At 40.5% G+C, this 72,089-nt stretch overlaps 1 protein-coding gene and 1 non-coding gene across 2 annotated transcripts; both read right to left on the bottom strand.

The window, feature by feature from the left end:
- Positions 1-21,039: 21,039 nt before the first annotated feature.
- Positions 21,040-48,531, bottom strand: KPNA4 (karyopherin subunit alpha 4). The gene is made up of 16 exons (XM_027875869.1): positions 48,490-48,531; positions 47,038-47,127; positions 46,913-46,942; positions 46,780-46,832; positions 45,346-45,441; positions 44,586-44,671; positions 42,222-42,308; positions 36,707-36,876; positions 36,579-36,623; positions 32,445-32,576; positions 30,252-30,380; positions 27,937-28,041; positions 26,918-26,989; positions 25,449-25,611; positions 24,831-24,925; positions 21,040-23,051 (listed from the first exon to the last, which is right to left on the bottom strand). Exons 1-16 carry the CDS (start codon positions 48,529-48,531, stop codon positions 22,953-22,955), a joined length of 1,494 nt encoding a protein of 497 aa, XP_027731670.1. The 3' UTR covers positions 21,040-22,952.
- On the bottom strand, positions 28,691-29,031 carry LOC114053253. Its single transcript, XR_003570361.1, has one exon.
- Positions 48,532-72,089: the final 23,558 nt, after the last annotated feature.

Raw genomic sequence — 72,089 nt, 5'->3', positions numbered from 1 at the left:
TAATCTAAAAATTATTTCTTCTAGACTTTAAGGGAGCAGATAGATAGGATTCTCACTCTGTACCTCCTCTCTCTCTGAGGAGCAGAGAAAGGCTGGCCAGAGGCTGGCCCATCTCCTGCTTCCTTACCTGGCAGGAATCAAAGCTGTCCTTGGAGAATAGTGGGAGGAGGAGATGCTAGAAATATCTATTCTTGTCTCCCCATGGGCCATATCTAGACAGACCCATGTGGGCATACACAACCTATATGGACAAACAAAAAAGCAACCCCACCCCACACTCCCTATACACCTAGTCAGGTATAGGTTAGACAGAATGAGCTCTGAGCTTCCTTCCAATGAATGGATAAATGAATGAAATGAGAAGTATTTATAAGTGTCTACGATTGTGCTAAGAACTAGGGATACAAACAAAAAGCAAGACTGTCCCCGCTCTCAAAGAGCTTACGTTCTTGTTAGGGGAGATAACACATAAGGGAGTGGCTGCCGGGGAAGGGTGTTTTGGTTTGGACAGTCACAGGCATGGTGACTGGCATCATGAGGGAATCAATGGACACCCCCCTTCCCAAAGCAATGATTTGATTATCATCCTCAGAACAAAGGTGGAAGGAGAGAGAGAGGTGGGGTGTGCTCATCAGCAGGGTGGATGGCCAGCATGGGATGAGAAACATCATCTGGGCCAGTTAGACCAAGAGGGCATGGCTGTTTCAGCAGCTGACAGCACAATCCCAGAGTGGCGAGCGGATTAAGTCACCCAGAACATGGGTATTAATTGTGCAAAGTGCCCTATGTAGCCCCAAGTGACCTCCAGAAAGAAATTTGATATTTATATAGCATTTTAAAATTTTACCTCACGAATTCCCTACTCAGAGTACAAGAATCATGTTCATTGTACAAATGAGGAAAGGCTCGAAGCATGACTGGCTCCAGGTCTTAACAGATCTCCCTGAAAGGGAGTGTCAGAGTCAGGATTACAGCTCCATCTCCTGGTCATTAAGTTGATTGTTCTTTCCAAGACAGTCCATTGGCTCAGCATTATCATTATTAATCACTGGTATTTATAGAGAGCTTTAAAGGTTTGCCAATCACTTTATGTTAGCATCTTGTTTTATCCTCACAATAACTCTGGGAGGAAAGTGTTATTATGATCCCCATTTTACAGATGAGAAAACTGAGGCAGAAAGCGGTTAAGTCAGGGATCACACTACTAGTAGGTATCTGTCTTCTATCCATTGCTACATACCTGCCTAAGAGCTCAGCTTTCTCAAGCTACTGCATTTGCTGGGGTAATAATAAAAATACCTTGCAATTTGCATGGGGCTTATTGGTTTACACAGGTTTTGATGTCTTGCGTGGATACGGCAGGGATGTGCTAGCAGATGTTTAACAACCATCTCTCTGTAAAAATATGTAAGCAGGACACACTTTTAGGTTTAATCTGCATCACTAATATGTTAAGTGTAGACAACAAAACAATAAATCAAGCCCTGATTTTTAGGGTTCACAGGTTTCCAAGGTGAAAATGCTCACACTGAAAATTTAATGATTGACTCTCTAAGCCACTTTGAGCTGGCTCCAGCACACCCGTTGGGTATGGTGAAGATATATATGATTATTCCCCATTTTGAAGAGGTGGAAAGCAGTTCAAGTTAATTGGCAAAGCAGCTGTATTAGGTTTTTCGGTAGCAATGTGAGGAGCCCCAAGGACTGCCACAGGGGAAACTGAGTCTGTGGGACCTCCAAAAAGTGGGACTACTCAGGCATGATGAATTGCAGTTTGGATTGGAGCTTCTCAGAGGCTGAGAGAGCAGGATTCTGCCTATGGGAGGACAACGGGAGAGGGGCTTCTGTCCCCTTTCCCGTTCCTTTCTGTCCGTGTGGCCAGAAATGGAGGGATGGCCAACCCCACTGGGAGCCCCCGGCTGCTTGGTGCTCAGAGTTCCTGCCACGTGATTGTTGGGGTTGCCGTGAAGGAGCCACGAAGGATCCTGGATTGCTGTGAGGGTGATGGTGGCCAATTTCCAGAGATGGGGCCAATGTGTGGGTGATGCAAGATGGCCTGGTGTTCAAAGCCAGACTGAGTGGAACCCAACTGGGGCTGAGACTGGGCAGGTAGCGGGTGCAGCACTTCTCCCGTGCCCTCTCTGCTTTCGAAGCTGTTCTGGTGAGTTCCAGGTGTGAAGTCCCCTTCCTTATTATTTCTCCCAGGTACTGGCTGGGAGGAGACTTGTGGGGGAAGGGAGATAACTGGGCAAAGCCACTTGAGTTTTATTTTGCCACAGTTCCATTCATAGTTATTTGCTGTTTCTAAATAAGTCATGTGGCAACTGAAAAGTCCATCATCTAAGGCTTATAAATAAGGTTAGTCAGCAAAAGAGCAAGAGATTTCTGAAACATGTGGTTGGGTGTGGACAGTGGAGATAAGAGATTTTCTTATTTTAGTCAATTTGGAACATAAACTAGGCCATGAGAGGTCACTGGGTAAATTGGATAGAGAGCTGGAAGCCCTGGGTTCCAACCCCACTCTGACACATGCTTGGTGGTACGACCCCGGGCAAGTCACTCAACTTTTCAGTGATTGAAGTTGTAGAGAAGGTGCAACCTATATTGGTAGAGAGCTTCCACACCCAGGAGTTCCCTATGCCAGCGAAATCTTAAGTCCAGCCCCCATCCCTATTACAGACCCTATTCCTAGATCTATATTGAACCTGGAGGTGTAACTGAAGGTCCAGGAGCCATAGGCTATGGGAGAAAGAAGTAGTCTGAGCTTGTGGGCTCACATCCCACCCCCTACCCCCTTGGTGAGCAATGGGGAAAGTCACTGTGTGTGTCCTGGATAACTTCTGGCAGGGAGGGGATCGCCATCTAGTGACAAAATCATGTATTCAGGGCACAAAGCCAGGAAGTGTGGGCTGTGCCCATATCAATAGAGCCCAAGTCTTCTGACTCTTAATCTTCTCAGCCCCAGGTTGTAAAATTGACCCCGACACTTTCTGGGTTTAAGAAGAAAACATTTCACCACAGTCCCTTCATGTTCTGGGAATCACAGAATAGATTTTTCTCCTATTATTTTGACTTGTGTTAAAGACCTTAATCCCACTGAATCAAATATAAATCCTTTACCTTTAACAGATTCTCAGCCAGGTTTGGTAGCCCACACCCATCATCCCTGGCTCTGCGGAGCTGATGCTGGTGGATCTCTTGAGTCCAGGAGTTGTACACTGCAGTGCGCTAAGGTGATTGGGTGTATTCACTAAGTCTGGCACCAAGATGGTGGACCCTAGGAAGTGGGAGTGGGGATGCTGCCTAAGCAGGAGTAAGGTCAGAAAAATGGGGCAGCTCTCATGCTGAGCCCCTGAGTGGTCACTGCCCTTCCAGTCTGGGGATGTTAGTCTCCTACGAAACAAAAAGTAGCATGGTTCCCACTGTACTCTCAACTGTGGTTTATACTACGGTAGCCTGAAATTTCAGTTCACTAGATGTTTCTGATAAGAATCAAATTCTCAGCCTCTGAAGGATGAAGCATCACAGAAGGTCCCTCTCCCTGCACTTCCGCCAAGAAGGTGTGCCTGAAAACGCACCCATCCCATGAGAATGCGAACCCTGATGGTGCCTACTGTGTGCATGCGCCATGCTAAATTCTTTGGAAAGCAGAAGGTGATGTAAAGTATGGTCAATGATGTTGAAAAGCTGTATGATCTAACTGGGGAGAGAAGTATATTTGATTCAATTCACAGGCTCTGATGAAGGGCCTGTTGTGACCATGGCACTGGACCAGGGCCTAGAGATTCATTGATGAGATAAGACAGTTTCTGCCCCCAAGGCAGTTATAATCCCATATGAAATGGGTAAAAGCAATACCTGGCAATGCTGATTGCCCAGTCCTCCTGAGGGTACCCATTTGACAAATCACAGGATCGGTCACCTGAGCTTTGCTGTCCCCTCTCCAAATGGCCCCAAACTGCCGAGGAGGCAGGGGCAGGGAGGAGCCAAAAGCCAAAAAAGACCTAGGCTGCACATGGAAAATCATAATATCATTGGACAGACAACCAGAAAGTTGAGCTTGTTCAACTATCAGCCAAAGCACCCAACAGGGGAATGAAGCTTGATGAAGGTGCTGGCTCGCGGAGGATGTCTCGGACAGTCAAAGTGAAGGCGCCATTCTCATCGACAGCGTGGTACCGCAGACACTCCCGTTTGCCGGCGACATCCTCCCCCCAAGTTACTCCAGGGCCTTCTTAGGAAGAGCCACAGCTTCTCAAAAGAGAAGTGCCTGCTCTCCAACTCAACATGCCTTCCCTCCTCTGTAGACTTGATCCTATGGTTCCCCACTTACCCAGTTCAGCTACACCCTGTTCTCTTTTTCCTTCCAATCCTTTGCCTCCTTCTCCTACTTCTTTTTCTGCTCCTGCCTCACCAATTCCTAGTCTTGGAATACTCTCGTTACCCTTTTCCATGCCAACTTACATGTTGCTGAACACCTTTGGTTCACTACAAATTTGTTGCCTAACCTAAGCTGGACCCTCTCTGGTATGTGGCAATCCTTGTATTATTTCCTTGATTGCCTCCTTATCACACTTCCCACATATATATCTTATTGTACACATTTCATACATATGCTATATACATTGTGCTATATATATATATAGTGTGTATACCTACATACATACATACATTATATAGGGTGTTCCAATAGTCTCAGTGTAGTTTTAAGTTTTAATAGCTTAATAGCTTAGATTTTCAGGACACCCTGTATATCCCTGTCTCGGTCTTCATCTCTACCTCCATGTCTATCTATATACCTATATATAGATGTTGACCTTCCTGCAGCTTTCTAACCCTATAGAGCACTTCACCCTCCCAGATATCCTTTTCTCCCTTGGCTTCCATGATGCCACCCTTTCCTTATTCCTCTCCCTTTGCTCATGTCTTATTGATTCATCATCAGCCTTCATAAGAACTGAGTGTGTGTAGACATAGATATATGTACATTCATCATACATATATGTATATATGTGGGTGTATATATATATAACTGATCCTTCAGTGTGTGTGTATGTGTGTGTGTGTGCGTGTACCAGCACATGTGTATATATATATGTTTTAGATATATATATATAAATATATATATATATATACATGTACCACTGATCCCTCAGTTAATAGTCTTTTTCTCTCCTTAAACTGCTTCATATTTAATCTTTGTACGTATTGTCTCTCCCACTGACAGGTAAGCTCCCCCTCTCACCTTTGTGTTCCCTTTGCCTGGTCCCCTGCACACAACAAGAGTACAACATATTGGCTGACTCGATATATTTCTCACAACAGCAAAAATAAAAGGTAAGTTGGTCTGTAAAAATTTAAATCATACTTTAATGCCATTCTACTCACTAGGTATTCCTAAATTTTTCAAAAGCAAAAACAAAATTAGAAAGAAAAAAGACTTCTGTGAGAAAATCCAATCTGGGACCACTGGTTTAAAATAACTTATTTGAGCAACAGCTTCAGTGAGGAAAGGAGTATTGGAAATGAAGTTAAAACTAATTTCCTCATTTGAAAAGGAAGATCTTTTATTAAAAAATAAACAAACAAGCAAAGAACTAGACAATAAAGCCTGACATTACTTATGGGTTTTTGCTCCCAGGTGCATTTTTTTTTCATATCGTTGATGGCTCGAGATCACATCGATGAGTTCCAAGTGACAAGCTTGCGGGCATAATGTAATCTCTCAGCTCAGTTTGTGGCACGAGTCATAAAGTATCGTTAACATCACTATCATAAACACATGATGCAAAAGGCATGTTAAAAATAAAGATCAGAACTCAAAGAATTTACTTTATAAACTGGAGGCATAAAAATACAAAAGTATTGAAAATTACAGGAACTAGAAAAGAGCTGACCATTATTTTAACTCCAACAGAGACAACACTGATTATCATGTGATGATGCTTTGAATTTTTTTTTTTGTGAGGCAGTCAAGGTTAAGTGACTTGCCCAAGGTCACACGGCTAGTAAGTGTCAAATGTCTGAGGCTGGATTTGAATTCAGGTCCTCCTGACTCCAAGGCTGGAGCTCTATCCACTGCACCACCTAGCTGCCACTGAATTTCTTGACAAAGCAATAAAACAGACCAGTTTCAACAATTCATCTCAGATTCTACACAATGAAGGCATAGCAAAGGGGTCTATAAAATGAATACAACTTCCTTGGATACTTTTTCTTGGGTGTGCTGTTGTTATGAGATGACAAGTCAGGTAAAAATGAGGATGAGAAGAATTCCTGTGACCACCCAAGAGATGCTCAGGTTACTGCAGAACCCACTCAGAGCTGGCATCCCATGAAGTCTCTATCTCCTTTGCCTTTCTTGTCAGCTAGACTTTGTGCATTGGTGTGGGAAGATCTGAGGCTAAGGGTTCTATTTTTGTTTCCTTTCTTGGATTTCACCTTATGTGAATTACTGAGCCTTTATACTGCTATTCTTTCTATGGTGTAAGTACTGTCCATGGCATCTACTTGTTGGACACATGGGGCCTTTTGTCCCTTCTCCTTCCCCTTCAGATGGCCAAGGGAAAGAGAAGCAAGGAGAGACAGAGACATGAGGGTTATCCTCCTAGGGAGTTTGGTGAGGAGCCAATAAAGGAAAGAAAGAAGGGACTGTCAGACATTTAGGAGAGCAATCAGGAGAGGGAGGCATCATGGAAGCCAAGGGAAAAGAGAGTATCCAGGAGGGGTGGAGGGCTTTGTAGGGTTAGAAAGCAGCAGGAAGGTCAAGAAGAAGTACTGAGAAAACGCTTTTGGCTTTAGCAGTTAGTAAATCATCTGTCCACTTTGCAGAGAGGTTTTTATTGAGTCATAGGGTCAGAAGCTAGACTGCAAGGAGCCTAGAAGGGAATGGGATCCCCAACTGATAAACAGCCAAAGGAGATGAGTAGGTAGAAATCCAAACTCTTAACATGCATATGAGAAAGGCTCCAAATCACTAGGAATTAGGCTCCACCTCCCACACATCAGATTAGCAAAGTTGATCAAAAAATAGAGAATGACATATAAGTGTTGGAGGGGCTGTTGGAAAACAGGCATATTAGTGTACTTTAGTTGGAGCTGTGAATTGGTCTGGCCATTCTAAAAAGCTTTTTGGAACTGTGCCCCCCAAATTACTAAACTCTGCATATCCTTGATACCACTAGTAGGCCTCAAAGAAATAAAAAAAAAAAAAGAGTTTAAAAACACATATGTACAAAAGTATTTTAAGTGGCAATTTTTTTTGTAAAACAAAACAAAACAAAACAAACAAACAAACCCTGGAAACTCAAAGGGTACCCATCAGTTAGGGAATGGCTAAACAAATTATGGTACATGAATGCAATACAATACTATTGTGCCATAAGAAATGATGAAAGAAATGGTTTCAATGAAACTTGGGAAGACTCATGTGAACTGATGAAGGGTGAAGTAAACAAAAAGAGGGAAACAATTTGGGCAGTAACATCATAAAGACAAACACTTTTGTTTATTCTTGAGAAATATTTTGTTTTAATCAGTCAAGATCCTTCTCACCTTCCTACCCCAAATTCCTCCTCTACCATCCTGTCCCCTTGAGAACATGAGAAAAAAACCCATTGCCAGTATGTATACTCAATCAAAACACATTGGTCATGAATAAAAGAAAATGTGTCTCGTTCCGAATTCTGAATCCCTCACCTCTCGATCAGGAGGTGGGCAGCATGTTTCATCATTAGTCCTCCAGAAGTCTTGGTTGGTCATTATGCTGATAAGAGTTCAGCATAATAATATTCCATCACCTTTATATGCTATAACTTGTTCATACACTCCTCTGTTTATGAGTATTCCCTCAGATTTCCATCCTTTGCGTCCTCAAAGAGAGTTATTAGTATTTTGTATATCCTTAGAGTTTGTTTTGCTAAGGGCTAATCTTTCCCTTAACATACCTTTCCTCTAATTCCCCCAGCCCCTTTCTCAACTTTCCCTCCTATTTCCTGTTGAATGGAATTAATTTTTGTACCCAACTCTGCATGTGTGTGTGTGTGTGTGTGTATTCTTTCTTTTGACCAGTTCAGATGAGAGTGAGGTTCAAGTGTCAATCTCTCCCCTACCCTCCTCTTTGTATAAATATCTACTTGTGATATACATATGTTGGGGTGTTCAGGGTGGACTAGCACCTCTGGTGTGAGGGCTGCTGAGCCCTTTACAGGGCTGCTCATCTACTTTTGGGGTACACCTGGCACCCGCCTCTCACCTGTAGCTCCAAGAAGCTGTAGCACGTGCAACGGCCCTAGGCTGGTAAAACCATTTTGGCAGATGAGCTAGATCGGGTTGACTGATGGGCCTCAAACTTGTCAGTGAGTTGGGATGGGGGTGTCTACCCCAGGCATGGGGAGACTTCCCAAGTGGAATAGGTAGATGTGAACAATTTGTTGTAATGGGCCATGAGGGCAGTGGAAGTAAGTGCTATGGAATGCTTAGAGCTTGGTTAGACATTGAAGAGGCCAAGGTCATCCGCTGCATCCCAAGCCATCCCCAGTTGTCTTGACTTTTGTCTTACCACTGGACTTTGAAGGCTCTAGAAGAGAGAGGGAGGCTGAACACTTTGTGCAACTCTGCCTTACTTAAATTCAATTTATGCAGGAATCAGAAGACGTCAGGAGCAGAACCAGAAGAACATTGTACACAGTAACAGCAACATTGTGCGATGACTAGGTTTTGATAGACTTAGCTCTTCTTAGCAATGCAATGATTTAAGACAACTCCAAGGGGCTCATGATGGAAAATGCTATCCGGATCCAGAGAAAGAACTATGGAGTCTGAATGCAGATCAGAGCATACTATTTTCTCTCTCTTTCTCTTTTTTTTCTTTCTTGTGGTTTTTCCCTTTTGTTCCTATTCATTCTTTCACAACATGACTCATGTGGAAATATGTTTGAAAAAAAAAAAAAGACATTGCCAGGGGCAGCTAGGTGGCCCAGTGGATAGAGCACTGGCCCCGAAGTCAGGAAGACCTGAGTTCAAATCGGGCCTCAGACCAAACACTTGACACTTACTAGCTGTGTGACCCTGGGCAAGTCACTTAATCCCAATTGCCAAAAAAAAAAAAAAAAAGACATTGCCCATACCATTTTACCTTCCTCAAAGACCTGTGGCAATGGAAAAGTGATGAAGCAGCAGGTGCGGATACACTGGGAGCAGTAGTCACAACCCTGCACGCAGGCAGCCCGGGGCATAGGGTCGTCTTCTCATTGGACTGAAGCAGCAGCGGAATTCGGCAGCCCCTGGGTGTCTGAGCAGCCTTTTTTAAGGATCACACTGCTCACCTCCTGGCATGAGGAAGGGGCTAGAAAAGAACTGTCTGCTTGACCCAACCCTGGCCTGCTTACTGCAGCAGGTGGGGATCCCGCCCTGTGGTCAAAACACAAAGAGCTGTACAAAAACTTTCACTAAGATGATTCCACTCACCATCGACTCATGGAATGTGTACAACACATTATGGACAACACAAAATCCAGTAGACCTGAAAGTCAAACAGCTCTTGTTGTGAGAGAGTGCAGTAGGTATCATATCTAAAGAGCAGCTCTGAGTGAAACCAGGCTGGCAAATTAAGGCCAGCTCACCAAAGTTAAAGGTGGATACACCTTCTGGAGTGGTTGCAGTGAAAGGAATGCCATGAAGCTAGCATAGGTTTCACAATCAAAACTAATCTAGCTAATAAGCTTGTATGCCTCCCAAAAGGAGTGAATGACAGGCTCATGACAATGTGATTGCCACTTGCAGGAAAGCGCCATGCCACCATCATCAGTATATATACTTCCCATCATGAAGAACCCTGATAAGGTCAAAGAAAAATTTTATGAAGAGCTGGAGACCCTCGTGATCAATGTGCTAAAAGAAGACAAGCTTATAATTCTGGAAACAGCAACAGCAATGGTCTCTTACTACTGAAGGCTTGTGTATCTCATAACCTCATCACCAACACTGTCATCTGATAAAACTTTGTGAGTGCACTCTTGGAGCAAACACTGGCACTTAATAGACTATGTCATTGTAAGAACGGACAGGGTGTGAAACTGATGAAGGCGATGTGTGGTACAGAGTGCTGGACTGATCATAGACTTATCCCCTCCAAGCTAAATATTCATATTCAATAAAAGATGTGGCTCCAAGGCAAGAAGGCTACCAGAAAACTTAAACAAGGTTAAGTCACTTGCTCAAAGTCAGGAAAGTTAAGGGAAATTATCTCACATAATCAAGGTGCACAAGGAGACATCTATACAAACAAGGAGAGGGGTAGAGGGGAATCTGAACTGGTCAAAAGAAGGAAGGGTATACATACACGCAAAGTTGAGTATAGAAATCCATTTCACTCAACAGGGGAAGAGGAGTGAAAAGGGAAACGGTGGTGGTGGTGGGGCTGAGAATTAGAAGGTAGATTAAGGGAGAGATTGGTCCTAAGCAGAATATGCTCTAAAGATATACAAAAATATTTTTGAGGCGGCAAAGGATAAGAATTTGAGGGGGTGCCCATAAATTGGGGAATGGATCAACTTGTTATGGTACATAAATATGATGGAATATTATTGTACTGAGCTCTTATCAGAGTAATGGCCAATCAGGACTAATAATGAAACATGTTGCCCAACTCCTGATACAAGTGAGGGACTTGAAATGCAGAATTAGAGAAATATATTTTTGGCTATAGTAATTAAGGAAATTTGCTTTGATTGACTATACACTTTTGTAAATTTTTTTTTGTATTCTCAGTGCGGTATTAGAAGGGGAGAGTGAGAAGGTGGATTTTGACTAATTAAAAAAAAAGGAACAAAAATAAACTTCTTAAGGGCATGAGTGGTGGTGTTTTTCATGTTGGTGTCCCTGGTTCTGAGAACAACTATCTCATCAACTCGGTTTGAATTACTGATGTACCTCCATACCTTGCTATTGTCTCCTCCGCTGCTCACTGCACGACTACCAACTCCTTACATTGGCATTGGACGTGGGCATCCCCCTACAGCCATGCTCCAGCTCCTTCTCTCACGCCTTCCGGCCATACTAGACTACTTATTCACCAGGGTTTGGCTTAGCCCACCTGTCTCTCCCCTCTTTTTCTTTGCCCATATTACTTCCCGTATCTAAAAGGGACTCTGGCCCTCAGCCTCTACTTGTTGAGATCCCTCCTTTCCTTCACGGCCCAGCTCAGGTACACCGCTTTCCATCAAGTCGTCCATAATTCCCCAGTTTCTACCTCTCCCAACTTCTCACACAACTCCCAGATCTGCCATTTGTTGCCTGTGTGACCTCGGGCAAATCTCTCCGCCAGATCACCAGAGTCGAAGTAGATGGTGACTAAGGTCCCTTCTGCTTCCGCATCCTGGGCTTGTTCTTTAAGCTTCCTTTGGGGCCCTTACCATGTTCTGTCTTGCTAATGAGTTACTTGTGCACTTCATAAAGAGGAAAGAGAAAGGTCACCAAGATCCCACTCCTCTCCATGGTTACGGGCAGTCACCTTCGAAGCATCTGTTCGAAAAGGGACTGAATTAATTTGAGTCCACGTTCAACAGAAGTGTCTCTTGAGTACAGTGGCCCTTTAGGGGCCCGCCCTGCAGGCTGTAGAAACTGGCCCTTTGGGCTCTCTGTCAATGGCCTGGTCGTTGCCATTTCAACCAGATAAACAGCATCAGCATCAGAAGGGAAATGGTTGGTTGTCCTTCTCCGCCTTTCTAAGACTCATCAAAGCAGCTAAGTCCCTTCTAGTAAATTTAGGTTTTCTGTGTACTTGTCACCTCTGGAGATGGTAACTACAAATACAAATAGCCTTTGGTTATGTGTGTGTGTGTGCGCCCGTGCACATACGTGTAATACGCTTCTCTCTAAGTCTGCCTACATTAATGTTAATGTTGAATGGCTCTTCCTAGTCTTTGATTTTGGCAAAGCTGATTGACCCATTCAAGGGGAGGCTGTGAATATTCATTGGACAAAGGCCCTGAGCTCAGGGCCAAACAGGCCATGTGTTTCCTACAGGTGGCGGCTATTATTTAGAATCTGTGCATGCAATTTACAGGTGTGAAATATAATCCTTATGAAAACGAATCCCTCTTTTATTTGACTATAATAGTTCAGAGAGAGGCCAGACACAGGTGGTTATTTAGATCTATTTGCAGGATGGTGCATTATTGGGTAGAGAAAACAGTGGATTTGGGATATGGTTCAATGACTGTGGGAAAGACTAAATAAGAAAATATATATATGTACAGCATATTAAGCAAATTCTTAAAGCCCTACCTGTACATGCTAGCTATGATTATTAAAAAAAAAACCTACCCAGAAGACAGGTCAAAGAAAAAATTTAATCAGTACAAAGAATAATATTTTTATGATAAATGCTTCCTCTGGTCACATAGGATATAATGATGACGACGATGATAACTATTACCATAGTTTACATTTGTATAATTGATCTGATATATAATTATATCAGATTAATATATAGATTATCTGATAATCTCATATAATGCTCCTAGGTTTGCAAAGCACTTTATATTATTATCTTGTTTGATCCTCACAATAATCAGAGAGGTAGGTGCTATTATTATCCCCATTTTACAGATGAGAGAAATGAGGCTCAGAGACATTGAATGCCTTGCTCAGGGTTATATAGCTAGTTAGCATCTGAGGTGAGACTTGAACCCAGGTCTTAGCTACTTTCTAGAAGGAGACAGCTGGGCTCAATGCTATTAGCATTGTAGGTGGGCAAAGGAGAAATGAATTTAAATTTTTGTTTGAATCTTATTTTTTCCTGTCTCAAGCATCTTAAATTTTTTAAAATCCTAAACATCTCAGACGCCAAATAAAACGAATCTTTTCATATGCAAAATAGAACAGATGAAGACTGTAAATGAAAGCCCAAGTCTAGCGTTCTTTGCTCAGTCCTCAGCCTTGACCTCTCTGGACACTGCTGACCACCCTCTTTTCCCTGACATTCTCTCCTCTCTAGGCTTTCGGACCCTTCACTCTCCTGATTCCCTTCCTATGTGACTGACTGTTCTTTCTCAGTAACCCTTGCTGGATCCACTGACTGGGAGTGGCTCCCTAGTTTCTTTCCCCGGGCTCTCTTCCCTTCACACGCCATACTATTTCACCTGGTGATCTCATCAACTTTCATGGGTTCAGTTACCATTTCTACCAGATCTGTTTATCTAGCCCAACCCTCTCCTGATGTGTACCACCAACTGCCTATTGAGCATCTTGAACTGCATGTCCCAGAGACATCTCAAGCTCAACCTATCAGAAAACAGAACTCATAATCTTTCTTCCCCAACCTTCCTTTTTCAAACTTCACTTTCACCATCAAGGGAAACACCATCCTCCTCATCTTCCAGGCTTGTAACCTCAGGGTTGTTCTCGACTCTTCACTGGTACTCACTCCACATGTCTAAAATGTTGCCCAATCTTCTACCTTCATAACATCTTGGTGGTTCAGTAGATAGAGCGTTAGACCTGAATCAGGCAGATGTAAGTTCAAATTTGACCTCAGATACTTACTAGCATTGTAACTTTGGGAAAGTCACTTGACCTCTGTTTGCCTCAATTTCCTCATCTGTAAAATGGGATTAATGGGATTAATGATAGCACCTAGCTGACAGGATTGTTATGAAGATGAAATGAAGTATGATTTGTAAAGCACGTTGTCAATGTTAAAGTGCTATATAAATGCTATTATTATTTTATTACTATCTTCTATATCACTTCCTTCCACTCATATAGCCACCACCTTACCATGCATTGCCTCACCCCTGAATTATTGCAATAGCCCCCTGGTTGGCTTCCTTGCCTCAGGTGTGTCCCCACTCAAGTTTATCCTCTACTTAGCTGCCAAAATGATCTTCCTAAAGTGCAGGTAGGACCACGTTACTCCCTTATGCAATAAATTCTGGTAGCTCCCTGTAACCTCCAGGATTAGATATAAAATCTCCTTATTTGGCTTTTCAAGTCCTTCACAAAGTAGCCCCTTCTTATCTTTTCAGAATCCTTACCCTTTGGTTTTCTCCACATACTCTAAGACCTTGTGATTGGAGAAGCTGACCTCCTTGCACAAGAAGAAACTTCATCACAGAGGCTGTCCGGTCGCCTTTGCCTGGAATCTTTGCTCTTTCCACTTCCAAGCTTCCTTCAAGACCCAGCTTGAATCTTGTTTCCTGGTCCTCCCACTCGAGGGACTGTCTTTCCTTGGAAATTACTCTTGTATATTTCCCCATCATTTTCATCAAACTAATCCTGATGTTTATGAATATTCTGACCCAGATGACTAAATGTGGTACTGTACCCACTCTTTTTCTGCTCCACCGTGTTGGCTCAACTTTCTATCTATGTCATGAACACCAACCAAGGGTGATCTCTCCAGGCTCTGTCCAAGGCTCTTCTCTTCTCCCACTTGATTGATCTAATCAGCATCCACGGGTTCAATGATCTCTATGAAGATACTTCCCAGATCTGTAGTGACTACATCTAGTGCTTTAAGTTGGTGTAAATTCATGCCCTTCATTTAAAATTCATCACTGTACATTTCATGATAGCAGAGACCATGCCTTATTTCAACTGTGTATGGTCGCTAGCACCTGGGACAGTAGGCAACTTATTTATTTGTTGAATGGGTAAGTGAATAGATGGATACAAAAGGAGAGTGTTCCTGGGAAATGCATCTTTGACTGGGAAGGAAGAAAGCTTATCTTATGTTTGTGATGAAGGATTATGAGATGAACTAGGGCTGGTGACTAGCTTCTAAATGAGAGATGAATGGTTGTAGGAAGTGGGTATTCACATTTACATTCTCATTATTATTATCGCTTTATTGAATACCACGTGACACCCCTTTTTTGGTGCTATGGGATTTACAGTTTTGCTCTGAAATAGTCTTTGCCCTCAAGGAACTTACAATCTAGTGGGGAATTTAAAAATGGATGAACAGATATGACACATGTCCAGGAATAAGACTGCATAGGACAGTGCATTGACAACACAGGCTATGTACTATAACTACAGACATATTATAACCACCAAATGGATGATTAGGAAAGGCTTTGGGAAGGGGGGGTAAGAGTGGCAAGTTGGATTTGTCTGGGTTAAGGCACCCCAAAGAGATCAACATCTGTAGTAACAGAAATGTAGAATGAAGGAAGAAAGGGCAATGAAGAGAAGGTGCTGTGACAAGATGGTGCCAAGGAGTCGGAGACCATCATGATCCCTTTTGCCCTGTGCCGTAACTATTTCAGTGAAGCAACAGAAGACGTCAAGACCACTCCTCAAACACTGTGGGATAGCGCAGTGGTATTAAACTCAGATAGAAATGGGGCCACTAATCCCTACACATAGTTTCAAAATGTTATTAGGCTTTTATTTCAATCTGGCCATCCTTGGGCCCAAAGGAGGTATATTTTGAGACTTCTGGGGTGGTGGGCAGAGGCCTAGAGTCTGAAAGGGCCAGATTTAAATGCTGCTTCAGATATCTAATAGCTGTGTGAGCCTGGTTATATATTCCTTAACCTCTTTTTTAGTTTCCTCACTGGTAAAATAGGGATAAAAATGCTTCTAGTGTCCTCCTCATAAGAGTCATTGGGAGGCTCTCATGAGAGGCGTGTAGTCTATAAGTATGAGCTCTATTTGTTTGGGTTGAAAGAAGTCTTGTTTGGGGGGCAGCTAGGTGGCGCAGTAAATACAGCACCGGCCCTGAAGTCAGGAGGGCCTGAGTTCAAATCCGACCTCAGACCAAACACTTGATACTTAACTAGCTGTGTGACCCTGGGCAAGTCACTTAACACCAATTGCCAAAAAAAGTCTTGTTTTAAAGTTGTTTTCTACAGCCCCACTGTGAACCATTTGAAAGTAGTATGGGATCCTATCTGTGGAGCTAGAAGGAATCCTGGAGACTTATTTTGCATATAAAGAAACTGATGCCTAGAGATTTATTCAAAATCATATTAAATACAAGCCAGGATTTGAACCCAGGTCCTCAGACACAAATTCAGCCCACTTTCCAATGAACTATATCCAGATCCAAATCTTCAAATGTGCCTTAAGATACATTCCTGAGGACAATTCAACAAAACAGATGTTAGATGCAAGGTGCTATGCTGGTCAGTGAGGATTCGCGGAGAAAAAATGAGACCCTCTGTCCTCGGGGGCTTCCACATACTGACAGAATGAGATGAGCAGATCATTGAGGGAGAAGAGCCTACAGGGGTAGAGAATAACTAAGAGGAGGCTTCATGAAAGCTACAGCACCTGAACTGAATTGTGAAGATAAGGGGGGAGAATGGAAAAGTAGGCAGAGCGTGCAGGGCAGATCTGAACAAGGCTATTAAGGTAGGGGAAAGCCAGACTGCAGAGGGCCTCAAATGCCAAGCTGAGGAGTGCTTTCTGCTGGTTTTTAAGGGCCCACTGAAGGCTTCTGGGCAGAGGAATGACTGTGCTTCACAAGAGTAATGCCATGGAGACTGGGTTATGGATGGCAGAGCCTAGCAGGGTGACCAGTTAAGCTCTCACAGTCGTCCAAACCAGAGAATGTCAGCAACGAGAACCTGAGTAGTGTTTGTGTCTCATGAGAAGGAACTGGGTTGAAAAGATGGCATGAGGTTAAACAAGACTTGTTAACTGGTGAGGGGGGATGACTCAGTTTATGAACCTGAGTAATTGAGTGGACTTCATGCCCTCAACTGAAATAAGAAATCTATAAATGGTGGGGAGAGGATCAATTCTATTTTGGATGTGTGGAGTTTCAGATGTCTTCAGGACACACAGGAAAAGAGGCCCTCCAAGGTGGGCAGGTGGGCAGGTGGCCAAGAGGCAGCTGGTACAGCAGAATGCTGGATTTGGAGCCAGGGGCTCCAAGGTTCAATCACACGTCTATGACTCTTGGTCAAGTCCTTTACCTTTCAGTGGCATCACCTAAGGCTGCTTCCAGGTCTAAACTTACCATTCTCTTTGCAACAAGAGTTAAGAGACAATAAAGGACACTCGCAGATCCCTAGCAGTTAAAAGGATAAACGAGCCCAATCAGCTGTTGGCTTGTTGTTCCATGGCAGACGCTCAGGTCATGCCAGATGTTCTCGGAGTTCTGGTGAAACTTTACACTGAGATCCGATGGGAACCACTGGAGGACGGAGGCAAATGCTGTGATGTGACAAGGGTTCGGACGTCCAATGGCAGGTGAAGTTTGCAAGAGGAACAAACTGTCAGGGAGGCGCTCCCAAGAAATGTTAGTGACCCGACTGGTGAATTCACCATAGTTGGCTAGAAAGATGAACATGAAACTGGCTTCGTCATCCCAACTGTGAGGCCACTTCCTTGTCTATTATAATATAATAACAATAATAAAACTGGAGAGTTCCTTTGAATTCCTAAAAATGTTCAACTCCACCAATCTAACCACAAGGGGATGGAAACATTGAGGATATGACTGAGAGTTAAGGAGATGTCTGGAACATGAGACAAACTCATTTTGAGTGTTCCCTGCAGAGTGGAGAGAGAGAGAATTGGGAAGGGGGAGGAGGGGAACTGGAGAAATCCCCAGGTAATTTTTTTTTTTTTGGTGAGGCAATTGGCTTAAAGTGACTTGCCCAGGGTCACACAGCTAGTGAGTGCTGTGTGTCAGAGGGCAGATTTGAACTCAGGTCCTCCTGAATCCAGGGCCAGTGCTCTATCCAATGCTCCACCTACCTGCCCCTCCCAGGAAATATTTAAAAACAATGAAGGCAGAATCTGAAATATCAGCTGTATTCACGGACCAAGTCCCAGCTTCTTTATCTCAGTTTCCCCATCTATGAAAAGGGCTAATTAGCACCTGAAATACCTTCATGGGCCATTTGAAATTCAAATGAGCCGATGGATATAGGGGCTTTTGCAAACCTCAAATCCCTGTGTATCTATCAGGCATCAGCCTGGGGCTCAAAGTCAAGCATGAGACAAAAAAGGTAGTAGTGATCTGTCAGTAAAAACTTGAGAAATCTACAGACTGAACAGGTCATAGGGAAACCAGAGTGCTCTGGTTGGTGAGGGGAATTCAGGGAGGTCGTTTTCTTTCTTTTTTTTTTTAAAAGACCCTAGGTGACCAGAGCATATTGGAAAGGAAAAAAAAAAAAGCCCAGGAAACAAAGGTGAATAATAAAGAGATGGAGGGGCCAGGACCGCAGGCCAGAACTCACCCAAGTTAGAAGGGGCAGGATTCCCAGGAAAACAGTTTGGAGTTACAAAAAATGGGGAGGTTGCAGAGCACCCCACCAATCCAAGTTGGGAGGAAAGCCTTGACAAATGAGATCCATTTCTTTTTGTTCTAAGAGGTGGTAAGGCAGCCAGTGAAACCAGAAGGGGGCAAGTGAGGAGCTAAGTAGTTTCTACAAGTCAGGCTGACCATCCCAGGAGAGCTCTCCAGAGAGAAGTGGGTCAGACAGAGGGACGCTGTAGCATTTCTTGTGTTCCCTCAAGCAAACCAAATGTCCTCATGCAGACATGCTGATTTGAACCCAACATTATCTCATCATGACATCAGCCACAATCCCCACTGTACCTTGTGGAACTCTGACATTCCTTAGAGCCTAGATCCCATACACAAAACGGTTTTTGTTAACAGAGGATCCAAATACTCCTACTCACAGTTGAAGAAGCACCCTGAAGAGCCCTGGAATTCAGTAGCCAGGAAATCACCCCGTGCTTTAAAAATCTTGGCAGAGAAAAAAACCTAGATTTGTCTGTCCACCTCCAACTCCATTAATGGTGCTTGGGCAGAGGCCACTGGACCTTATTACTTGATTACGAGATGTTCCTGAAACACTGAGTAACTACAGTATAGCAACAGCTTTCTGTACTATTTAAAATGAGCAAAAATACTAAGAAATAACACACATATTACCAGTGGGGTTACATTTCAAGAACTTTATTGTTCTTAAGAGAACAATAGATCCCTCACATTTTAAGTTTTTCAATGACATTCATTACTTCTATAGGTAGAAGCCTAATCCAGTGTCTAGGAATTACTGGTTTAGTTGGGCATCATACATCATCACCATGGTTTGCTAAGGGTAGAAATCAATCTATCTTTCCAGGAATTTTCCTGACTGATGTGGGTTCAGAGCAGATGAAAAATACTTTAAAAAAGCAAGGTTGGCTGGCCCAGGCCCCAAATATGCTTGGCCATTGTGGTCTTGCCCAAATTCTCTCCCTCCTACACAGAGGACAGGCCACAGTTCCATTCTTAAGCTAAGCAAATGAAGCATCAACTTTCAGCAAGGGCCCAAACCATGACAATTCAGAATGAATATTCATTTTATTTATATAGGATGCTAGCTTGGAGTCTTGGCCCTACCATCATTTAGTTTGTCTTCCATTACCAAAAGGGAGACATTAAATCACAACACTAAAGAAAATGAGATTGTAGTTCAAGGAATCTACTTTTAACACCCTTCCAAAAATGATGCCATTGAAATGAAGTAGAAGCATCCCTTAGATTAATATTCCAAAAATAAACACATTTCTGCTAAGCTGAGGTTAGCATGATATCTTTCATATTTTGAGGGACAAGAAAAAAATCAGAGGAGACATTTCTTCATCCATCTGGGACAGCACGATCCTAATTAGCAGTCTAGACCCGATTCTGCCATTAATGAGTGGTCACTCCTCTAGGTCTAGTTTCTTCATTCACAAACTCAGCTTTTTCCAGGCTAAAACTGATGCCTGACTTTCCCTCTCCCCTCCCCCCAAAAGGACCCCTCTTCTCCCCTCCCCCACATGGGGAAGATAGCAGGAAGGGCAGGCTAAGGAGAGATCATGCTATTACTCAGAAGGCCAAAGGCTGGCCTACCTGTACATTACTGTTTTAATGCAAATTCATGCCTATAACTAAGATGTGAACTGGAGTCACAACTCTACTTTCTGTAGTTTAAGGAAAACCTAAGTGGCAGTAACCAATTTTCCCTGAACCTGATTCTACATTTAACAATCCCTGGTTTCCTTCTGAGCTGGGTGAAATGTACTCATTCTAACATGACACCCGAGGAAAAGTCAGTGGCAATCTCTTAAAAATTTAGGTAGAAACCAGGCATTTATTTTTCACCTCTCCAACTGTTCTTTGGCTCTCGCGTCCCCAACCAAGAAGGTGAATTCTAATGTAGAGTTATGCCCATGACTCTAATTTAGTATTTTTACTGGGGATGAGGGTGAAGGGAGAGAAGAAAATTATGAAGAAGATTCTTAGTTTTTGCTTATCCACTTCTCCTTCACTGAGAAATAATGAAGTCCAATTTTGGGTGAGCCAACTTCCTGGACCATTGGCTAACATTTAAGTATTTAACTGTTTAAATACAAAAATGATCAGTTAACTATTAACACATGTTGAGAGAAAATAAACTTGAAAGAGAACACAGACATTGATCTCCTATTAGGAGGGGGAGGAAAAAGGTTTAAAGCCATGGGTTTAGGGGGAAATATGTTTGAAGTATGAAATAACCCTTCTATTTAATGAGATGTTGTGGGCTTCCATAACAAAATTTAAGCAATAAGCTTGCCAGTTTTATCTTTAAGTCATATTTACCAAAGGAAGAAAAAAAAGGGCTTATGGCTTGATGAAATTATTTAAGGCATTTAGCCTATTTCTATGTAAACATCCATTACCAAATGTGATGTTTAAATTCTATTTTTGTACAAAACCCATCATCCAAGTGATACTGACATATACCAATGCTGTCTGGGTATGGTTCTAAATAGAGTTGAAGCCATTCTTAAGATCATTCTCAGGGGAACGGTTATTTGAAAGGGGAAAGAGTACATAGGTTTTTATGTGCAAATTCAATGGCTAATAATATTGTCACATCATGAGGAAATGAAATTATACAACTAAGCTGATAAAAAGTCAATTTCCTGTATTGTTTTGGTTTTGAGGCAGGTCAGAAGTCTAAGAGGTAAGAAGGTGAGCGAACTTTAATAAGCTGAATCCTTATGTTGTAATAGAAAGTCGTCCCCCCCACATACACACACACACACCACACCCCGTGTAAAACATTGCTTTAAGTTTTAATGTTTATTTCCCCAAGACAGCCTAGCCTGCACTCTACTTGGATAAATTTTACAAGCTAGTTTTCTGCTGCTTCTAGTTTTAAACTTTAACCATGTTCTGATGACAAGGAATGCTGCAAAAATACTCTAGTCCAACAAAGAGTTATGATCACAAAATAATCTTTATCCATTCTACAGTGTTTCAGAATTACCAGTTGATTTTTAAACACAAAGTAGATAACGATGCTAATGGTGGCTAATCTGGTATGTTTCTTATAGCAAACCGCTGTTCATGCAACACGTGTGCTCGAAGGGGAAGGCACAGGGTTTCCTACAATGAGCCACCTTATAAAGAGTTCTCCTTTTTGTACAAATTTATTTGTGTCACATTTAATTTAGTGTGCAGAACCTCAAAACTGAGGTATTATTCCAATTTATAAAAACCACTTGCATGCCTTTTATGCAAGTTTTAGAAATACAAAGTATTCTCCCTAAAGTGGCTCAAAATAGATTGTTCATGGCTGCCTACATCTAAGATAAAAAGATTCTAAAACAATTGAACATTAGGCATATTATTAAAGGTGTTCAAACCATTACTTGATTTGTACATCTATTCACACCTCGTCATCGGTCTTTATTCGGTAGTACATATGCACCAAATTCCATTTTAGAAGTTTCCATATCATTTTCATAGAAAACAAAGTTTGAAAGCAAGTAACATTTAAACACAGCACGGGATTCTACCACAACTGAAAACTTTTTTCTTTTTCTTCTTTACAGGACTCAACAAAATCTAAAACTGAACTAGGCTGTAGATTATTACCACATGCAAAGAGCTTCATGTTATCTTTGAAAATGAAAAGGATGGCTTGAGAAAGCACATTTTACTGTTTCTTACTATTATGGCAACTTGTGTACTGCAACACAGTCTATTTGGAGGGAAATTTTGATTTTTCATGCAAAAGTCTACACAAATTAGTTCTGATGATATGGAAAGCTTTTCATAACATCAAACATTCATCTGGTGCAAATGCACAGGGACTCTTTCCTGAAAAGTTATCTGACTTGATAAGCAACTAATAAAGCCATACTAGATAAAGTAATTAGGGGGGAAAAAAAAGAATGAAAAGAGAAAGAACAAACAGAAAGGAAAGGAAAAAAAAAAAAAGGTCCAAGAAAAAGGGAAAGGAAACCCAGGCTGCAGAAGTAAACCAAAGTCTGCTGCTAAACCGGTCTTTTATTTCCATGTCCAGTGTATGCCAACACTTAGGGTCTCCCCCTGATGATTCCCAGGTTTGTCCCCAGCCCCTGAAGGCGAATCAAGCTCGCACACATCCCCATACAGCACCACAACCACACTCTCGCACACGCGCCCCTCCACACCCGGGGTCTGCTCCCCGAGGGAGGAGCCCTGGGTCTGCAAGATGAGCCGGGCTCCCCACCACGGAGGTCAGAGCCTGCTCCATGTCTTCCATTCACACAGGGCTGAAGTCACAGCAAGACCGGGGCTCTCTCTCCTCGGGCTCGGCCGGCACCCTGTTCTTATTAATGCTTACAAGGCTGGAAGATGGTGGTTCCGCACACCCTGTTGCTCTAGCTCTAGTCCATGTTCCTTCTGAGGCCCAGCACGCCAGTGACCTGAGCCCTTTTCTTTTGAACGACCTAAATAAGCATTCGTGTGAAGTTTTTCATTACATTTTGCCACTCACTCTCACTCGCACCCACTCGCCATCTTGACTTCATTTGGGCTTTCTGTGATTCCAAATGAAATCTTCACGTTCTCTTTCCCCGATTTAATGCAGCAGCAGATCCCATGAGCCAAGCTTGATGGATCAAACCTTTTTTATATATATATATATGTATATATATCAGTGCTGCATTGTACCCAACACTTCCACAACATCTTTCTAAAACTGGAACCCTTCCGTCGGTACATTGGCAGAGGAATTGAAACCAAATGTTCCCCCTTGTATTGCCTCTGGAACAAGGCTAGGGTCTTCATCAATCTGGAAAAGGGGTGTGGGTAGGTGCAGGGAGGAGAGAAAGGAAAAAAAAAGGTTAAGGCTAGACATCTTAAATACAAATCTCACATAATTTCAGAAGATTTTACATCAAAATGATCCCTTTTAAAGATATTCTATGACACTTTAAAAAATCTGCAAGAATGCAGATAATCTAGCTCAGTGGCTGGCGAATAGCAATGAGCTAAGAATGGTTTTTACATTTTAAAATACAATAAAACTTTACTTCAAAATGTAAAAACCATTCTTAGTTCACTGGGCATTACAAACACAAGGCCTGAACCCTGATCGATTATGATCCAATTGTCACAACATTTAATAAACGTTTCTTCCCACTATTGTTACACTTTATATTACAAATCAAATATTAGCTTGATTATATTAGTCTGAATCTATTTGTGGAATCTTTATTCCTCTGATCAAAATTTCTATTTTTAAATCAATACTATTTTTAAAATATTGGCATTCTTATCTTTTTTTCCAGGTGAATTTTATTATCTTTAATTCCATGAAATCCTCTTCCCCTGGGGGTTTTAATTGGTCCTACATGTTTATCTATATCTTGACAATTTTTACAACTATAAAACTTTTAAAAACCTGATATTTCATGTTCTCTTGATATAATAGGCTTCTTAATATTTTTTTTTCTGCTAATGCAATGCATTGCATTGACACATTTACTCCTCTTAACAATCTTTCCAGGGGAAAAGACTAGCCAAAATTATGCTAAGATTTTATTTAGGATTTCCATGTTTGTGTTCATAAGCAATACAGGGCTGTACTTTTGGTATTTTATTTTCCCTATTTACCTCATAAAACTTCTCAATATTTTTGAAGACTGTACACTCTATACTGAGTGCTTCATGCTCTGTACTCTTTTGATACTTTGGAAGGACAATGCTGAGAATTTCTAAAGTAATTTTCTTCTAATTGGAATTTTGTGGGAAAAGGTGATAAAAGGGATATTTGTCCAGATAGTGATTTTCTTGGTGTAGGGAATAGAACTCCAAGTGAGACAACCCTCTTTTACTAATGATAATCTCCAACTGCTGTGCAATTCATGGTCTTTGGTGTTGTGGGCACTTAGTAACTTGGCCAAGGTCACAAGTCATCTGGATCAGGGGCAAGACTTCAACCCACATCTTCTTAATGCTGAAGCTGCATCTTCATCTAATCTGCCAAGCTGCCTCTTGAAGTTGAGATATTTAGCTAACAATTTCAACTACTGAATAATATTTGGCAATATGGTAGCTATAAGTATTGATTATGGGATGTGAGTTATTTTTGAAGGAAGATTCACAGATTCAAGAATATAACTGTGGCAAAATGGTTACTCTTAATTAGATGGAATGACTGCAGCACAAGCCATCTGATACTTTAAAGCTTTGTTTGCTATTTGAACTGCATGTTAGATTTTTGTGTATGAAGATTACAAGACTAGGGCCATAAGGGAAAACATCTGAAATGAGTGCCTACACTTTTCGCTTTGTTAAGTATTTATACCATTCACTTACAATTTTGAAAGGATTTTTAAGAAGTTGAAATATTTGCCTGCTAAGTATAATTTCAGAATAAAAATGATCTTATATTTTAGAATAATCAGCCTTTCAACAACCTGAAGTAAATAGCCAAGAAGCTGGTGTTCTGTTTTGCTATTTTGTTCCATCCATGGAAAAAAAAATAAGTGCCCCTCAAATCCCCACTTTCAGCTCTCCTCGTCAAAAGTAACAGAATTAAGTTAAGAAATAAATTTAAAGTTAATACATCATCTGATGAGAAGAACTGATCAATGATCTCATAGGCCAGCTTGTAGATGTCTTCATTTTCGTGATTTTGAAGCTGTTCAATCTTTTCAAGGCCTGCAAAAAACCATTTTATTAAGTGAAAAAAAACCACACTAATATGAAAAAGTAATGACCATCAAAGTAGTTAATTAGATCTACTTTGAAATCTTGTGTTAACTCAGAGAAAATTCCCCACAAAATTTCATTCTGACCACAGTTCTACATGGTATAACTATGTTACTTGAAAACGGAATCAAAGAAAAGGAGGTATTTGCCTTCAAATGTTAATCAGCCTATTGATCATTTATCAAGAAAAAAAAACACGTATTTCTACCAAAAGACTATTAAATTACTTGTAATATCCACTCTGAGAATATGTAATTGGTCCATGCTTTCCAACATGTAATTATCTTTAAAGTAATTTCAGTTTTTGAACTGAAATCTTATATATTAACTTATAAAACAGAAGACATTAGCAAAATTACTTTAATATTTGAAACGACAGGGCACATATATGAGAAGTAAAGATATAGTGATATTCCTCAAGGCAACAGACAAATTTTACTTAGTGAAGTATTTGCCAAAACACTGAGCTCACCTCCACACTCTTCTATTAGGTTGGCTATGGTTTCGGCCTCGTCTTCAGCCATTTTTAATATATTACTTAGCCCATCGAGTACCACCTGCACAACCTGAGCATCTTTCACAGTCAGCAAGTTGCAGAAGGGTGGGATAACGTTCTGCTGGATAAGGTAGGCCACCTAAGGAAAGAGAACGCAATGAACACAGTCAACGAGGATTAGGGGCTTAGTGCTGGAGGGGCTTCACGTTACAGATGAAGATGCCTGAGGCCCCCGAAAGTTCAATGAGTTGGCATGGTCTCCTTGGCAGCAGTACTAAGAAAGCAGCAGCAGAACCATGACAGAATCTGGGTCTTCTGACTCTTTCCATCACACAACAAGGCCTATGTATGTAACACTGTGACTTTATGCTAAAATATGTCTGATTTTTAAACTTACAAATTTCAATGCAAACTAATATCTAATTGGATTAACAAATTAGAATACAGTGACCCAAATGTTAATGAAATACACCATAGTTCCTATTAATCTCTTTGAAGATATTATGATGAAAATTAAATGAATACAATTGGAGGACACAAGGATCTATGTAGAAATTTGTCAAATGGTTGAAGAAAAAGTACAGAAAGGGAAAGATGCAAATAAATTCCCAAATAATCACAGGAGCCCTTTACAGCAGTAAAAAACTGGAAACAAAATAGCTGCACATTCATTGGGCAATGAATGAACAGAACAAACTGTGGAATGTGAGAGTTGTTGCATCACAGAAAATGGGAATGGGAGGAATTCAAAGAAACTTGGGAAGGCTTCCATATATATATTATATGTATATATATTTTGCTTTTTGGTGAGGCAACTGGGGTTAAGTGACTTGCCCAGGGTCACACAGCTAATAAGTGTCAAGTGTCTGAGGCTGGATTTGAACTCAGGTCCTCCTGACTCCAAGGCTGGAACTCTATCCACTACACCACCTAGCTGCCCCTCTGTAACATTTATTTTTTTAAAAGCATGTTTGCATGCTTTTAAAAGCATTACCGTGAGAATTAAATGAAGGCCCAATTATATAGCAATTAAATACATTCTTTTCTTTTCAAGGAAAGCTGGTATGGTTCTGCACAGACTGTCAGTGAGGGTCAGAGTATTATACTCCACATGATAAAAACTAAATCAAATTCATTGGTGATAAACGTTACCAACACAACAAAAATGAAATTCGGGCAGAAAAAATGGTCAGAGGGAAGTGCTGCCTGATAAAGAAACTTCTCTTAACAATGGTGTAAGAAAACTTACATAAAGCCTGAGGCCTGGCCTGTCAGAGGCAACAAACAAGCTGAAGCTTCTCTTTCTGGAGGAAGGAGTCGGGCCTAAATACTCTGCAGCACTTCCTCCTCTTCTCTCTGGCGTGTGCCTCTCACCCTGGGGTCCCCTGAGTCCTCCCCGGCAGAGGCCCAATAATGGGCGTGAAGAGCACGGATGCCCTGCTTACCTGGTCTTTTCTTCCACTGATTGTTAAGTTACTTATGGCCCAGGCAGCTTCTTTCTGAGTTCCAAAATCGCCCTGGAAGAAAGCAGCAGGCACTCTGAGACTTTTCAAAACAAACCAGACCTAGAAGGTCTGCTAACTCAGGTCTGCTTCAAAGAATGACGACTGCCAACAACCTATCATTTCTCCCATTCCAAAAAGTCTAATTAAAAGCCCAGTGACCTAGAGACGACCAAATGCTGAACAGGGACAGTTGGTTTCCCTCTTGAGGTCCATCCAAGTGCACTCAAAACCGATGGCTTCACCAACGTAGCACGAATGAAGGAAGGATAGCAGAGCTGATCAGAGCTCTATGCAAGATGCGGTCACTCTGTCACGTATATTCTTTTGGGCTGCACCACCACAGCATGAACAATACATTCAAGAGGGACAAAGAGAAAGGTATCATGCTCAGAAAATTCAGCATCTCAGAGAAAAGAATGTTTTGTTTGAGTCAATGAAGCTCAGAAGAAATTTGATAATGTCAACACTCCAGTGGCAGGCATGGACCTTGAGGGCAAAGCCTGTTAGGTTTTTGTGCCGGTCTCATCACTGCCATTCATACAATAGGTGCTTGATAAACACTTCTCATATGTTTGTAATTGCAATATCTTAAATTGTCCCTTTCCTACCTCTTTGTACTAAAATGTTTTTAACAAGCCTCTAAGAATAATTAAAATCTATGCAAGAACAGTTATACATGAAAGCCAGGGAAAATGTTTTCCATATTAAAAAACAATTTGTTCATAAGGTTAGTCTGCCATAACAAAGTCTACCACATTTGATGTTTTACTATTACTATGCTATCAATTTCATAATATATAAACTCTAACCAATTCAGTTACTAAACATGAGGATGGACCCAACATGACCCCAGAGAATGTTGCCTTGTCTAAAAGGTGCATGGATCATGGTCATGAGGCTGGTGGCAATCTATGAATACTATGAAGACAGCACTTTGACCCACAAGAATGCTCCCTTACCTTATCTAAGAGGTGTATGATCATGGGCACAAGGCTGGCATCAATCACTGCCTGAACCTGTTGCTGATTTCCTGCAGTGATGTTTGAGAGGAACCATACCGCCTCCTAGAAAAAAAAAAAAATCCCTTCAATAATCGATAGGATTAATTTTAAAATATTTAATTATTAACAAAATTAATAACCTTTACAATACTGTCAAAACAACTCAGGTGACATACTACCATAATAATAGTATCTCAGATGGCTTCACAATTACTTAAAAGATTTAACGCAATCACAATTTTGATTACAGGTACAAAACTTAAACATGCTTCTTTCAAGATAACTCTTGGTATTTGGTCCCATTCTGCCTCCAAGTTCTGGCCGACAGACAAATAACAAATCTATTTTAGAAGGTCTTGTTGTGCCTTCTCTCCTCAAGAATCAGGACCAGCAGGAAGAATAATAGGGAAGAAGGAGTTTCCTGCTTTACTGTTTTCTTTGATTGGCTATTTTGTTTCTGTTTGTGACAAAGGCGAGGATTCTTTTATCACTTCTACCAAAACCATTTAAAAAATCCCACTAAAACCACTGCTCTTACATTAAGCAGAAGGGAAATACCTGTGCAGCAAGTTACTAGAATTTATAGACTCCTGAAGGAAAAAAAAGTATACTTGTCTATTCATTTAGCTGATGGGGCTGGGGAGTGAGAGGGGGAAGAAAATTTTATACCAAAAATAAACGACTCATAGTAATCAATGAATACTTAGCTCTTCTGGATCAGATCACAGGTCCACATTTATGAACCTGTTAGAGACTGTAGGGTGTCAGGCAGGTAAGTGAGCTGTTCCTGAGTTATAATCATTGGCAAAGCTGTAATAAACACTCACGTATTTTTACAACAGCCTCAGATGCACTCCGATATCTGCATTGTCAGTCAGGGCTCCCTTTCCTTAGCCTTTATGTATACACCCGTGCACACACACATACACACACCCCTCCACCTCCCCCCCCCCCGCCCATTTTAGATGTTTATTTAATTTGATAATAAATTTAATAATGCTCAAATTACACACCATTCAAATGCACCCAGTTATCTCTGTTTCATCATTTCCAAGAGAGCTAGTTTTTAAAAATCATTTTACAACTGCTTTTATGTATTTATTTGGCAAATTATCCTTAAGAAAAAACAAACAAACCCATGCTACAGCACACCGTATTTTACCTTAATTTGAAATCTAAACAACTTAAATTAACCTGAATTTCTTATTACAGAGAATTTGCAAACCTACTCACAATGGGAGAAGCTTTTCAAGTCCCACTTTGAGAACATATTTCCAATTAAAAGCAAAATTACACAGCAGATGCCTATATTAAGTCAAAACTATCTTGCTGTAATATGATTTATGCTAAAATTTTTCAACCTCATTAAGTCACAGATACATGGCTAATTCTTTAACACAATACGTAATCCTCTTAGACTTAACCCAAAGGTAGCCTTCAGAGGAAGAAGGGCAGAGCAAAATCATCAATTATCTGGTCCTTGACAACCCACTGCAGGATGGGGTATTAATACACTGCATCTGAATAGTAAAAGTCGACCAAAGGGAAAAATGACCATTCTCTGTACGGCTCTGAGGATAATGAACTTAGACAGGGTCTTACAGTAATCAGGCTGAATTTGCAAGTCTTTTTTAGTGAACACGGTTTTTATTCCCAAACTGAAACAACTCAAAGATTTGTATAGTAAAGATGAGCACTATCTTTTGTCTAGTTAGAGTCACTAGAAACAAGGCAGAATCAGGAAACCACTAATGATGAGGTTCCACGCATCCTAACACTTCTAACAGTCACTGGCTGATTTTACAATGTGCTTCCTAGGATATTAAGGCCTGCATCACCAGTAAAACTTTATGACGTACTTACACTGGAAAATTAAAATTCTCAAATTCAATTTGTTGTCAGTATTTGAGGAAATTTTTACATTTGGTAATCATCTCTTTACTAAGAAGACGTATTCTGCAACTCTTCCCTAAAACTCAGGAGCCTCAGCTAACTTGGCAAATGGTTCTTTTAAAGGAGAAAACAAAAAGGCCTAATTACCCCAAATAGTTTTATTCACAGTCATAATAACCGAAGTGCTCTAGATTCACAGACCACAGAAGACAAACACTTGGAAATGGAGGTGAAGGGAGCTGACAGCAAACAGTCTGATAAAGAAAAGGAGCCGGGTAAGCCATGCTGAAGGCAGCAGCATGGAAGGACCTAAGATATTTGAAGTGGTCTGAACCCTCCTACTCAACGGCCAAGCCCTAAGGCACTCAATATGCACCCACCTTATTGATTTTTTCTTTGGGATGTGTCAGAAGTGCAGGGAAGTGTGAAAGAGCATCGCAGTTCAGCACAACCTGCGTCTGCTCATCAGTACCGGTGACAATGTTGCCAACAGCTCGGAGTGCAGCCGTCTGAAAGACACAAACGCTCCTTGAACTCTCATTCAAGTACACACGACCCAATGCAAACAACATTCTGGCTGTAAGCATGGAAAGATCCCAAATGTTACCTCGTGCCTAGAAAGGACGGACAAGCATTTACTATGCACCTGCAATGTGGCAGGCACTGTGGAGGTTGTGCGTGCATGTGTGCAGAGGAGGGGACACAAATAAAAGAAAAACATCGCCCCTGCCCTCAAGAAGCGCACAGTCCAACATGTAAAAAAAAGGTACACACAACATGTAACAAGATAGACAGAAAGTAATCTTGGAGGGAAGATTCTAGCAGCTGGGAATCAGGTTTCCCACTTTCCCTTAACCTTCTAGTTCAATGTATTTCATGTTACAACTATCTATTGGCGTAACGGTTCTCCTGGTTCACTATGACTAACCAAAATGTTTAGGGAAGGTGTTCTGTTCCCTAATTTCTTACTGAAAAGATTTCAACATTGGTCATCAAAATTTTTTCTGAAATGTATTTCTAAAATTTAATCCTCCTGGCTTTTATATAGTACATAGTATACATAAAAGGCATAAGAGAATCAATTCAACTGATTTCCAGAATGCCCGTTTGAGTCTTGCTTTGCATTAAATAAATTCTTTCAGACTGAAGTAGAATACTTCAGGGAACCCCTGGTTAACTAGGCAATCCAGTTAATCTTTATAAGATACTCATCCAACTGGTTAACTTAGATGAAAGGAACTTTGTTTTATGGCCCAGTCTATCAGGTTTCCATGCAATATTTCACTTCAATACTTCAAAGAAGTAGTAAGTCTAACAAAATCTTAGTAGTGTCTCCTAAAACTTTAGGTATCCTTATTGGACCCCCAAACTCTCATCTTTATTTTCATCTTTACTCTCATCTTAAAAAGGAGAAGTGTGTGAACTATGCTCTGCAAACAGTTCTATTTCTGTCCTCCCTGTTCATTGTTTTAGTCAATCTTTTCCTGTTTACATTTGGATAAAAAAACCAAAACAAACATAAAAAATCCACCAAAATACTTCCAAAACACTGAGAACAGTTATCAATTGCATACCATAACCTTTAGGTGACACAATAACTATTGGTTCAAATAACATTTCATTTTAATCAACTGATTACTAATCACTAATTAGCAGTCACTAATCACTTAAGTTTTTCCCAGCTTCATTTAGTACTTTCCTTCCAAGCTGAATCTAAGTTTTCTAATCTCTCACCTCATAATCCCTATTACCTGGATTAAAAAGAATTTGTCAAAGCCAAAACAACCCAAAGCCTTGCTGCATGTGCTCCCCTGCCAATGGGGGCACCCCCCTCCCAGGCCAGCTCCTCTCTTGTTCCCCCCTGGTACCACATCACTTCAGTGCAGGCCTTTCCCACAGCTCAGCTGCGTTCCTGCCACCATCTCCTAACTGTCTTCATATTCCTCTTTTCCCCTCCCTAGGCCATCCTCCATGAGACTCTGCATCAACAGCAGATATACTCAATGAACTCCTGGTTCCTCGTGTCCCCAGCATAAAATCTCAGCTCCGCTGTTTAACCTTGAAATGCCTTCACAAACTGGTAGCCACAACACTTTCCAGCCTCCCTGGACATTGCTCCCAGCCCAAACCGTCCCCCAGCCAAATGCTCTCTCTTTGTGAGCAAGGACTGTTGTCCCCTGGGAATTCCTAATACACTTAAGAACTGAGGGCCTGTAGGACCCAAACCTCCCCAAAGATCCCTGTGAAGGGAGGGCACAGATGAATACCCTCTTGTACTCTTGGGTACAGCAGCTCAAAAAGGAGCGGATGGCTGAAGGAAGGCTTGAGGGTTAACATTCAGCAGCACACGGTCTTTCCTCATTCCTGTCAACACGTGAGATCACTTGAGCATGCAACGAGCAGCAGGGGATGAGGTAATGACAAGTGCCACAGGGAGCTTTGGGCTATCAGGAAAGAAGGAGCTCATCTGGAGTCAGGGTTGGGGCCTGGGGTGCTGACGAGATGCTGCGTGACCCACCCAACAAACCATACCCCTTGTGTCTCATCATTACCCCAAGACATCCCATACTCACCTGCACCTTCACCTCCTGGTGGCTGAGCAGAGGGACTAAATGAGGGACGATGCCCGAGTCAATGACCATCTGGATCTGCTCATTGCCAGCATCAGTCAGGTAAGAGAGGGCCCAGACAGTGTCGACCAGTATCTATAACAACAAAAACATTAGATACGTCACATCTGGCCTAGCTATACTGACTCAGAGATACTTTTCCAGAAGAGCAGATGCTGGGGGGAGGTCTGGCCTCAACATCTCATAAAGGCATCTTCTAGTAAGGTCTGGAGGGGTCTTAATTTGCACTGGTGAGGAGACAATATTTTAAGACCAGTGAAACCACATACTGTCGAGCACTGAAAAGAATTCTGTCATGGCACCCAGGTTTCTTTGAACCACAAGGTTTTCAGACTTTTGTTTAATTATTGCTCCTGTCCCACAGAATCATTTGGTCTGTCTTGCCTCCACTGCCCCCTCTACCCATTCTTCTTCTCCTTGTAAATCACTGGGAATCTTTCCCTCAACTTCACCTTTATAATAAACACCATCAAATCATGCTTCACTGTGACCCCCAAAGACCACAATTCACAGCACTGAGCAGGGGGTAGCAAGTATAAATGCTCCTGACCACTTCCAAAGCTCTGAACGGTGCTTGGCACATAGGAAGCGTGATATAAATCTGCATTCCCTTCTCGATGCTGAGGGGCAGTACTAAGTCCAAAAGGATGTCTGGGTAAACAGATGTAACGAATGTATTAACAATGGCAGTGGCCTTGATCATCAGAGGTATAGTAATGGTTTGAGCAAAACAAAAATGCATGTCTGCATGGTCAATCTGATCTTAGCACTTTAAATAGCTGATAATCTTCCCTAACATCAGATTTTTCCCTCTGAAGGAACACCCCCCCTTGCCTGACAATGAAAATCTTCCAAGCTACAGATCAAGGCAACATGAGGATCTATCAACCTGGGAGCGCTATAAACTGATAGTTCTTCCGCACCAATATGTCTATTTAAATAGTCTTATTCTAGAAATGAATCACGATAAATATTCTGCATTTTTTGATTTACTTCAAAGTATCATTTGCAAGTCATTTGTAGTCTTAACTTGCAATAGATACTATGGCTAAAAAATTGAATAAATGCTTGACAAAAATGCTACAATATTATAGGCAAGACTTTAATCTACAAAGAATCTTCATTCCAGTTCAAGGAGATTTATTAAAAAAAAGGCAACTCAGGAAAAAATTGAGTTATATGAAAAAAAAAAAAAAAAAGAAAGAAAAAAGAGGTAAGTTACTTGACATTATTCCTCTGCAAATTTTCCAAAGTGAAAAGTATTTAACATGGAAGGAAAAAGATAGTGGCATCAAATGTTAACATTCATGGGCACGCTTGTGTCATGAATACACGGCAGGACTATACTGACGCATATGATCAGTTTCAATTTGCAAATGACCGAGATCTTCTCACCTTACAACATATGCCCAAAATAGTTCACATAAGACAAACAACTTTGCTGAGCCAAGTAACACATAAATACTAAGGAGTTAAAATTTTAGTTAACTTCTTCCCATTTATTCTTCACTGTGTCTTAGCATGCTCAGGCTGAGCTAGAAATAAGGAAAGAGGAGCACAGCACACATCTCTATGTCACTTTGTAAGATGTAAAGTTTTTAAACTGTTGCCTTTTGAACACTTAGAATTGAAAAGATTTCTGCAGATGTCAAACCTTAAAAAGCTGAGATTTATTTATTTTTTTAAATACAGCATGAAAAAGCTAGAGAAGCCAAGTTCATGTCCACTAATTTCAATTTTCCTCCCAACTGAAATCCTGGGCTCTAACTCTGTGCCATCTGACAGGGCTTGTGGTCTCTTCTCCCTTGGCTTCCACCACACAACCAAGGCTTACTTAGGCTCCCTCTCTTCCCTAATTTGTCAAGGTTCTGCTCTTCTCCTTAAGGGATGCCATTCACTCCACTTTTCCCTCTGTATTTTGGGTCTTTTCTTTGGACCCCACAGCTGATGAGCTACCAGCCACTGTGGACTCTATCTCTGCAGTCTCTCGTGAATCATCTCCTCTCCCCCTCAGACTCCTGTCTGGTCTTCCTGCCACCAGTCTAACAGACTGCAATCTGTTTTTCCACACCGCTGCTCTTGTAATAAGACAGAGGCGGGGGCAGGGTAGGGTTGTGGATAGACTCCGGCCTCGGGGTCAAGAAAACCTGGGCTCAAGCTCAGCTTCTGACCCACTCTTACGATTACTGGGTGAATGACCCAGGGCAAATCTGCCCCCGCAAACTCTCCGAGACTCCAAGTGGGAGAGCAGGCGCTACTCTTTACCGGCAGACAGAATTTCCTAACTGGGAGCTTCCTCTAACCCAATCACAGGCTGAATTCAAAAAACAAACTACTCTGACTACGCTACTCTTTTATGAATAAGCCTCCAATGGTCCCTCACTCTCTGCCAAGGTAACAACTCCTGGACTTTGTTCTCATGTGTACGCTCCCATTTCCAGGTTTCTGCTCACATTACTCTTTTCATCTCAGATGCCCACTGGAGGGGCCACCTCCACACGGTGCTCATCCTCCCACTCTCAAGCTTCTGATTGGACTTATCCCGGCCCTTGCATCATATCTTTCTGTATAGAACAAGGTGTGAGTCCTATCAATCTTTTTACGTCCTGGATGTAGCACAGCGACAAGATGAATGTCTTAAGACATTAAAAATAGTCTCTTTGTCCTAAAGTTGTGCAGGTTAAAGTGTGATTAGTTTGAGGCACAGTTTACCTAATGAAGAACTTCAGAGATCACTGAATTTCTTGATGCAGCCTAATTCTAAGATTACATTCCACATTCTGTGAGAAGATCACGAATGTGAAAGCGTCACACTACAACCTTTAGAGTAATGATTTTGAGAAATGGACAGTACATGTAAATAGGGTTGTCGCCTGTTACTTCCATGACTGACCAAGTCCATAACTCCTTGGGCCTTCAGTTTTCTCACTGGTGACCACATCACCCCGCCCCCAATCTGTTCTGGGATCCAGTGTTCCTGGGGAGACAGAGGCTTTATCTCGTGACTCTAGAGACTGGCTCTGCTCCCCCTTCTGCTTAAGGACTGTTTCCACCTCACACTCGGGTTTTCTCTTCATTTGTCACTTGGTGAGTGAATGCAGGTAGAACAGGAGCTGTACTACAGCTGAATTCCATTAGTTTGGGTCATCAAACATTAGCTTAACTGAGTAATCATTTCAGGAGAATAAAAGTAGGCTTAATGAGCAGCTGATATTTATATATAACAAATGTTTATGACATTTAACTGTTAAAAAGATAAGATTATTCTTTGTGCCAGAGTTCATGTGTATGAAGTGGGCCTAGGTTTCATTCCTGATATATCTCTGCACAAAATTTTCTATCAAGGCTGCAGAGGACAGAGTTTACTTCTCTGTTTTCTTAGTACACAATTCAAGGCCTTGCTCACAAAAGCTAGTTAATAAATGTTTACTGAGTTGAATTAAATCTTTAAAAAGTAGGATCAACTCTAGAAAAACAATAATGTAATGTGGTGAGAGAAAAAAAGGAGTAAAATTTCTGCATACTGCCATCAAGGAGACATGCAAAGTTTATAAACTGTTGAATAATTTTTAAACCAGAGTATTCAAAGATTAAATGTGGATACCCTGGATATTTTAAGGGTTAACACCTTAAAAAGACCTATCTTTAGAAGAAAACATATATTCACATACTAAGAAGAAATATGAAAAACAGAACTTGCTCAGGTTTTACATAAACCAGTCTTAAGAAGAAAAGAAACGCTTATGTTCAGATCCAATGTAAAGTATCTTGGTTTTGGCCAAGACATCACTCACTACCTTTAGCCATGTCAGAGGCAGTCCCAAGACACTGGGCCTCCCCGAGTTGAACTTCTCTATCTCTTCATCAAATCCATCCTGAAGTACAGTAAGAAGAACTGCAGTAAATACTTAATAACACTTCCATGCTCCCCACTTATCTGGGAATTGACAGAACGGACAATGTACACCACACAAGCTTTGCTTTGTGAGACACATTTTTGGCACCACTACCAACAGGCCTGTATGCCTTTGTGTGATCTGAACAGCCTTGGACAGACACCGTAAAACTTTTACTCACATTTACATCTGTGTGATGAATTAAAACGCAGAGGGCTGGAAGAATCTGAGGACAGAAATAAAAATTGTAAATGAATATATATTCAACTGTTTCTAGTGTATTTTTAAAAAGGGGAGGAAAATATTTACCTCCTGAATGGTTTCCATGGGTGGTGGTGGGTCTTTGTGGCGACATAAGTTGACCATAACCCAAGTAACATTCCTCAAGAACGTTATGGGGATAGACGGACAGATGAAGGAGAGTAAAGGCTTCACAACCCCAAGACTTATGACATAGTCTCTACACTGGGGCCCGTCACCTGTGAGATCAATTTTTTCCAACACATTAATACAATTTCTATAAAGACCAACACACACCCCATTGGGCTTTCTTTTTACTTGAGATTTCTTAGCCTCTCCTGACACAATATCAGGTAATGACAGAAAAATGGAAATAGGAATATTCCTCAGAGTGAAGGAAAACAACACAAGACATAGATCTATATGAACACTACACTTTCCCAGATATTCAACAGTTCTGTTTATGAAATCCTTTTCATTAAAATACGAAAAAGTACACATTTAACTTCGAACAAGAATAAGCACCAGTTTCTTCTGCTCTCTTTATCAACGAGTGACTTTCATTAGCATAGTTAAAGGAATTCAAGAAAAGTGGAGAAAATATTCTAAAATCCTGCTAAAGACAAAGCATCTCAAACATTTCATGGACTTTAATGACCTAACATTACAAAGTATTAAAAACCTCCAGAAAATGTCTTACGATAATCTTAAAATGAATTTGTCCTGGAAGCTGCAGGCATTAAACACACTGCGTACAACATTGAAGAAGAATGGCTCAATTTCAAAGTTTACTCTGTACTTTTATTTCCAGTTCCAGGTGATTCTGGCTATGGATTCCCTTGTTTTCTTTTAGTCTATTCTGACCGTCTCAATGATGAAGGTGCTCCATTCAACAGCAGAGACCAAAAACCCATCCATAACTTCTCATTCGGTACAGTTTTTGCCCATGTCCTTCCATAAATCCTTTGCAGAGGCTGATCCCAATAAAGTGAAGGTCCTCCCCTTCACAGGTAACAGAGCAGTTAAGTGACCTGTCCATTTATTATTCCCTGGACATGGTTCATTTCCTTTTATGATCATACATTTCCTGAATATTTTATACCACTTTTGCACGCAATTCATCATTAGGGCTACGTTGTTGGCCTCCTTATGCCTATTGTGTGTCTCCATCACACTCTGGATCATCCACAAATGTGATTCGTCAGCTGCTGTGGCATCTTGTGGCATGAGAGGAAGCCACATGGCATCACTGGATGAACACTGATGCTATGATGATGGAGGTTTCAGTAATGGCATAATCTTGTAATTGTTGAAAGGGCTGTACATTTTCCTAAACATGATCCAGATTGCTATATTCCTTCCTTTAAATTCTGGGCCCAATTTCGGTGCCCATTCAGGATACATTCTTCCAGCAAAAACAAACAAAAGATACTTCAACAGTTGCAGTATGTTAGCCAATGAGCAAAGTAATACTTACTATTACTTTGATCTAAAGACAGAGAAATGCTGTAGGCAGACTATATCCTTTTGAGGTTCTATAGCTTTAACTGGATATCATGGATGACTTTCAACATCAAAAGAACCAGCTCTGGAGACAGGTCTGGGCTCAGAACTCACCTCATGTACCTGACTGACTGTTTGTGGGCCAGAAAAGGAGTAAACACCTCGCCTTTGATCATACCACCTTGGAAGAACTGAAAATTCACAAGTCCCTAGAAGTATCTCTGAAAACAGCTGCACAAAACCCCTGAAGTTTGGTACAGTACACCCTCCACACTGGAAACAGAGCTCTACCTTAACAAAGAGTTAAAAGTCAAGTAACTGGCTGGGAAAATACAAACAGTGGGAAAAAACTCAGACTACAGACTCTTGGTGACAAGGAAGATCAAAACATATAATCAGAAGAAGACAACAAAGTCAGAGTTCCTACATTCAAAGCCTCCAAGAAAAATAGGAATTGGTCTCAGACCATGGAAGAGATCAAAAAGGATTTTGAAAATCAAGTAAGAGAAATAGAGGAAAAATTGGGAAAAGAAATGAGAGCAATGCAAGAAAATTATGAAAAATGAGTCAACAGCTTGCTAAAGGAGACAAAACAAACAAACAAACAAAAGAAGACCAAAAAAAAAAAAAAAAAAAAAACCCTGAAGAAAATAACACCTTGGAGGCAGCTAGGTGGCACAGTGGACAGAGCACCAGCCCTAGAATCAGGAGGACCTGAGTTCAGATCCATCCTCAGACACTTGACACTTACTAGCTGTGTGACTCTGGGCAAGTCACTTCACCCCATTGCCTAGCAAAAAAAAAAAAAAAAAAAAAAAAGAAAAAAAGGAAAAGAACACCTTAAAAAATAGACTAGGAGGTCCAAAAGCTCACTGAGGAAAATAATTCCTTAAAAATCAGAATGGAGCAAATGGAAGCTAATGACTGTAAGAAATAAAGAAATTATAAAACAAAACCAAAAGAATGAAAAAGAAGACGACAATGTGAAATATCTCATTGGAAAAAATAAGTGACCTGGAAAATAGATCCAGGAAAGATAACTTAAAAAACAATTGAAGTACTGTGGAAACACAATCAGGATAACACAAGATCTAGCAGCTTCTATGTTAAGGGATAGGAGGGCTTGGAATATGATATTCTGGAGGTCAAAGGAACTAGGATTAAAACCAAGAATCACCTACCCAGCAAAACTTAGTGTAGTCAACAAGGGGGAAAAATTGACATTCAATGATGTAGAGGAATTTAAAGCATACTTGTGAAGCCAGAGCTAAACAGAAAAATTGACTTTCAAATACAAGACTCAAGAGAAGCATGAAAAGATAAATAGAAAGAAGTCATAAGGGACTTATTAAAGCTGAACTGTCTGCATCCCTACATGGAAAGATGACATTTGTAACTCATGAGACCTTTCTCATTATTAGGGTAGTTGGAGGGAATATAGACAGAGGGTACAGAGTGAGTTGAATATGAAGGGATGACATCTAAAAAACAAAATTAAGGGGTGAGAGAGAAATGTACTGGGAGAAGGAGAAAGGGAGAGCTAGAATGGAATAAATTATCTCACATAAAAGAGGCAAGAAAAAGCTTTTACAGTGAAGGGGAAAAGGGGGGAGGTGAGAGGGAATGAATGAACCTTATTCTCATCGAATTTGGCTTGAGGAGGCAATAACACATTCAATTAGGTATGGAATCTATCTTACTCTACAGGAAAGTAGGGTGGAAGGGGATAAGGGGGAGGGGATGATAGAAGGAAGGGCAGATTGGGGAGGGGGTAATTAGAAGCAAACCCTTGAGGTGGGACAGGGTCAAAGGTGAGAATGGAATAAACTGCGGGCAGGACAGGATGGAGGGAAATAGTTAATCTTTCATGACATAATACTATGGAAGTGTTTTGCATGACTATACATGTATAACCTATATCGAATTGTTTGCCTTCTCAATGAGGGTGGGTGGGGAGGGAGGAAAAGACAGAATTTGGAACTTTCAGAAAGTTTTTGAAACAAATGTTAGAAATTGTTTCTGCATGCAACTGGGAAATAAGATACACAGGCAAAAAGGTATAGAAATCTATCTTACCCTACAGGAAAACAGAAGGGGAAGGAAATAAGAAAAGGGGGGAGGGGGTGATAGAAGGGAGGGCAGCCTAGGGGAAGGGGTAATCAGAATGCACGCTGTCATAGGGTGAGGGAGGGGAAAGATGGGAAGGAAATTTGGAACTCAAAGTCCTGTGGAAGTGAATGTTGAAAACTAAAAATAAATTAAAATTAAAAAAAAAGAAAAGAAAGTATCTTTGCCTTGGCACTGAAGCCCCCAAGTAGCAACATACGGGGTAAAGTAGTTAGAAGGGTTGTTCCATGGACTTTGTACAATTTCTAAACCTTTTCTTTCTGTGTGATAGATAATATAGGTGGTATAAGGTATGTATTTTCGTGGAAGTTTTTTTTGCAAAAATTTATCAGCACTTAATAAGATTCCCAAATGTCCCTTAAATGATGTTTCCTGTTGCCTTTGAGGCAGCTAGGGGGCGCCATAGTGCACAGGGTGCTGGTCCTGGAGCCAAAAAGACCTGAATACCCTGAACACACATCCTACCTCAGACACTTACAAGCTGGGAGATCCTGGCCTCAGTTTCCTCCACCATAAAATGGGGATGATAGTACCCACTTCCCAGGTTGTTGTGAGGATCAAAGTACGTAACAGCCCAGTGCCTGGCACAGAGCAGGTGCTATATGAAAACTTGTTCCCTTCCCCTTGCCCTTTGGGTGAATGATAAGATCAATGTGTAACTTTTACTGTCGCACAAAGGAGACACTATGAGCTGTCAACCAAGAGTCCCAACTCCACAAGACTTGAGAAGTAACTTACTCTATTACAAGACAAAACAGAGAGACATGCAGGCTGGGTCCCACTTGTATCCTTCCACCTAGCTTTGACTTTCTTCTGTGCTCTGGTTTTGTTTACAGAAGAATGTTAAGATTGACAGGATTCAGTTCCTCCAATCCTTAATCGATGGCCTGAGATCTTACATTTAGAGTACAAACACTAAATGATTACAGACAGATTTAAAACTCCATTCCTTTCTTGCCATTGCCATGGCCAAAGAATTCATCTCCAAGTGGCTGGTCTCCTGGAGATGGACCTCCCCGCACTCACCTCGGCCAGTCCTCAGAAAGCAGACAGTCAACATATTGACAGAAATATACTTGGGATCAGGTTCTAAACTTACAGAAGGTGTCTAGATATTTGGAAGGGACATCAGGAATGGAACTGAATCCAATCCACTCTGTTTACAAGGGACCATACAGAACAAGTGACTTGCCCAAAATCAGACAGCTAGTCAAGGGCAGAGCTACAACATGCTGCCTCATTAGACGCTGAACTCCGTCTCAGAGGAACTAAGAAATTTCTGTTTGTTTACTTGTTGGAAAAAGGTCAGTTACATATAGATGAGATCTAAAGAGCTCATTTAGTCTTTTAACGGAACTGCTAATGAGGAAAAAACTCTAAGTGACTCAGTTTTACATCCTCTCTTCTTACACACTCTCTATGGCAAGAACTAATGAACAATTAGTCACAAGTAAAAAAAGACAAATGGAGAAGGCATCTGGATTACGCACACACTTAGTTGTATATATAGAAGTACATGGATAATATTTTAAAAATAATTTTCATCTTATTTGCTGTGATTTGCATCTACCAGCTATTTCAAACCAATTTTCATAAGCTAACCCAAAAGCTATTTTGGTGGTATTAGGATATGCAAACCTTCCTCTGTGTGACAAACCAGCAGGATGCTTTATTTTCCCTTCCTTTTGACATGTCTAATAGTATTTAATTTTACTTGTATTAAAACTTTACACTGACAGCTTTTTAGTTGTTAATAAAAAGCTTAATACTGGGGGCAGCCAAGTGGCGCAGTGGATAGAGCACCAGCCCTGGAGTCAGGAGAACCTGAGTTCAAATCTGGCTTCAGACACATAACACTCACTAGCTGTGTGACCCTGGGTAAGTCACTTAAGCCCCATTGCCCAACCAAAAACCAAAAAAAAACAAAAAGAAAAAAAAAAAGCTTAATACAGACCTATGATATTTCCCAATGCCCAGACAGCTTGCTCACACACATTTTGATGAGGTGAATGGAGAAGCCTCAGAAAAAGTGGCACAGCATCTAGGAGAGAAAAAAAGAGCAGTGAAAACTGCAGGTATTAGTGGTTTCTGCATCCCAGCCCAACAAGCAAATCTCTTTCTTCTCTTAGAACCTCAGTCCCTGGAAAATAAAATTAATTTTCTTTAGTATAGAACTGGAAATGTTTCTATTCTGTGACAAATTTTCATCTGCAAATTTTATTGTGAAAAATTACTAGCAGATTATTCAGCCCTGAAATCACTCTGTATGTTTGTGTATACAAGGAATTGGAATAATAAAATTTTTAAACTACCTAAAATTAAAGTAGAATCACTTTATATAAGTACTAGACTATAAGTTCCTCTATTAGGACAGAAGTTCCTTAGGGGGAAGGACCATGTTACATTTATCTTGAGCCTCTCCTAGCACTTCAGAAAGTGCTAGGGAAAAAAAAAAGCTGAATTATCAGGCCTGATTATAAAATAACAAGATGAACTTTCACATGTGGCTTTGGAATCTACTTCAATATTTTAATTCCATTTTATGTATATGGCTATTCTTCAATTGTGGGCAAGTGTCCATTCACAAACAAGCAATACAGTCTTTCAGCAGAGTTAGCAATGCTTGTTAATTGATCTTATCTACTACTATTGCAGATAACAAAAATATCTCTTGATATTACTGTAAAATTAATCCACAAACATTTATTAAGCACTATCTGCCAAAGCATTGTGCCAAGTACCAAGTATATAAGGTCGAGGATTTTATATGCTATCAGCTACCAATGTTGGCAGGCTGGTGGCGGTCTACAGATGAAGAATGTCAGAATCAGGGTTAGAAGTAGGAGTTAGGAGGACCTGGGATACAAGTCCTGCTCTCCTAGTGACATGCTAGTGACTTAGCTGCTCAGTGCTCATGCCAGCTAAGAAGCTGCTTCAGTGAAGAGCTTTCCCGCTCCACACACTGAAAACCACAGGTCCCTGCGATGAGGCTGACCTGAATCATTTCACATGTACCTCATCTCTCCAAAGCTGAGGGGAACAAAGGATTCAAGGGCAGCGATTATTTGAATATCTGAGTCTTGTTCTTCCCTTTCCATCCTTGAGAGTCTCACTACCATTTATTAAACATTGAAGGGAGTACTTGAAATTCAAATTACTAAGAGATTTTGTAAAATAGACTCAGTTCTCTTAAATACCTGCGTATGTTCACATCTACTTAATCGAGCACCTGAGAAAAATCAATCAGTTTTTTGGCCAGATAAAGCATTTCTACATTCAAAGAAAATTCTTTAGGTATACCACTGAGAGACACAAAGGACTTTCCCAGGGTCACACAGATAGTCTATGTCAGTCACAGAATATTAATAATAATAATATTAATAACTAACATTTACACAGAACCTTTGTGACAAGGACTGTGCCAAAGTGCTATACATATATCATACCATATTATTTGATCCTCATGACATCCCCAGGAGGTAAGTGGTATTATTATCCTCATTTTACAAGTGAGAAAACTGAGGCAAACAAAGGTTAAATGACTTGCCCAGGGTCACACAGCTAGTATCTGGGGCTGGATTTGAGTTCAAGCCTTCCTGACTCTAGTCCCAGCGCTCTATCTACTGGACCACATAGCTGCCATGAATTCATGTCTTCTTTACTCAAAGCCCTATTCTCTCAGTGGTATAGGCAGCTCTCTAAGACTAAACTGCAGAGAAGAAGGTGTTATGCTTTTTTGGGATTTCCCATATTAATGAGATCTACTCCCTATCCTTATAGTATTCCTATGAATTCCAAAATCAGAGAGAAGAAAAACTGCACAATCCAGTTTAGCAAACACTGACAGGAAGGCCCTGGTGCAACGCCCCTTGCTGGGTGCTGAGCACTTATAAAAAAAGAAACAGAAAATCCTAATCTGCAACATTCAAAAGAAAGGCACGAGCTTAGCATCTATGCAGCATTATTTAGGACACAAGTCTAATCAACTGTCTTCTCTTGAAAGGGGCAGCTGTGAGAGGCATATACAAGGACTTTTAAGAATTATTGAGAGATTACCTCAAAATTAGTAAAGAAACATAAAATGCAAACTAAGATTTTTCTTCCAATCAAATCAGAGCCCTCTCTCAAGACTGACAAGTTTAAAATATGCTTACACTTAGTCTGTTGTCAACTACCTTGAGATATTTGTGGAAGGCTCTTTTCTTGAAGTGCAGGTTTACTCTTGAAGGAAAATAACTACTTCTTTAGCTTTTTTTCACACTGACTTTTACAAATAACAAGGCATGCAATTAAAATTGTCAAATAATAATCAACTTACTGGACTGAACTACAGCCTGGGTCTGTTCAGAGGTTCCAGAAGCAATGTTTGTCAAAGCCCATGCGGCTTCAAACTGTAAAGAAGGACTATAAGAAACAAAAGTTTTACCAGCTTGAATTCTTTATTATTGGACCAAACCGAATTCAGATTCAATTCTCTGTATATAATCTCTTATTCTTCTCAACAGCTACATCTCCAGATCTCTCCAAGATTTTTCACCCTAACAGCCGGTACTAAAAACAACTGTTCTCCCTGTGGTAACAAGTCTGACATTTTTCTACTAAATTTAATTCTATCTTTTCGCCTTTATTTTTGCTATTAACACAGTGGACAAGGACTACAGCAAATTGGTGGGTCTGTAAGAAAGTGCTTCTAAGGCTAAAACCAAATAAGGGAAGGTGCCAATTTTGTCGTTTGAGGTCAAGGTTGTGAATATTAAAAATCTCTTCCCCAAATCAGCAGTTCACAACTAAATTTTTTTTCTTTTGCTTATCCTTTTCATTAAGGTAGTAACTTATTTGAACCCAGCATACAAGTCTCTTCTAATTTACAATTATCCTATTCACCATATATACTCCCTCCTGAAAAGACTAAAAGATTATTAATAGTACACATGAACTAATTCCATTGAATTTACCATCTATTAATAAAAAGAAGACTTTGTGTCTTCATTTAAATCAGTACCCAATATTATCCACTTTTTTTTTAATCTGACATTTCCTCCTGTTTAGAGTACAATCAAAATTTTAAAAGCACTTACTTGTCGTCTCTTTCAAGACAATGGACTAAAATAGGTAATATTCCAGATTTTATTAAGTCATCAATTGGTGGATTGCGATCACTGGACAAAAGCTTTCTATGAGAAATAAGACAAAGAAAAACTCATTAGATTGAATGTTACACAGTGGAATTTTAAGAAATTTATTGTATTGCTATATGGTATAAATATTCCCATATGTATGAAGTTTTGACAACTAGTTTACTCAAAGAGGTTATTTTAGAAAACAATTGCCTCTATAAAAGTTTTAAAAATTCCAAGGGCAAACTGCCTTAAAAAAAAAAAAAAAAAAAAATCACATTTTCATCATGTGACTTTCCTGATTCAAAACCTCTGCCACTCTATTTCCTATGGCATTGTTGAAATTAATCTGTTGGCTTTTGGGGTGCTCTATTTACAACTCAAATCTGTTATTAACATGCAACCTCCATCTAGCCAGTGAAGCTGCTCTATTAACACAGCAACATTAATTCTCATGCCTGGAATGGCCTTCTGCTTTTGTGTAGATCCTCACTGTCCTCCAAGGACAGATACAGGTTGTCCTTGTCTTCACTGATTATTTCAGCCTTCATTCATTTTCTGTCTTCCTACTCTACCTATATCACATCATTCAGTTTGATAATAAAGCATTTAGGGTTAGGTGCTAAGCACTAGGGGCACAAACAGAAAAGGCTAGATAGTCTCTGGCAATTGGAGGAAGGAAGCAAAGGAAGGGAAATGGGGACAGAAAAGTCCAAAAATCCTGAGCGTGACGTAGTGGACTGAGAACAACCCACTTTTCCAAGTTTACCAACCTTCCTTATGCATTCTACATCCTAGCCAAACTGGTCTCCTTGCTGTTCCCATGCACCATCTTCCACATTTTAAAGGCCTTTAAATTCCAAACTAAGAAGTTTATATCTGATCCTCTTAGGAAGAAAGAGCAATCAAAGACTCTGGAGCATTGGCATGACTGGTCAAACTTGTGCTTTAGAAAGAATATTTATGCAGCAGTGTGACAGATGAATTTATCGGCCTGTAGCCTTGAGATTTTGCTCAATCAACACGAGAATAGCAGTGAGATGGGGAGAGTTTTTAGTTACACTAAAAGTTATCAGAAATTGTATACAATTAAACACAACAGAAATTTAGTTAAAAACTGAGTTTTATGCTATCTTTTTTTTCTTTTTGGGCTATGGTCTCATACAGTTAACCTTCTTTAAAAGTTTTTATTTTGTACATATATCACATTAAAACACAAGGGGGAGGAATGCTTCCAACTTTAACCCTACTAATTATAAAAATTACTCAAGAAATATTTTTTGAATGACATCAGTTGGCCTGAAACTTCTCATCTGATTAAACTACGTACTGTGAGGTTTCAAAAAGTTAACTCATATAAATATAAGCTACAAAGGCCGCCAATGTAAAACTTACCTAGCAGCCTGAACAGCACTTAGCTGGATTCCTTGGTTATCACTTGAAGCGTTCTATGATAAAATAACAAATGGTTTATAATATAGTAACAACATTTATTCAAGGAAAAAAATGACTAGAGAAAAAAACTTACTTGCACAATTGCTTCTAAGGAGGTATTTTGCTAGAAAACAAAAATTACACAAAGTATTAAGTAAAAAGTCATTCTGAAATTGTGTAGTTCTTTTTATCTGCAGTCTTAAACATAAGGAAACTTACCACTCTGTAATCACCATCTATATCAGAATCTTCACAAATATCTTCATGTGGTACATTTCTTCTTTTTAAGAGATGTTCATCTCTTTTGTTCTAAAAAAAATAAGGTGGGGGTAGAATAATTTTGTTTAAAATCTAACACTTTTTGAATCAGAATATATAAAACTTTATGCCTACATTAACTAAGACATTAAATTCCTTGTAAAAGAAAATTCATAAAAGACAAAACAGAAACCATGACAAATCAAACTAATTTGAACTCCAAAGTAATCAAATAAAAAAATTAACCATGAAACCAACCGAGAGTTTAAAAAAATATGCTTGTGTTTCATATTTAAAATAGGAAAGATGTTTTTAAATTACTGAACCAGGCAGGACAAATACAGAGATAGGTATGGACCTATGCTTTTACTGACATGGAGAAACCCTAGATTAGGAAGCTTGTTGGAGCGATAAAGGCAAGCACCTTCCCTGCAACTTATGGTCTTACTGAGTTGCCCAGAACTGAGAGTTGCTGTGATCTGCCTGGAGTCAACACAGCCAGCATATGGCTGAGACAGGCCCTGAACTAGGTCTTCTTGACTCTAAGACCAGCTCTCTCATCCCTAATTCACCCTCCAGGCTCATTAACCAGTATTTATTTCATGTATCTCATGAAGAGATGGCTAAAAGTCAGACTAGTAAGTGGACTATTCAGTATTTAACCATTACACATTAAGATACATCTTCTTTTGGAAGAAGCAATTAAAGGTCATTTTAATAGCCATCATTTAATCCAGGACATACATGTACAAATGACTCAATGATGACAAAAACTTTAAAAAGAAAGTTACCAGTAATGTTTCTTCTTAATGTGTCCACTATTTTCTGGCTTAAGTCTCAGATCTATAAACAGCAAATTCAATGCATTCCCTCTGTCACTTTTATACGTGTACCACATTTCATGACAATCCAGAACAGCTTAGGGATAGTCATTGCTGAGGCAGAGCACTGGTCTTAAGAGTCTGAGAGGGCTGCCTGGGGCAGTAAGAGGGAAGGGATTTGCCTGGCATGCGTCAGTGGCTGGAATTGAACCCGCGTCTTCCTGGCTCTGAGGCTGGCACTCTAACCCCTCTAACCATGCTTCCTGCCTCTCATTAAAAACTTACATACGTAATGCTGTTATAATCATTACACAAAAAAATATGGCTACAACCTTACTGGAGCAATATTTGTTAAACTGCTGCACCTTAAGGACCAGGAGACTTTTCTGACTTGCAACTGAAACCTTCCCTATGGGGTGTCTCCCCCATTAGAATGGAAACTGCCTGAAAGGAGGGACTGTCTGACTTTCCTAACTGTGTCCTCTACACTTAGCACAGCACTCACTAAATGCTTCATGCATGCATTCATTCATTCATTCATTCATTCATTCAGGCAAACTGGATTGGGAGGCATAATTTTATTCAGACTCACCTTCCTTAACTCAACAACAACTTCATTTCGCTGTCGTCTCATAGTCTGTTAAAAAGAAGAAAAAAACCCTGTAATTATGACTACAACCTCTTAACTCTACTCGTATTGTTTCCCCAAAGGATAGCTATCAAGAAATATTCTGGGTTCAGAATATTTTGCATGTTTCTTTCCCCAAGGTTCAAGTGATCTGCATTGTTCTTGACAGAGAAAGAGAGTTGACATTTAAAACCATCAATAAAACAGTCGCCTGTGCCACGGGTTCAGGCCTCTCGGAGTTGAGTCCATGCAAAACCACCCATGACCAAGTGTCAGAACCACTGAGCCCTCCTTCAAAGCCTGTGGTGATTTCCTTGGTGTGGACACAGCCGACTGAAAGACAGCGCACTCGCTTCTGTCGACCCTGTTCTCCTCACGTTGTCCTCACGAGGAGCCGTAACTGAAAAGAGTCCTGTGCCTGTGGTCGGATTGTCTTCCTAAGCACAGCCAGAAGCCCAGGGCAGGACAGGAGGCCTCCAGTAGCTGTGGTATTCTTTTTGGACCCAGTCTATGAACTTCCAATTATTAAAATCTCTCTATCAATGAAAAATGAAAATCAGGCTCTCCACTCTGCAGAGAGCTCCCTGGGACACGGAGAAGCTCAGTGACTTGTACAAAGGCACGCAGCCAGGCGGTGTCAGAGGGAGGATGTGAATCCAGCTCTTCGTACTCTAAGGCTGGTTCCCTAGCCAGATGTCATATAATATTAAAGCATGATTCAATATATGTGAAATGTGTCCATCATCAACAAGAGAAGTAAGTTTTCAGTCAAAAAGATTCTATGAGTGTTCCTCCTTTGTACAAACTGAGGCTAAAGAATTTCCTCTGAATAAACGTAACTTCTGATACATCTAAATCAACTATTATGGAAAGCAACTTTTCACAAATATTTCTAACAAAGGTCCTTTATTTTCTTTAATAAAAGAACATTTCCTGATAATATGAATAAGGGATAGTCTGAAGCATCACTTGTGAAGAAAACTTATTTATGACAGTGATTCTGAAGATAGAATACTTCATGTTGGTTTTAAGTATTTGGTGGTAATGTTCCACAGTTCCACAAGACTGGGGCCTTACTACATTAAAGAGGACTTTTATATAAGAGAAATAAGATTTCACATGCTCTCCCATTTTCCAGAGTCTGAGCAAGGTTCTTCCCTTCTTTGGGGGAAAAAAAAGTAAGATAAAAGACACAAATAAAGTGGAGGGAAGGTGGGTGGGGGTTGGAGAGGAAGTGTATGCAGTAAAAAATCAATTTGACTAAGTCACTAGATTCCAGGCAAAAGGGACCTTGGAGGTCATTTGCCTCATTTAACAAATGACAACAGGGAGAGTAAGTGGCTTGCCAGAATCTGAACTCTAGATTCTAGGGCAGAGGACCTACAGCCTTTCCCCATTTCCGGCACATCCCTCTTCAGGATCTTTGACTGTCCCCGGCGGTGGCACAATGCTTCACCAGTTCTTCCAGTCTAGAATGACTCACTCCAGCTTAGTGAGTGACCTGAGGTGTTATCATCAGAGCAACCAGTAGCTTTTTTCATTATCATGACTTCTCTGGGGTGTCATCTCCTTGATGAGGCTTGTTTTGCGGAACCAGTGCTTCCAATTGTAAACCTAGCACCCTGACCAATGCACCACATGGCCTCCAAATGAAGGCCAATGCCAATATACTCATACTTGGTTAACAACAAGACAAAGATAAACAAGGGTAAAATGGTGAAAATATGGTTTTAGGGTGATGGTTTGCAGCCTACTGAAAAGTCTCACATCACAAACATGTGTCCCCACTTGGTAAACAGTTGATCACCACAAAAATAAATTTGACTACATACATTGACGGGAAACTGGTCATTTTCGAATCAACTGTCTGTGGGTAGCTAGATCTCGGACTAATTAAAGCAAAAGGGAAAACCAATTCCAAATTAAAAGACAGTATAAAAATGAAAAGACACTTCATCTAATTATAATAGTTGTAACTTATACTACGTAAACAAGCAATGCTAAAAAAATGGGAAGAGTATAAGGAAGGGAGATGTGGACTACCCTCATTTCTTACAGTTTAATAAGTAATTGCCCAAGGGGAAAGCCAAAAGAACAAGACAGCAAAATCTGATCTCTTTGCCAAGTGGCAATGAGACCAAATGGGTGAGGTGGTTGGTAAGAGCACTGGGCCTGAAGTAAGGAAGACCTCAATTCAAATCCCATCTCAGACACTTTCTTACTAGCTGGGTAACCCTGGCAAATATCTTAACCTTTCTCAGCCTCAGTTTCCCCATTTTGCAAACCATAAAGAGCCATATAAACACTAGCTATTTTAACTCACAAAAAGGGGGAAGAACCTGGAAAGGAAAACAAGTCTGCAGAGCATGAAACCCAATTTAAGGTCAAGTCATCCCATGGGTATTTAAAGATAATTTATTTTTTAAATGACAGGCAGCATGGCATGGTGTGTACTTGGAGGAGGGAAGACCTGAGTTTAAACCCTTCCTCTGACACTGGGTGATGACAGTTAAGTCAATGGGGACATGACCCATACCGACAACTTCACAGGACGGTTGTGAAGCTTAATCAGTAACCTCTGTGAAGCATTCTGCAAACTTTAAAGCACCCTATTTCAGTTGCTGCTATGAAGCTGGAAAGACAACAACTAGATAAATATTGGGATCAGAAGTCAGATTGCAAGGGGCAATTAAAAATGAGTAGGAGGCAAAGAAATGGATGCATTCAGTCCGGACAACCTTCCTAGGAGTTTGACTATGAAAAACAACACTGTCCCCGTCCTCAAGGAACTACAGGAAGGGTACAACATACACAAAATTCAGTCTGATAGAAGGTGATCTGAGAACAGAAAGCACCCTAGCAATAACGGGGAAATAATATCTAAAATCTATATATTGCTCTAAGGCTGTGAAATACTTCACATATATTATCTTATTTGAACCCCATCACAACTGCTAAGATCAGTACAACAGGAATTATTACCCCCTGTTTATTTGTAAGTAAACTTGCTCATGTTTACACAGTCAATAAACGAGAGAAAAGATTCAAACCTAACTTTATCCTGTATAATGCTGCCACCAAGAAATATATCAGAAAAAGTAGTAGTATGGTCACACAACTAGATAAATCTAACAAAAAGATAAATAAGAAAGAAATTAAAGACCTAGAAAGACTTTTAGAAAAGTTAGACAGCTAGATCTTTGGTGATCACTGAAAATGGTTTACATATTCTTCTGCCATGCATAACACATTTATAAAAATTAACCATTTATGTATTAGGGCATAAAAACAGCAAAAAACAAATGAAGAAGGTAAAGTCAGATTTTTAAGGATTTTAAAGGCCAGGCTGAGTAATCTGCATTTTATTCTAGGGCCAAAGGGACCAGAGTTTTAGAGAAAATATTCTGGAGAGAAGAACCTAGAAACATGGAGAGTGAAGAGGCAGAAGGGAGAAAATAACAATAGCTAGCAATTCTGTTAACACCTTAAGGTTTGCAAAGCACTTAACACATACTATCTCACACGATCCTCATAACAACGCTTTGAGGTAGATTCTAGTATTATCTTCATAGTACAGATAAGGAAATTGAGGCTGAAAGAAGTTAAGTGACTTGCCTGGGGTCCCATAGCTAAGGAAATGTCTGAGGCAGAATGTGGACTCAGGTCTTCTGGACTCCAAGTCCAGTACCTCCATCCCCAGCACCACCTGGAGAATCTGAACTAAGGGATCCATTCCTGTGGAAGTCAGGAAGGGCTGGGGATTGGCAAGGAGAAAGGTCACCTCTGAGACGGGGCAGAGGAAGGCACAAAGAGAGATAGTAGAAATGGTTGGGATTAGGATTTTGAAGAGTAACTCATACAATCATAAGCTCGTGGAGCACAATTTTTTCCAGCTATAAATCATAAAAATGCTCCCCATGCTCCCCATTCAAAGGATTTTTTAAAATGCTAAATGGGGCAGCTAGGTGGCACCATAGTGCATATGGTGCAATACGCTGAAGTTAGATTCCTTTTCCCGAGTTCAAATCCAGTCCTTGACATTTACTAGTTATGTGACCCCAAGCAAGTCACTTCACTGTTTGCCTGAGTTTCTTCGTCTGTAAAATGAGATGGAGAAGGAAACGGCAAAGCACTCCGGCATCTTTGCCAAGAAAAGTCCCAAATGGGATCACAAAGAGTTGGACACAAGTGAACAACAAAAAATAATGCTGGCATATAGTATTTGTAAATATTTTATGTTCTCTGTTCTTAATTGTAAAAACAAGTGGGCAGAAAATTGTGTTTCTCTATCCCGTGTGCCCGCCATTTCTGAGAACACTAATAATAATACTAATATTAACACTTGAAGGTTTGCAAAGCACTTGACATATCTGACTATGTGACGCTTTCCTACTCAATCAACAGTGCTTTCCTATTCCCATTGGGATCAAAGACAAACTTGTTTAGCTGTGAAAGTACTAAGACCAGGCCTCAATTTCTCCTTACTCTCTCTCTCTCTCTCTCTCTCTCTCTCTCCAAGTGGTAATCTGGCCAAACTAGCCTTCTCTCTGTCCCTCTTCTCCCTTCCTTCATCCTCCTGTCTTGAAATGAGCTCTTTCCTTCCTTCTGTCTCACAGAATCCCTCTCTTCCTCAAGCATCATCCTCTATGTGAAGTCTTTTCCGACTTCACCTGCCTATGCCTTCCCTCCCAAAAGACCTTGTATTGGATTCCTTTATATTTATGCTGTATATTTTTATAGGTACTTGCCTCTCCTTTAGAAGGTGAGGAGATATGACTTCATTCTTTGTACTTGTAGCCTCAGTGGCTAGCATAGTATGCATGTCCAGCCATGGCACAGTCAGTGTCTAATAAATTCTTGTTGGGGTAGGGTGGTCAATGCACTTACTTCCTATTGGGTCCAACTTTCTGAACCTTTAGGGCCCAGCTTCCTTCTAAAGTTCACTGATCTCGGGCCTTCTCCCCACCTCTGTCCCCAAGTTGTCAGTGCTCTGTCTGCTGTGCCTCAAATTTCTTGTACACTGTATTTGTGTACAGGTTATTCTGCCCTAGGAGAATGTGAAAGTCTTTGGGGGTCAGGTGCCATTTTGGTTTTTATCTGTCTCTGGAGCCTAGAATAGTGCGCTTCACACATCAGTGCCACAAACGGCAAGACCTTAATGTTTATGGAACGGAACTCAAAAGTATTGTTTATGAGTAGGGAATTTTTCAACAGTGAGGGAGCACTACTAACATTGATCTGGTAACAGTAGTAGTTCTATAAATATGGTCACTGTCCCAGACTCTTGCACTGGTTTTTGGAACTTGAAGAGGTTTTCACAGAAGAGGCAGACCAGTGAGTAATGATGGAAAGCAACATAAGACTTGTGGCTTAACTTGGAACACTTAGAAGCATAAGGTGAGAGAGCACTGGAATAGGTGTTCAGAATAAAGATGTCTATATCTCAACCACTAGAGAGACAAAGACATAGGCAGATGTCTGTAAATATGTGCAAGACTCAACCAGTAAAGGGATGGCCCTCAGGTAAGATGCTCTTCAGACATGGCCAGAGAAGAAAAGGGATCAATGACTGTGAGAGCTGCACCTATCACCTGGCACCTAGTTTATGACAAGGTCTCCTAGTCCAGTGCGGTAACAAACAGGTCCTATCCCATAAAAGAAGGCAGTTCAGTGACACTGACAAGCACAAGGGGTTTTATAGGGAGAGTCAAAGTGTAACAGAGATGTTATCTGACTGGTTTCCCATTTGTGATGTCACAGGTAAGGAGGCACCAATAAGTGAAGTTACACAGGGTATGAAACTTTCCAGGCACATAAAATTCCAGGGGGGGAAAAAAAAAGGAGTGTCAGGCAACAGAAGGCATGTTTAAAAGAGACAGCCTACTGTCTCCCCCACAAATCCATCATTCTATAAAACTTTCCTGTTTCTGTCAAAAACACCATCATTATTCTAGTCTCCCAGGTTTGTAACCTGGTGTTATTCCTCACCTCACATCTCCAACCAGTTGCCAAATGTTGCTGTCTCCTTCCCTACCACATCACTCACATGTGAGTCTGTCTCTCTGCTAACTTAACCACCAACTACTACATTTAAGCCCTCACCACCTCTTACCTCAACTTACAACGGCCTGGTTGCTCCTTGCTTCAAGTCTTTTCCCACTACAACACAACCAAACTGCCAAAATGATTTTCCTCAAGCACACATCTGATCATATCACTCCCCTACTCAGTGGCTTCTCATTGACTCTAGGATCAACTATAAACTCCCATGTTTGGTTTTTAAAGCCCTTCACAACCTGGTGCCAGCCTATCCTTCCATCCCTACTACACATAACTCCTCTTCCCCCATTCTACAGCTCTGCTGAATCGGCCTTTGCTGCGTTCCTCAAATACAGCACTTTGAGTCCCATGTCCTCCCATGAGGCCATCGGTCCCTCATGCCTGGAATGCACTCCATCCTCAACTCCCCCTCACAAAGTCCCTCGCTTCTTTCAAGAAGGATCCAACTCAAGCACCACCCTCAACATGAAACCTTTCCCGATCCCAACTAGCAGTGCTCTCCCTTCCTTTCATTCTCTACTATGTACTCTTCTGCACAAGGTCCTTGAGGGCAGGAAATATTCTATTTTGACTATTTCTGTGTTCTCAATGCTGAGCACAGTGCCTGGCACATAACAGGCACTTAATAAACTCTTCCTGACTGACCTGGGTCAGAACCCTACTCCTTGTGTGACCGTGAGTTCTTCACTTAACCTTACTAGGCCTCAGTTTTCTCACTGGCAAAATAATGGGGTCACTGAGACAGCCTCTGAGGTCCCTTCCACTTCCAGGACTATGATCCTATGAATTTAAACATGTTCATACTGTCTCTCCTCACAGGCTCCTGGTTCCTTGAGAGTAGGGATTGTGCCATCTTTCTGTCTTTGCATCTCTAACACAGTGCCCAGCACAGAGAAAGCACCTCATAACTGTTTGTTGAGCGATGCAAGAAAGACTGGGCTGGAGAATGAGTGAGGTTTTCTCCTCTACAGGAGTTACCAGGAGTCTTTTACTTCTAACACTTGCCCTTCAGTCCATCCCAGGCTTCCGATACAGGCCATCACAGACTCAAGAAAAATCTCTTCCCCAACTCTCCTCAAAAGGTGGTCATTAGTCTCTTCTTGAAGGCCTTTAATAAGGAGGAATGTATCGCCTCCCAAAGCAGCCCAAATCTACTTTGAAATGGCTGTAATTGTTAGGTGGCTCTTTTGTTACATCAAGCCAAAATCTGCCTCTCTCTAACTTGTAAATGTTTCCTCTAGTTCTCAGAGGAAAAACAAACAAGTCTAATCTCTTTTCCAAGAGACAGCTCTTCAAACACCTGTAAGGTCCTCTTTTCAAGGATAAACTTGCCCAATTCTTTCATGGTTTCAGGTCCCCTAATTATATTGATCACCTTCCTCTTGATGCACTTCAGTTCATCAATGTCTTTCTTCAGAACTGAATATAATATTCCAAATGTGTTTGAACCAGGGCAAAATACAGCTACAATCTACCTAATTCTGGACAAAGAAGTATTGGCTCTTGGGTTGCATATCATATTTAATTTACATTGAGCTTGTAGGCTGCTAAAAACCTCAGGTCACTTTCACATATAATGTTTAAGTTATGAAAAAGATCAACTGCACAAATCTAGGACTTTATACCACATTGTCAAAGAGACATATTTCTCTTTTGTTAACAGTCAGTAAACTATTTTTCAGGGATTGTATGTGTTTTGTTCAGATGTGTACTGTGTCAAAAAAAATTTAACAAAATTTTCTCAAACTTATAAAAAGGAAGGCTAGAACTTTATATTTCATTTTAATAGGTGAGGCCCATTTTTTAGGCTGTCTGTATCTTTTTTAGATCCCAGATCTATCATTCAATACGTTAGCTATCCTTAGCACACTGAGATACACTGAGCTACCTCTGAGTTAAAATACAAAACCACCCTGGACTCCTCTGATCCCTACACCTGCACAGAAGATTATACTTGGATCGTGGTGCTTGACTAGGAAATGCTAGTTCTCATCAGTGGTCTCTCTCCTTCCCTTTTAAATTGTTGATTTCTGGCGCACCTAGGTGGCGCAGTGGATAGAGTACCAGCCCTGAAGTCAAGAGGACCTGACTTCAAATCTGGCCTCAGCCAGACACTTGACACTTACTAGCTGTGTGATCGTGGGCAAGTCACTTAACCCCAATTGCCTAAAAAAGAAAAAAATAAATTGTTGATTTCTAATAATTATTGATCTCATTTTATTTGAAATTGTTAAGTATTCCATCTATAATTAAAATGAGCCTTTATGTATCCATGCCTTTTAGGTGCTAATTGTAGAAGGTGAACAGAATAGGGCCAAGGACAGAATCTTGTGATAACAACCTTTTTTTGAGTGTCCTGGACCCCTTGGACTGTCAGTCTGGGGAAGACTACAGACCCTGTCTCAGATGTTTTTTAAATACATAAAATACATAGGCTCACACACCCTTCCCCCCAACAAAAATCCAATTGTGTTTAAATAGTTATCAAAATATTAAAAGTTTCAAGTTCATGGACCTCAGGTTAAAAACACATTCACCAAGGTCTGATTCTATTTAACTGCTTTCACACATCCCACATCTTTCCATTTTGCTCACAAGGAAAGATTTTGTCAAATATTGCTGAAATGTAGACAAACTCAATCACAGTGATCTATTAGGTTGGTAACTATGTCAAAAACAAAAACAGAATGTTATTAGCCCAGCATGACTAGTCCTTGCTTCATAGCACTCTCTGCTTCCCTTTCTAAATGCTCCCAAAAAGCCACGCCATTAATAATTCATTCTAAAAGTCTGACAGCAGAGTTCTAGAGTTTGAAGAGTCTACTTTTCTTTCCTTTTTGAAGAACATTTGCTCACTTTCACTCTTACTGTACCCCTCCCATGTGTCACAATTTTTCAATCACCACTGACAAAAGCAGCTCAGCATCACCTGCAAATTCTTTCAGTATCCGAGGATCCACATTTCTAGGCATAGTGACTTCAGGCTGTCTCTTACACTCACCTTATCTTGGATGTCAATTCACCATTGGCTATTCATATTCTATAGCCTAAAAGAACAGTCATTTTGGTAAAGAATACCAAATGAAAAATGAGTTGAATTCAGCTGTTTTCTTCAAAGAATATCCTTTTCCCTTATTTTAATTTCTACTCTACGGTGTTCCGGTCCCTTTTACACATGGGTTGGACTAGATGGCTGTCAAGGCTCTTTTCAACTCCCAAATCCTTTAATAATGCTATGCCAAGGGACAGCTGGGTGGCGCAGTGGATAGAGCACCAACCCTGGATTCAGGAGGACCTGAGTTCAAATCCGGCCTCAGACACATAACACTTACTAGCTGTGTGACCTTGGGTAAGTCACTTAACCCCACTGCCTAGCCAAAAAAAAAAGTTAAAAAAAAAATAATGCTATACCAAAAGATTAACGATATTGAGTTCTGAACAATTATTGTGTAGTTGGGGAACCTGTAAATTTTGTCTTGTGGTCATGTGACCTGACTAGCATAGCTAACTTTACAGAAAATAAAAGTTTGAAAACTAGGGATATCACAATACATTAAGGAAAGTGCAACTTTTAAACAAATGAAGCAGCATTAAATAAACTGCAGGTTTAAGAGCTGGAGGACTACAAAGTTATTGCAATGGGTCTAGCAATTCCTATGTACATTAAACACTGCAATTTTTATCTTTATCTGTATTGTGATTCATTATTAGAAATGAACATACCCCCCAGTTAACTGGACAATTAATATCTTGCAAATATGTATAGGTAAATGTCATTAATGCAAATACATTCATAAGTATCACTAGGTTCATAACAGCTTTTTGTAGTCACATATTTTCTCAAACAATGGATGCCAACAGTATAACTACCATCATGTAGGAAGATAAGGGGATAGAATCCACGAATCTTTCCGATGTTAAAAAATTAGTGTTTATACCAGAAAAGGATGGGAATACTGAAATAATGTATGTGTTAATTCTAGAAAAGGGGATAAATACACTGAGTGGAAAAGAATGAAGAAAGGTATAGGGTGGCAGAAATTGGTACTTTTCTCCTCATTTTTTAGGAAAGACTTAATAAAGTAAGTTGAATTCCAGAAGCTATCTTAAAGACAAGCAAAATAGGGAATGTCTACATATTCAATGCATCCAAGGCTTGCCGTTTCTACCTGGAAGCCTATTTTGTATTCACCCCCTTCATTAGACTCGCATACCACCATCCTGGTGTACCGGCAGGCCTTCATCAACTCACATTTGAACTACTGCAACAATTGCTGGTTGGACTCCCTGACTCAAATCTTCTCATCATTTCAATCCATCGGCTCAGCTGACAAAATTATTTTCCTAAGTGTAGATCTGACCCTCAGCCCCTCAGCCCCTGCCCCCCCTTCCTCCAGTGGCTCTCTGTTACCTTGTGGATCAAACAAAAAATCCTGTTTGGCTTTTAAAATCCTTCCTACTTTTCCAATCTTCTCACTATATCCCCTCCATTTACTCTGCAAACTCACGAATCTTGCCTTTTTTGCTGTTCCTCTATCTCCCAACAATATGCCTTTTCAGTGGCTATTCCAATGCCTGGAACTTTCTCTCACCTCACTTTTGCCTCTGGGCTTCCTTCAAGACTCAATTCAAATCCCACCTTTTGTAGGAGGCCTTTCTCAAAAAGCCCCACAGCTAGAACCTTCCTTCTGACATTACCATCCATGTACTCAACACAGAGCTTACAGTTGTTTTATCTCATCTCTCCCACTGCAATGTGAGCTCCTTGAGGGCAGAGACCATGGTTTTTCCTTTCTTTATATCCGCAATACTTAGCACAGTGCTGGGCAAATAGTACTAGACAAATGCTTGTTGACTAACTTTGACAGAGAGCCTGAGATAAAGAACTGACTACTGGGGTCATTTACTGAAGCACAGATAGTATACAAGGAAGGTTGGGGGGCCATGAGGCTGTTATAACTGTCCAGATGAAAGAAGATGATATAAAGGCCATAGTTCTATTTCACTATATATATATGATCAACAAAAAAAGTGATCCTTTTCCCCCCAATCTACAAAATTATTATCAAATTTTTATGCTTTCATATACAAGATAATATCACTGCTTCAGGAAAAAGAAAACCCACTAAAAATAATTTCCTATTGTGGGAAAGAGATTGGACCTGTGATTTCACAGGTATAGGGAAATCCCAGAGAGGAAGCTCCCTTTACCAAGGCAGCCTAGCATCTTCATATTAAGACCCTTAAAAACACATCTTTTGCTACACAGTTATACTTCTTTAAGCTATCTATTTTCTCTTTATAAAGGTTTGTTTTCAAAACCATCCCACTACAGAAGTCTAAAATGCAAACATCCTTTATACAGTTTTTGAGGATAAATTTTCTTATCATTAACTAGTGCTTTCTAAAACATTAGAATAGACAAGGCAGTATGGCAGAGTTGGATAGGGCATTGCGCCTGGAGTCAGGAAAGACTTGAGTTCAAAATACTCCCCTAAATTTATTGTGTACCATGGTGAAGTAGTCACGTTATTGACTTAAGCCCCCACAGTCTCAAGCTATTATCACCAGCCTGATACAGTGAAATGTGCTAGGGTTGAAAAAGAGAACGTCTGCTTGCTCACATATAATGTGTGCTCACATCCTGACTGCCCTCTACTTCCCCGGAGAGGGATGGGGGCTGGACTAAGGGGCCTTTAGAGTCTCCCTGCCAGCTCTCAACAGACGATTCCCTTAAAACTTTAAAGTGCTAAAATGTTCTTGATCATATTAAAAGGACAACTATTAGAGTATAGCCAGTTTAACTCCAGGAGAATAATGATATAAAACATAATTTATGTACAAAATTTATACACAAGTGTTTAATTATGTTATATGATGTATATATAAGTATTTATATAATGCTTTAAGACTGGTAAAGCACTTTACAAATACTATTTCATTTGATCCTTAGGACAACCCTCGGAGGTAGGTGTAATTATCACCTTCATTTTTACCAAGGAGGAAACTGGCCCAAGAAGATTATATAACATGTCTAGGGTCACCCATCTAATAAGTGTTTGGGGCAGGATCTGCATTCAGGTCTTTCTAACTCTAGATTCGGTCCATATAGATTACAATGCCCTCACCTGCGGGTAACTCTGCCCAAAGGAATGTAAATTTTGACCACAGAAACCCGTAAAATATCTTGGGATTTATAGGCTACATTTCTTTCTTAAAGACCATGCCTTAAACCCAAATCACTCGGGCTCTCATGGGTTGGCCAACAATAGGTCCCAGCCCAAGTCCCACCTGGTCATTGTTTGGGCCCAAATGGCTCAGAGTTAATATAAATAGCAACTGTTTTGGTTCTGGCTAGAAACCCTGAGGGTCCTCCCCTCCCAAGACTGGTTGATTTTTTTTTAATTAAGTAAAAGAGGCTATTCTTTGACTCATTTTTTTATGTAGCCATGGTCACTGAATGGCGACGCCTCAGTCAAAGTGAGAACCGGGAAAGACCTTAGCTTTAAAAGGCCGAGGTCTCCCATTGAATTCACAACCATCTCCAATTGTCCTGATCTATACCTTGCTCAGGACCCAGATGGCTCCGAAGGAAGAAGTAAGAGTGGTGACTTTGCACAGCCCTCCCTCACTTAAATCCAATTCACTTGCAAGTCTTGGCATCACCTTCCTGATGTCATAGTCCTCTTGGAAACAAAGGACAAACAACTCTAGATCCAGCCCTCTGTCCAATATGCTGCCTAGCTGCTTCTCATATAAGATAAAAGAATCCCCAAGTTTCCAATTAGATTAAGTCACCAATGCTAACTCTTTACACACTTTCTTTATATAATATTTTGATATGGCTAATTTCCATCAGCCCAATAGGTACCAGGCAGTTTTCTGGATACTGAGCTCTGGCAACGTTTCCTTTGCCATCTTCCTTATTCAGAGCATCCCAACATTTACCATTCCTTGATTATCTGGGAAATGCTGGTAAGGAAGTTCTTAGCACCTACTAGTTCCTACTTTATATTCTACTTTTGAGGACTGATGTGGAAGAGGAAGGGTAGCTGGGGCAGGACAAGAAGCCAAAGTCATATTGACTCAATCAATCAATAAACATTTATTTAATAAGCACATATTGGATATCTCTCACACCGAGAATAATCCACTCACCAGCCCCAAACATTCTCCTGAATAGCTCTACTACTCAATTAAAAACCATCCCATATTTTACAGACATCTAAAATGCTCTCACCACTCTGGCGTACGCCCACTGTCATCTCACACCTGGAATACCGAAATAACTTTCTGGTGAGCCTCCCGGCCACTGGACTCTCCCAATTTCTGTCCATCTTCTAGTCAGTTGCCAAGACGACCTTCCTAAAGTGGTCTGACCATGTCATGCCCCTAATCAATAAACAATACATCAATGGCTCCCTAATACCTCCAGGATCAAATATAAAATCCTCTCTATATAAAATCTCAACCTGGGCCCTTTCCACCTTTCCAACACGCTAACACTTTACTCTCTTCCACATACTCCACAATCCGGGGATGCTGGCCACCTTGTTGCAGATCCTCCCAAGGGACACTCCATCTTCCCACTCTGCCTTTTCACTGGCTATTCCTCATGACTGGAATGTTCTACCTCTTTACCTCACTTTCTTGATTCCAGCTCAAATCCCACGTATATCTTGATTAGGAAAGAGAAAGGAATAAACATTTACCTAATGTCTACTATGTGCCAGGCACTTTGCTAAATGTTTCACAAATATTATCTCATTAATCACACGGTTCTTTGCATGTTTGTCTCTCCCATTAGAACGTGAGCTGCTTGAAAGCAGGGACAATGTTTTCCCCTTTCTTTGTAGGGCCAGTGCTTTAATATTTAGTGCCGGGCACATACTAAGCTCTTAATAAATGCTTAGTGACTGACTGATTGCTACTTGGAAGAAAGCTGAATGAGATGAAGGCATGTCCAGACATGTCTGAATGAAAGTGTGATCTATAAATTGCTTCTCTTCGTTGGTGTACACCATAAAGAACAATGTCTTTTAATATTAGCTTTTCCTGATTAACTCCATTACACTGATAACTTCCTTTACTAGCACTGATTTACTCCATTCTGTACTACCGCGTTTTTACATATTAAGAAGTTACTTCATAACTGTTCTCATGGTCACAGAACATACGTCTAACTTAAGGCAAATCCTCATTTACACAAATGAACAAAATTGGCTGAGAGGGTATTGGAAGTGCACTCTTGGAAAGCATGTGCCCAACAGGTGGTGGGTAGGCAAGCTATTTATCTTTGTTTATGAGGATGAGGTTAAGTATCCCAGTAAATTTTTTCTAGCAGTTTGACTTATGTATTCTTTGTTTTGCTAATTATATTGTAAGATTATTGTCAAGAGGGAAAAAAGCATCTCTGAGGCCAAGGGCAGAAGCAGTAGGCATGATCTGCAAGCACACTGCTTAAACACCAAACATTTTCACATAAATCATGATCCTTGTAGCTTCACAAAACTCCTATAAGGTAGATGGGACAAATATGATTATATCCATTAGTATCGAGGTCAAGTGACACAACTGAGGTCACAGAGCAAATAAGTGGGCCTAGAGGGATTCCAAATCCAGCCTATTTCCACAATACCACTAAGGGAATGGAGGGGGTACTGGGGTAGAAAGAGGCATTGCTGAGGAAGGTTTACTAATCTACAATAGCTATGGAGATGAGCATCTCAAATAACAATGACTTACTAAAGAGCAAGTTAACCAGAAGAAAATCAAAGATTATCCTGCAGGCAATTTAAAAGTTTATGTTCTCACTTTCCTTTCTCTTCAAGTTTAGGATTTCAGAAACTCTGGGCCTGGCAGCCAGCCCCAGCTCCCAGTGCCTGAGTCTTCCCATAGGTCTGGACGCGTATGGGGGACTGCTGACAGCCCTGTATCTCCAGCTCAGGGAAATGAAGGGAGGGTGAGGCCAGGTGACCACCAGAGCTTGGAGAAGAAATCAGTGATGAGATGATGCTGAAAAGACTTACAGATTAGACCTTAGAGCTAGGCTAGTCCAATGCCTTCTTGTTTTACATTCGAGGATATGGACGACCAGAGTTGTTAAGCAACTGGCTTAAAATAACAAAGGGAGCAAGAGAGTTAGGATTTGAACCTAAGTACTGATTCCAAACCTAATGCCCTTGCACTATAATGCTAGTGAACCCACAGCACGCGCTCCCTTTAATGGAAATTTTTATATTTATATAGGACTACAGCTGCTGTTTTGGGGGTAGGACTGGGACTAGAATATTATTCAACAAGTTTTTCCCTCCAGCCTAGTAGGAGTTAAGGCTCTTAGCTCTCAAACTCTAGCCCTTCCCTGCTTTGGCTTCATCTTGGTAGCTGGGTGGCACGGCGGATAGAGCACTGAATCTGGAGTCAGGAAGACCTAAATTCAAATCCAGCCTCAGACACTTACGGGCTATGTGATGCTGGACAAGTCATTTAAATTATTCACCTCAGTTTCTTCATCTGTAAAATGGGGATAACCAATATACCTCCCTCCCAGGTTGCGAGGATCCTGTAAAGTGCATTTTAATCCTTTAAGTGCTATGTCAATACTAGCTATGATTATTAATAAACATCCTTGTCATCCCTGCCACACTCTGCCACTGCTATGCCTGTTGTAATGTCCCGCTTTGGAACTCTCCCCATGGAGCTAAAATGTCCTGATAAGTGAGACCCCAATTCTACCCAGCCTGCTCCTGACACTTGGCTTAGCTTCTCCCCGGCCGTCTTTCTGCTGGACAGCCCTGTGGGCACCTCCTCTTGCTCTGGGAACAGTGATCAAAATACCACCACCACTGCTTTCAGAAATAGCATGTCAAAAGACTGCCCCAGCTTTGGCTTCATTCGCCATCCCTGGGACCAAAGGTCTTCCTCAGCCACCTATGTCTGCTGTCTCTCCCTATTAGAAGAGAAGCTCCTTGAGGACTGAGATGGTTTCTCTTTCATATCTATATCCCCAGCACTTAGCATAGTGCCTGGCACATAGTAAAAACACTTAGTGCTTTCATTTATTCATAAACTTAGTGGAGGAAGAAAAAGGGAAAATATGGTATTACCTGGAATAACTTAGATGCTGTTTAATTCAATCACACTGACATATTCATTGTATATGAGACTCTTTCTAAATTAATTAGGATACAGTCAGCTACCATCCCACAGACAGTTGGATAGTGGAATAAGAAAAGCTCTTGCCTTTAAAAACATAATGATTAAGGGGCAGCTAGGTGGCACAGTAGATCAAGCACCGGCCCTGAATTCAGGAGGACCTGAGTTCAAATCCGGCCTCAGACCAAACCCTTGACACTTACTAGCTGTGTGACCCTGGGCAAGTCACTTAACCCCAATTGCCTAAAAACAAAAAAAAAAAACATAATGATTAAGCCTCAGAATGCTTCAAAGTATGTATCTTCCAATGTTTCCTGAAAAGGTAACCCATTCAATTCCATACAATGACAATTTATTTATTAAGTGCCTTCAATGTGGAAGACTCTGTCAGGTATGAGGAATACAAATTCCAGTCCTTAGGTGGAGGAAATCAAGAGGGAAAGTGCTAGCACTAGGGGAGATGAGGAAAAGCTTCTTGCAGAAGTAGGCCAGGAAGCCAAGAGGTGGAGTTGAGGAAAAAGTGTCCCAGACATGGGGGACAGCTGGACTATGGTGTGTCAGAGTTACTTGCGCAAAGGACAGCAAGAAGGCTTTTGTCACTGGATTGCAAGAGTATAAGGCAAGAAGCAAAGGTAAGAAGATTAGAAGGAAGGAAGGGCTTTAAAACAAGCACAACAGAGGATTTCCTATTTGCTCCTGGAGGTAATAGAGAGCTACTGGAGTTCAATGAATAAGGTGACTCAGTTGGATCTGAGTCTTGGTAAGATCAATCGCTCTGATAGCTAAATGGAGGATGAACCGGAGAACAGAGACACTTGAGGCAAGGACCAATCCAAAGATTACTGCAATGCTCAAGGCATGAGGTGATGAGAGCCTACAGCAGGACAGCAGTGTCAAAGGAGAGAAGGCAGCACATGAGATACTAGAAAAGGCAGCACCTGGCAACAAATTAGATGGGAGGAAGGGGGGAGCAGTCAAGGTTCAAGTCTGGGTGCACTCTGACAGGAAGAGGGAAGTCAGGAGGGGGCAGGGAGGGTTCAGTTTTACACAAGTTAAGCTGACGATGTCTACTGGACACACAATTCCAGAGTTCCAAGGGGCAGTTGGAGATGGGAGATTCTCCACTCAGGAGAGGCTAGGGTTGGATAAAACATCTATCTGCCCAGGGGTGACAATGGACCCCACGGGAGTGGATGAGAAGAGGGCCCAGGGTTAGTGGGCATGACCGAAATGAAGATGCAGGGAAGAACAGTCAAATAGAACTAGAAGAGAGGAGAGTGATCAAGGGTGCCAAAGGAGAGGCAAGGAAGATCCTAACGGTTCAAGTTCGAGGCACACCTGTGCATTAGGACTCTCAGCTAGGCAGCTTGGTGAATGAAGGACAGATTGGAGAGGGGGAAGATTAGATAAGGAAGAGGCTATTATTAATCTAGTCTAGTCATTAAATACTTGACAAGTATTTATGAACTACCTATTGTGGCCCAGTGAAAAGGCTGAATTCAGAGTCTGAGGAGCCGGGTTCAAATCCTAGCTCTACCAATTACTATGTTACCCTAAATAAGTCATCTCCCCTCTGTGTGCCTTAGTTTCCTCAAGTTAGACCCCATGACCTGAAGGAGCCCACCCATCTGTAAATCTATTTTTCATATGCAAGGTACTGGAGATACCAATCTTGACCCTCAAGTAGTTTACATTCCATTGGGAGGGGGAAAAAACATACATAAAAAAAGTCAATACAAAATAGATACAAAATGCAAGGTCACTAAGAGCTAGAAGGATCAGCTCAAGCTTTCAGAAGGAAGTGGCCTGGGCTGAGCTTTGAAAAAGGCTAGGGACTCTGGTAATGGCGTGGAGGGAATGAATGCCAGGCACTGGGGAACAGCCTGTGCAAAAGGCATGGAGGCAGGAAATGCCCCTCTGTCTTGGGGAAATATCAAATGGGTCAGTTTGGCTACAGTACATGAAGGAGAAAAATAAGCAACAAGCCTGGGAAGGGATGTTAGAGCCAAAATGTAAAAGAGTTTGCCTTTTATTTTGGAGGTAAGAGGAAGACACTAGTGTGTATTATGAATATTAATTTGGCAGCTACATGGAGGACAGAATTGTGAGGGGAAAGCCTGGATAAGGCAGCTGTTACACTAGTCCAGGAGAAAATGATAAGGGCCTACCAAATGGGCTTAATTGAAAAAAAAAAAAAAGAAAAAAGAGAGGGTTTCACTAATTCAGATAGCCAACATTGACTCAAATTATGTGAGATCATCCTCATGTTTTGAAATTATAAAGGACTGAAGCAAAGTATAAACTATTAAACAAAATTTAATTTTTGGTTCTAGAAATTTTAACCTGGGGACTTTTGCGGTGAGGGTAGGGGGAATTTAGGAAAGGACATATAGAAACTTGCACCTACCTGGGAGCCCTGAAAGCTTTCTTTCTTTCTTTTTTAAAATGAGAACGGAATCCAAGATATTTAAAGGCAGTTAGGTGGTAGAGCGGCTAGAGAGCCAGACATGGAATCAAGTGATCAGCTTGGTGATCCTAGGCAAGTCACTTACACTTTGTCTGCCTCAGTTTTCCTAACTGAGAATAGCAGCATCTACCTCACAGAACTGTTGTGAGGACCAAATGAGATGACATTTGTCAAGTGCTTAGCAAAGTGCCTAGCACACAGTAAGTGCTATATAAATGCTTATTCCCTTATCTCAATAGAAAAATGGGCACAAAGAATACTATAACTATAGTGACTTTCTAAGTATAGCATAGTATCCACTTTTATTAACAGTCATATATATTCAACTACTATCTCAGGTAAGGTTATAAAAATAACATCCTTGAAAATACAACTGTAGACTGTATTACAAACCTAAAACAAGAGTTAATCCTATTTTTCAACCCTAGCATTATAAGGTTCCACCGTGTTTCTAAAACCACTAGCTATTGTAATTATAGCCTTCCCCTCCCCACACAAAATACATGAAGAGAAGAGGTAAAAACAAGAAGCTCAAATTTACATTTCTGATCCCACTGAAAAGAACAAATAAAAATACAATTCTGCCACAGCAGCTAACTTCCTGGAGTAGCAAAAGCATACAAGTGTGAGGGAGCACTCACATACAAGTCAGCCTGGGGTAAAATAGATAAACCCCCTCATAAGATTTAAGGACATAGGCAAAGAGCACATAATAATAGATTTCCACTGTACAAATATTAAGCCAAATAAATCTAAGTAAAACATCTTTTAGGGAACTAGAAAAGGAATGTTTGAAAGTTTAAGAATTATCAGTAGGGGGGCAGCGAGGTGGTACAGTGGATAGAGCACCTGGCCCTGAAGTCAGGAGGACCTCAGTTCAAATCCGATCTCAGACCAAACACTTGACACTTACTAGCTATGTGACCCTGGGCAAGTCACTTAACCCCAATTGCCTAAAAAAAAAAAAAAAATTAAAAAAAAAAATTATCAGTAGGTAACTAACTGGTCAATCACTATTCTCCAAAGTGGGGTAGAGAGAAAGATTGTATCCTCATTATAATGATGGCCAAATTAGGCACACGTTGCTTTAGGCCACTTAGTAATAAAAATTTAAGGATTCACTTATAAGATGATATGTCAAAGTGTAATAAAATGAAGACACAAGAGGATGGCTAACTGACGTGAGACTTAATTTTGTCCTAAATGTGAATGATGAAGAGAAAAAGCAGGAATTCACATGAAACAAAGTATCCCCAAGGCATATCAGCAGATAATGTTTACTGCATTTACATGCATAGTATCTTACTTAACAGGTAGTGTGGAGATTAAAGTAGAGCTTATGCTAGAGAAACTTACACATTGTCTGGAAACAAAACAAATACATGTGTGGTCAAATAACACCAAATATTACACACATAAATAGAGGAAACTACATTATTTCTCTCACTCTCTCTCTCCCTCCTCCCCCACCAGATGACAGGTTTTCACCTGAGTTCTACACAAGAGAAGTAGATACCAGTCCCACCTATGCTTAGGTGCTACCACCTAACTTAAAACCTCTTAAACACAAAGATGGGAGAGATTATCAGTGCAAAAGGGCAACTTCATCTGACTGGAACCACAGAGATAAAGGGAGGGATGAACACTTAGTGGAAAAATTATAAAGGGAGGAAGGGAGGAAGCTTGGGCTTCCAGTCCTCCCTCTGAAACCTACTGGCCCCAGTGCTGTGGGCTAGTCACTTAGTCACCAGTCACCAGGGCCTAAGGCAACTTTCAAGAGGAAGTTGCAGAAAGAAGGTACTGGCTTGCATTGGTTTAGTTTCTTCCCCCAGGGAGTTCTCTATATCATTGTAATCACAGGTCCAGTCTTTACCTTACTTAAATTTTGGGTCCCAATATAAAGATTATTTTAAATAACAAGTTGAGATACCAAGGCCAATCATGAACAGCCCACGTATGATTTAGTAGCTAAGTCCCAGGGATAACAGAATCACAGACGTAGAGCTGGACGAGCCAATGGAGATCATCAACTACAGCACTGTCATTTTATAAGTGAAGAGAATTGCCTAATGTCATACCAGCCAGTAAGTGACAAAAGCAGGATTTGAGCCCAGATCTTCTGACTCCAGACCAACACACTGTCCACTTAATCCTTTGAAGAGGGTTCCTTGGGGCCAGCACTGCCTCATAGGATTTCAGAGGAGGTATCTGAACCCAGATCTTCCTTACTCCAAACCCAGGATTTTATCCCCCCATATCTCTTCTATGTGGTATTTAAATGCAAACGTGCATTTTGAACTAATTGTATATTCTCATATATAAAGCACAAATAATATACACCAACTTTTCTACCAGATGAAAATATTGCTCCCAGTAACCTTATACCTTTTTTCACTTTTAATAAATGACTAAGACTAAGGCCCATGTCAGTGAGCAAAGCTTTAAAAAAAAAAAAAAAAAAGGCTGAAAGTTGCTTTAGTGTTTTACCATTTAACCTATAATTACCACTATACCCCTTCTCACTACTTTGGAGCACTTACTGAAAGAGATTAGTACACATGAAAATTAGCTTTTAAAAATTTCATGGAAGGAAAATGAGTTTCATCTTCATATATCTAAGTGTAACTATGTTCTGAAACTCACGTGTTAACATGAATTACAGGTAAAGTAAAACATTAATTCATGAGAAGTACAGAAAGTTAATTCTCAACTATATTTTTTATCAACTAGAATTAAACATTAGCAATACTCAGTCAGATGACATACTTTCTACCTAAAGATGTATAAATATTTTATGTGGTTACATGCTTGATCTGTTGTATGAAAAATAATCATACACAGTAATTATTTTAAGTACAGAACATATGTTTGAAGATTTGTAACAAGGGACGTTAGTCTCTAAAATTTAACAAGACCTAACAGCTTAACAATTACTCTATACAGAATTTAGTGACAGGTCACACCCACCCAGGCTGTGCCTATACAACAAAATAGCTGGTCAACTCAGTTTAAAAAGCTCTAGATCCTTTTCGTGATTCGTGCTTCATGATTCTTCATGATTCCAAATACTCATAACTTAGCTTAAAAACAAACAAACAAAAAACCGTCTAGGTGTTTTGTGTTATGTGATCATGGCCATAATCAGGGGGCAAACATTTGCTCTTGCCTTCTGTAAAAGAAACCCAATCAGTTTCAAATCATATTTAAGGCTTGAGAATAATAAATGACACTTATATAGCCCTTTAAATTTTTTAAACACTTGACATCCACGATTTCATTAAGTCTTACAACAACCTCGTGAGGTGAGTACTACAGATATTGTTATCCTCTTTTTACAAATGAAGAAACTAAGACCCAGAAAGGTGAAGTGACTTGCCCATGGTCACACAGCCAGTGAGCATCAGAGGCTGGTTTACCACCCAGATCTTGTGCAATCTACCTTTCAACACTCTTCCCACTTTATCATGCTTCATATTTGTTCTTCAGTTTATCTAAATTTTACTATTTTCAGAACTATTTAAGTAAAAAAGCATGAAAAAGACCCATTTTTAAAATGCTACCATATGTTAAAAGCATAAATCAGGTAAGCTTTCAGTTTAAACTACATTTCCCTGGGAAAACTGTTCTAGAAGCCCGGACACCCTCCACTTCCTTTGTTGCCTTGCACCCCTCTCTATGGTTACGGTTACTGTTACTGTCCGCAAGTGAACAGTGATACTGTCACACTCTAGGGAAAAAAAAAAGTGAAATCTCTGCTGGTTCTATCATCTGAAGTTCCGGGGGGGGGGGGGGGCACGGAAGAGGAAGGAGTGTTAGGGATCAAAAGTAAGAAAAGAGGGACACTAGTTAACTCAAACTGAAAACTACGATCTCAGACGAGTCATTAGGTTGCACTTAAAATGTTCTTTAACTTTTGATAATTGGAAAATGAGTATTTCTTGGTCCATTTCCAGGGCTTCAATGTAACTTTGGTAACGTAACAGAGAAAAACAATCAAGAAAAGTAGTCGACTACTTTGAATCCTATTAAATACTTCAGGGGTGGGGGCTCCTCCCAAACTTAGAGAGGAGTTTTGAACTGAGAAAATGTCTTGAGGATTACAAGGTATCCTCCTAACATTAACCTATTAATTAATCTTGACTACATTCAAGAAGCTGGTGTCTGATTCCTCCAACCCTATAGATGAAAATGCTACAGGCTAAGTGATTTGCCAAGGTACAACACACAGACTTCAGAGATGAGACTAAAACTTGAGGATTCTTGACTTCATCCACTGTATATTACTAATGAAATGCTGAAAAAATTTTCAGTTATACGCCTCCTATACCACACATTTCTTTTCTAAGCTCCTGGAATACAGATGATGGAGGGATCGGGGTAGCTTTTCCACTAATCAGAATAAAATAATTTTATGGTTTTACTTAACCATAAGAATAACTTCCCCAAGTTTTTTCTTAACAGAACCATAAATTATACTTTATTAAAAAAAAGATTGTGGTACCTGTCAAGACTTTATTGGACAGACATGTAATAAGGGGTACAATCTATGTATGGATGCTGGGGTAGGGAGACTAGTATTCCTGCTTGGACTCTAGGTACTGGCACGTGTAAGGCCTTGATTCCCACCCACTGTCAATTACTGGTCTTCTGTGGCTTTAAGTCACATCTACTTCGTAAGAAAGGTCAATATGATGGAACAAAAATCAGTAGAAGGCTTGGGGGCATCAGGTGCATCACTTCATATGGTCTCATAGGAAAAGGGGAGAAAAATATCTCTTTCCCATTTCCAATACAGGAAAATTATGCTTACCCGACGTCTTTATCATCAAATTTGTTTAATGTATAACTTGAATAGTGTTAAGTCACATGCTGGTTAGGGAGA

Source organism: Vombatus ursinus, unplaced genomic scaffold (genome assembly GCF_900497805.2).
Source record: "Vombatus ursinus unplaced genomic scaffold, bare-nosed wombat genome assembly UNPS02014810.1, whole genome shotgun sequence".
In the NCBI taxonomy this organism is placed as follows: domain Eukaryota; kingdom Metazoa; phylum Chordata; class Mammalia; order Diprotodontia; family Vombatidae; genus Vombatus; species Vombatus ursinus.
Note: the sequence above shows the minus strand (reverse complement) of the source record. Positions and strands in the feature narration are given on the sequence as shown.

Bases quoted from the DNA above. Each gene is read 5' to 3' on its own strand.
- KPNA4 (XM_027875869.1), bottom strand. From the start codon at position 48,531: ATGAGACGACAGCGAAATGAAGTTGTTGTTGAGTTAAGGAAG. The intron at 42,309-44,585 runs GTAAGTTGATTA...TTTCTCTCCTAG, and splicing joins CCAGGCTGTAGTTCAGTCCA to ATGCTGTGCCACTTTTTCTG. The intron at 32,577-36,578 runs GTGAGTAAAAGT...TTGTTGTTATAG, and splicing joins TTCATCACACAGATGTAAAT to ATACTGGTCGACACTGTCTG.